The sequence below is a fragment of the Daucus carota genome, chromosome 5, assembly GCF_001625215.2.
Source record: "Daucus carota subsp. sativus chromosome 5, DH1 v3.0, whole genome shotgun sequence".
NCBI classification, from domain to species: Eukaryota; Viridiplantae; Streptophyta; class Magnoliopsida; order Apiales; family Apiaceae; genus Daucus; species Daucus carota.
This window is the reverse complement of record NC_030385.2, coordinates 25533330-25605418: the sequence shown is the minus strand read 5'-3', so window position 1 is coordinate 25605418 and position 72089 is coordinate 25533330. Positions and strand designations below refer to the sequence as shown.

At 33.5% G+C, this 72089-nt stretch overlaps 4 protein-coding genes, 1 long non-coding RNA gene and 1 pseudogene across 6 annotated transcripts in view; 3 read left to right on the top strand and 3 right to left on the bottom strand.

The window, feature by feature from the left end:
- Window positions 1-19049: 19049 nt before the first annotated feature.
- On the top strand, window positions 19050-22614 carry LOC108221477 (leucine aminopeptidase 2, chloroplastic-like; annotated as a pseudogene).
- A 1818-nt stretch (window positions 22615-24432) lies between these two features.
- Window positions 24433-29178, top strand: LOC108224031 (inositol-pentakisphosphate 2-kinase). 2 transcript variants are annotated; one of them, XM_017398551.2, is made up of 8 exons: window positions 24433-24801; window positions 25842-26036; window positions 26574-26721; window positions 26896-26936; window positions 27079-27189; window positions 27438-28043; window positions 28375-28489; window positions 28853-29178. In XM_017398551.2, the coding sequence occupies exons 1-8, from the start codon at window positions 24700-24702 to the stop codon at window positions 28864-28866; spliced, it is 1332 nt and encodes a 443-aa protein (XP_017254040.1). In that variant the 5' UTR covers window positions 24433-24699; the 3' UTR covers window positions 28867-29178. The 2 variants fall into 2 exon arrangements, with proteins under 2 accessions (XP_017254040.1, XP_063949226.1); XM_064093156.1 differs by having other exon boundaries at window positions 24490-24801; window positions 28850-28995.
- Window positions 29179-31362: 2184 nt separating this feature from the next.
- On the bottom strand, window positions 31363-35586 carry LOC108223949 (bifunctional nuclease 1). Its single transcript, XM_017398426.2, has 11 exons — window positions 35355-35586; window positions 34184-34483; window positions 33548-33718; window positions 33264-33313; window positions 33105-33161; window positions 32926-32991; window positions 32759-32833; window positions 32408-32523; window positions 32128-32219; window positions 31705-31760; window positions 31363-31543 (listed from the first exon to the last, which is right to left on the bottom strand). Exons 2-10 carry the CDS (start codon window positions 34476-34478, stop codon window positions 31708-31710), a joined length of 975 nt encoding a protein of 324 aa, XP_017253915.1. The 5' UTR covers window positions 34479-34483; window positions 35355-35586; the 3' UTR covers window positions 31363-31543; window positions 31705-31707.
- Window positions 35587-37416: 1830 nt separating this feature from the next.
- LOC108224092 (cyclin-T1-5) lies at window positions 37417-50293 on the bottom strand. The gene is made up of 7 exons (XM_017398642.2): window positions 50109-50293; window positions 47931-48256; window positions 47204-47285; window positions 46703-46837; window positions 46451-46626; window positions 46188-46330; window positions 37417-38825 (listed from the first exon to the last, which is right to left on the bottom strand). The coding sequence occupies exons 2-7, from the start codon at window positions 48158-48160 to the stop codon at window positions 38056-38058; spliced, it is 1536 nt and encodes a 511-aa protein (XP_017254131.1). The 5' UTR covers window positions 48161-48256; window positions 50109-50293; the 3' UTR covers window positions 37417-38055.
- A 12179-nt stretch (window positions 50294-62472) lies between these two features.
- Window positions 62473-65717, top strand: LOC108221026 (uncharacterized). Its single transcript, XR_001806852.2, has 5 exons — window positions 62473-62698; window positions 62836-62912; window positions 63850-64032; window positions 64166-64285; window positions 65189-65717. It is a non-coding gene; the product is annotated as an uncharacterized LOC108221026 (long non-coding RNA).
- A 4697-nt stretch (window positions 65718-70414) lies between these two features.
- LOC108192464 (alcohol acyltransferase 9) overlaps window positions 70415-72089 on the bottom strand; it is a 3018-nt gene continuing 1343 nt past the window's right edge. The window contains exon 2 of the mRNA XM_017372754.2: window positions 70415-71466. Within this exon, the coding sequence (XP_017228243.1) occupies window positions 70540-71466 (927 nt within the window). The 3' untranslated portion in view covers window positions 70415-70539. The remainder of the gene's footprint in view (window positions 71467-72089) is intronic.

Below are 72089 nucleotides of genomic sequence, written 5' to 3'. Positions count from 1 at the left end.
CAAAAATATTATTTTTCAATTTTTTTTTGAATAAAAATATATGTTTAAAATTTTAATTTACAAACAAAATCAATCAAAAATAATAATTTTTACTATCCGGTCAGCTCACCTAAAGATGTGTGTCAAAAATCAAAACGTCAAATAATAAAAAACGGAGGGAGTACTTAGGCTAATAAAACAACTCTTGACACCCTACGCTAAGGAAAGGTGGGCACAATACGAGTATATATATATTGAAAGGCATATGTTAAGCCTATTTGTATTTAAGAGTATTAACTCAACTCTGATAAGAAAGAAAGTAAATTAGCAAGCTCTAATGAAGGAATCCGTACGAAGAACGTCAAGTGATTTATTAAAATCATATGTCTGAAGAATTTCTGGATGCTGCTGCACACCACTGAAAGAAGTTCATTAATATGTTCAAGCCTCAGTGTACAAATAATATTTTGTAGCACGTCCAGAAGTCCAGAAGATATAAAGTTTTAATACTTTATTTATTCAGAAGATTCCAAACTATTTCTACTTATGAAGATGAACTACGAAGACAAAGACTCGATGAACAAGCCACTTCTCAAATGTTTATTTGATAAAGAATATTTGATTCAGCTAGATACAGATGAACCAGACAGTACATTTGTGTGTCAGCTACTCCAATTAAATATTCTGCATCAACAATAGGTGGTCGTTCAATCAAGACAAAGAATCAGATCTTTTAAAGGATGTCAGAAGACCTGCTGCTGAAGACTGTGCTCTATATAATTATTCTTTTAATTTATTCACATCTCAAAATAATTATATAAGTTATGTAATTTATTTATTAAATTGATTCACACTTGAATTAATTTAATTTATGAATTTATATGATTAATATAATTAAGTGAATAATTATTGAATTAATTATATTAAAGTAAAATCAATTTATATTGATTTTTGGCACGGTATGACAATCATATAGATTGTCATACCGCACCTGGAAGGTTCCATTCATCAGTGGCATGACAATGATTCATTTTGTCATACCGTTCCAGTTGGCATGACATTACTCAGTTTGTCATACCGAATTGAACAAGGCATGACAATCTCCTTGATTGTCATACCGAGTTCAAGTGGTATGACATTACTAGAGATTGTCATACCGTCTCAACACTTAGCCACCAAGTCATATGTCATACTGGATTGTCATACCGAAAATTGTATAGTATGACAATGCTTCAGTTTGTCATACTGATTCATTTGTAGCATGACATTAGCTCCTATTGTCATACTGATTTCAATTGAAGCATGACATTAGCTCATATTGTCATACTGATCTTTGTAGCATGGTCATACCATGTTTGTCATACAAGTTCAAGGTGTTGCCTATAAATATGGCTTCAACCTCTTCATTTGTTCTTGTTCAAAGCTTTGTAAACTTTCAAGTTGTTAGTTTCGTTATATCCACAGTTTTCTGTGCTTTGATCACTCGGTTGTTTTATTCCGCTAAGTTAGAATACTTCCTGCCAAATTTATTCTACGAACTAGTGGACATTAAAACGAACCATATTAATTATATAACGACTTAAAAATTGTTATATTAATTAATTTAAATCTGATTAACAAGTTTAATTCAAATCAGATTATTCAGCCGCGATTTTTAGTGACGATTGTATTCAACCCCCCCTTCTACAATCGTTTCAGGACCTAACAATTGGCATCAGAGCGGTTGATACCATTTTTCCGTATCAGATCCTATACACACTCTATAATATCCAAACATTTTTTATTCGAATTAATTTTATTCCAAAAATTAATTCTGATTTAAAATATTTTTCCGTCAAAAATCCAAATCTCATCCAAACACTATTCACTTCAAATCCTTAAACATGAGTACACAAAAGATCAGTAGCATCAAAATTCCACCGTTCAGCAAGGAACACTTTAGCCTATGGAAGAGGCACATGTTATTATTCCTCCGCACAACCAACAGAAAATATATCGGGATATTAAACAAGGGTGTTTCTATTCCGATGAAAGTCATATTAGCACACGAAGAAGAAGGTGTGTTAATACCTCATCAGACCATTCCAAAAGAACTTCATGAGTATACAGATGAAGAGGGTGAACAGATGAACTTAGATGACGCTCTTCAACTAATATTGGTGGAATCTCTAGATCCAGTAATGTACAATGCTGTTGTTAATTGTACAAACGCCAAGCAAATCTGGGATATGTTAGAGATCATCAATGAAGGCTCAGATGAAGTCAGAGAAAACAAGAAAGAGATACTGATGGCTCAGTATGAACAGTTTCGTTCCAATCCCGGAGAAGGGATTTCAGAAGTGTTTATCAGACTTAATAATCTGATTAATAATCTAAATTTAAATGGGAAATACTACGACAAGAAAGAGGTCAACATGAAATTTCTCTTAACACTTCCTGAACATCTGGAACACAGAATCACTGCCATCAGGGAAAGCAGAGATCTGAATGAGATTTCTCTAGAGAGACTCTACGGAGTGTTGAAAACTTATGAACTTGAACAAGTTCAAAGTAAACAGAGATATGGCTGGGGTAAAACACTGAACCATTCGAGAGCTCTAGTTGTTGAGTCACCTGTACCGGAAGAGAAGAAGGATGTTGTTGTTCCTTCTAAAACCACTCAGGAATTTGTTGTACCTGAGATGGGTCAGACTGCCTCTTCCAGTGGTGACGAAGAGTTCTATACAATGGAAGAGCTAGAACAATTAGAAGATCAATCTCTATCTCTGTTTGCCAAGAAGTTTGGAAACATGAGATTCAGGAAGAATCCCTCCTACAAGTACAAACCTACTGTGAACAGGTTTCAGAAAGGAGGTTATTCATCTTCTACGAGCAAAGGAGGATACAAGACTGGGATGGTGGATAGAAGCAAGTTCAAATGCTTCAACTGTGGTGAACCAGGACATTTTGCAACTGAATGCAAACAGCCCAAGGTTCAAGGAAAGAGAAAAGATTCCTACGACGAGCTGAAGCAGAAGTATGATGCACTTGTGAGAAAGCATCAGGGTACTTCTGGAAATCAAAATTACAAAAGCAAGTCTTATCTGGCAGAAGGGAAAAGCTGGGATGATACAGATAGTGATGAAGAGGTGCAGCTAGGGAATGTTGCTCTTATGGCTAATGCTGGATCATCTTCACCTCCTCCTGCTGGAAGCTTTCAGGTAGATCCTACATGCCCTAAACTTTTTATGCAATTAGGACTCGAAAGAGATGATGCTATTAAAAAGTTGAAAGCTGCCAATCTTAAAATTGATACACTAGTCTTAGATATTCATGCTTATAAAATGAATGAGATGAACGTATTAAAACCTAAAATAGAACAACTGACTATGGATTTAGGATTACAATGTGCTAAAGTCAGAGTTCTAGAGAAAGGTGAGATTGCTTTAAGACTTCAGCTAGATGAAGAGAAAGTGAAATGTAAAGCCTTTAAGGATGCATCCACTATAATCAAAGAACTTAATAATAAACAAGAGATCAAGAGAACTGTTGGAATAGGTTTTGACTATAACAAATCTGTAGGTAAGGCTAGTAACATTACTCCCTTTAAGAAGAGTGCTGAGGAGAGAGGGATTCCTTTTGTTTTGAAAGATTCCCCTAAACCTTTGTTTAAAACCTCAAAAGCTGAACCTCTTTTAGAGACTCCTGTTGTCATTAGATATGAACTCAAACAGGAAGACCTTAAAATGAAAAAGAGTAATGAGAAGAGAGATGATATCCTGACATCACTGAAACCAATCAAAGTGAAAGGCAATGTTAGGTTGCCTAAAGCTGGTTTAGGTGTCGACTCTGAGAGAACTAAATTCAACAAGCCTAATAATTTTGTGAACAGTAAGAACAGAGATAATAGATGTCATTCTACTGAGAACTTTAAATCTGTTAACAATGTTAGAGTAGAATCTATTGATGTTCCTACTACTGTGACTGATATGCCTGTTGCTCCTGTTTTTGATGCATGTCATAAATGTTGTGGTGTTGATAACTGTATGCTTTGTGCTTTCAATACAATGTCTGCTTATTTTAGAAATTTGCATGCTAAAAATGAAAACACATCCTCTAGACAACACACAAACTGTTGGGTTTCGGGGCAACAAACACAGCGGATAATCGACGTAAAATCAAAATTTTTCCGAAACCCTAACCCGAGGATCCATCTATAAAGTACGGCTGATCATGGAGATACGAAATAATACCTTGTTGAAGCTTTACGTTAGCGAAAGATGGAGGTCCGGAACGAGCAATCACCACGCAGCCCTCGGTCTAAGGATCGCGTCTCTAAGCAGTCCACACGAACGTCTGATCGCCAAAGATCACCGGAGCCGGTACTAGCCGAATGCAGCCTCTCTCTCTCTCTCTCTCTAGCCTCTCTTGATCTGGAGCTGCTAGGGTTTTTAATAAAACGATTTTATAACACTTAACCCTAAAACAATACATCATTATGTATTTATAGGGAAGAGAGATAGATGGGCCAAACCCTAATCGGATTTGGGCTTCTCCAAACCTAATCCGATTTTGGTTTTAATATTAAATTCGAAATTCTAATGACTTAATTAAGACCGGCTCAATTAAATAATTTATTTCGAATTAATCATTTAATTTAAATTCAGAATTTAAATTAAAACTCCTTTAAACGTTCAAAGTGTGTGACCCTTTAGGTTATTATTACGTTGGCAATAATTTTAATATCCAATAATAAAATTATAAACAATGAGCGGCATCTAGTAATACATCATTGCTACCCAAGTAATAATAATAATTGGTGATTCAATTAAACCTTTTGTGAATAATGTACAATGTAATATAATCCCTTTAACCTTATATTATAGATCAGACTCAAGGCATGTATTGTGTCATCCTCTTCATCGTCTAATCCGAATTTCCTTGATCAATGAGTAGACTATTAAACAAATCAATATTTGAGCACGGCCATGCATTTTATAGTCTCACTCAATCAAGAGGCCAATAATATCACTCCTAAAATAGGAGGGTTAAATCCTTTCTAGATCATTCATATTTCTCATACGATTCATAATATACCCAATGTACATTTCATCATCACCCGGTCAAAGGTAACTTTTAGTGCAACCAAAGTATATTAATTCTCATATAGAAATATAATGATATCAAGTCAGAGGATCATTACATCATTATCACAGTGAGAATTTCCAATGACACTTATTAACATGTAAAATCTCACGGTGGGTCATTCCAGTGCCATGTGTCGATACATGCACTTATGTTCTTGACTTTAGCATCACTATACCTATGATCAATGAGATGTGATCATCAGTCAACAAACATACTAGTCTTAATGCATCATTATTGTCCCTTAACAATAATACTCGACTAGGGACATTTAGGAATATGATATTATTCTCATAATCTCATTTCTAAGTCACGTACTTAGAGATATAGAATTACATATAATATTCCAAGGACATTTATTATGCTTTCTATTTATTACGCAGTAAATAAAGACACAATAAATATTTATTCAATAATCAATATAACATAATCCATAAATGTCTACGAAAGAACACAATAGTATTGTCTCTAGGACACCAATACTAACACAAACAATAAGCATGCTAGATCAAAGACTGCTAGTCCTCCTCGTGTTAGGAAGGAGACTTATGTTCCAAAGCCTAAAACCAAGGTTTATAAGGCTGTTGTTAAGAAAGTCAGTTCAGTCAAGAGTGAGCCAAGTATAAGTCCAAGAGGCTCTGTTGTATTACCTGATAGAAATCAGTTCTTTAAGTTTGCTGGACCCAATCAAGTGTGGGTCCCAAAGAATGTTTAATCAAGGTGTCTTTTGCAGGGTGCCAGTGGAGTTGTTCGAGTTACTTGGGTGCTTGACAGTGGAGCGTCAATGCACATGACTGGCAATAGATCCCTGCTGGAAGACATAAGAGAAGGAGCTGGCCTTACAGTCAGTTTTGCTGATAATAGCAAAGGTCGTACTGTGGGATATGGCAAGTACAAAATAGGAAGGATCATCATAGAAGATATTGCAATAGTTGAAGGACTTCAACATAATCTCCTAAGTGTCAGTCAATTTTGTGACAAGGGATATTATGTTCATTTTGAAAAGGAGATATGTATCATTAAACATATCAAGGATAAGCGTCCTTCACTATGTGGCATAAGGAAAGGCAATATATTAGTAGATGATTTGTCTTCAGGACCAGGAACGAAGTTCACTGTTTCTACGCCAAAGCGTCTACTGAAGATAGTTGGTTATGGCATAAGAAGCTCTCACACCTCAACTTCAAAACCATGAACTCTCTAGTCAAGAGAGATCTAGTGAGAGGCTTGCCTTCCCTGGAATTCTCAACTGATGATCTTTGTGAAGCTTGTCAGAAAGGAAAAGCGAAGAGAGCATCTCACAAAGGCAAGACCATCAATACCATTACAAATCCACTTCATTTACTACATATGGATTTGTTTGGCCCCGTGAATGTTGCATCTATTGATGGAGGAAGATATGCCTTAGTCATTCTGGATGACTTCTCGAAATTTACTTGGATTTACTTCCTGGCTTCTAAGGATGAAACTCCGTTGATAGTGGTTGATCATATAAAGTCTGTTGAATTAGAAAAAGGTGTGCCAGTGAAAGCTGTGAGGTCAGATAATGGCACTGAATTCAAGAATCAAACTCTAATCAACTTTTATTCTGAAAAGGGAATTAGAAGGCAGTATTCAGCACCAAGGACTCCTCAGCAGAATGGAGTCATCGAAAGAAAAAATCGTACATTGATTGAAGCTGCAAGGACTATGATTGCTGAAGCGAAGCTTCCACTGTACTTTTGGGCTGAAGCTGTGTCTACTGCCTGCTATACCCAGAATAGAACTTTGATCAATAAGGATCATATGAAAACTCCATTTCATATGTATAACAACAAGAAACCTTATGTCAAACATCTTCATGTCTTTGGAGCCAAGTGTTATGTTCTCAAGGATGGTGAAGAGAACTTGAACAAGTTTGAGCCAAAGGCATCTGAAGCAATTTTTGTTGGTTATACAAATAATGCTTATAGAGTTTTTGTAATTGATACTCTGTCAGTGAAAGTTAGTGTCAATGTTACATTTGATGACACTAAACTACCAAGTTTACAATCTGCTGATCCATCTGAATCTCTGAAGTTTGACAACTATCCAGATTCTGATTCAGATGATGATATGCCACCTGAGGTTGCTACAGGTGATGACAACAATGATAATGATCCAGGCAATGATGGAGGAAATGGCAATAATGCAGGAGATTCCACTGATGCTAGTGGTGGATCATCAAGTCAACCTGGCAACAACTCAGGGGGAGCTGGTGGATCAACTAGTCATACACATCAGCTTACTGACAACACAGCTGAATCATCAAGGACACAACTTCCAAGGGAAAGGATTTGGAGCAGAGATCATCCCTTTGATCTGATTATTGGTGATCCTGATGTTGGTGTAAGGACTAGAAGTACTACGACAAATGAATGTCTATTCTCTGGTTTTCTATCTCAATTAGAACCAAAGAAAATAGATGAAGCACTTGCTGATCCTGATTGGGTTCTTGCCATGCAAGAAGAACTCAATCAATTTGAGAGACAAGAAGTCTGGGCCCTGGTTCCAAGACCAAAAGGAAAGTCTACAATTGGAGCTAGATGGGTCTTCCGTAACAAGTTAGATGGTGATGGCATTGTTGTGAGAAACAAAGCCAGACTGGTTGCAAAAGGTTATTCTCAGGAAGAAGGAATTGACTACGATGAAACCTATGCTCCAGTTGCTTGTCTTGAAGCCATCAGAATATTACTTGCATTTGCTGCACACTCCAACTTCAAGGTTTATCAGATGGATGTGAAAAGTGCATTTCTGAATGGAAAGCTAGAAGAAGAAGTATATCTGGAACAGCCCCCTGGCTTTGAAAATCCAGAGTTTGCTGATTTTGTGTACTTCTTATTCAAAGCTGTCTATGGGCTCAAGCAGTCACCAAGAACATGGTATGACACTCTCTCTGAGTTTTTAATTGAAAACAAATTTACTAGAGGTGTCATAGACAAAACTCTCTTTTACAAATTGCATGATAATGATATGATATTTGTTCAAATATATGTTGATGATATTATATTTGGTTCTACTAATGATAACTTGTGCAAGAGGTTTGCTAAGTTAATGCAGAGTAATTATGAGATGAGTATGATGGGTGAATTGTCCTACTTCCTTGGTCTTCAAGTAAGCCAAAAGGAAGATGGAATATTCATTTTCCAGTCCAAATATGTCAGAGATCTTCTGCGTAAGTACAATCTAGAAGACTCTTCTCCGGCAAAGACACCCATGGCCACTGCCACAAAGCTTGACCAGGATAAATCTGGTAAGAAAGTTGATATCACAAGCTATCGAGGTATGATTGGCTCTTTACTTTATCTTACTGCAAGTAGACCAGATATCATGTTTGCAACATGTTTATGTGCTAGGTTTCAGGCTGATCCTAAAGAATCACATCTTATAGCTGTCAAAAGAATTTTTAGATATCTTAAGGGTACACCTGGTTTAGGTATTTGGTACCCTAAGAATACTGGTTTTGACTTAACCGGCTATACAGATTCTGATTATGCAGGTTGCAGATTTGATAGAAAGAGTACGTCTGGAAGTTGTCAATTTCTAAGACGTCGGTTGGTTTCCTGGTACAGCAAGAAGCAACACTCAGTGTCCACTTCTACTGCAGAAGCTGAGTACATAGCGGCTGGCAGTTGCTGTGCTCAGATTCTCTGGATCAGGAATCAATTAAATGTTAATGGTATTTCTGTCGACAAAATTCCAATATTTTGTGACAACACCAGTGCCATAGCCATTTCAAACAATCCAGTGCAACACTCCAGAACCAAGCACATAGATATCAGGTATCATTTCATTCGAGAACATGTCATGAATGGTACTGTGGTGTTACATTTCGTACCCACAGCTGATCAAATTGCTGACATCTTCACTAAACCACTTGATGAATCCACTTTCTCTAAGTTGGTTTGTGAGCTAGGGATGTTAAATATGCCATGATTCTCTTTGTATATATTATATATTTGTTCTATATATTATTATATATTTTTGTGAATTTTCTGTGTAATTATATATATTTTATTAGATTTTATATAATTGTTTGTAAATTATCTGATAATTTTCTGTGTAATTATGCATGTTCATATATGTCTCTGTAATTTTCTAAGTGCTGCACACTCCCCTGTATTATTTTTTCAAGCATTTAGATAATTATTTGTGTCTATTTTGTATTTTTCAAAATTAATTAAGCATAAATATTAGTTTTTAAGTTAATTCATTTTTATGAATTAAAGTCAAATTCATAAATATTTATATTTAATTAAAGTTGAATTTTACAAAATATTTGTGTAATTTATGACATATTATATGTAGTAGAATTTTGATTTTGAGTGAAAAATGTTTTATTTTTAAAAGAAAATCAAAATTCATAATATTTATTTATATATATATATATCTGTTTTAACTCGGCATGACAAACCTTAGGTTTGTCATACCGAGTCTGAGTTGTACTTAGTTTATTTCAGTATGACATTGTTTAGCTTGTCATACAAGCGTTGAATAAACTCGGCATGAGAATTGTAACAATTGTCATACCGAGTTTTATACTCAACAACCACTGCCGTTTTAGAAAAACTCGGTATGACAATCGAAGCGATTGTCATACCGACTTTTAAATCTCGTATGACATAACCTTACATTGTCATACCATTCCTTCATCTTCTCCATTCGGTACACACAGTTATACACGCATATACACTCACACCTTCGATCGATTTTTCAAGTTTTTTCGGCTAAAACTTGCTGGTTACTCGTTTTCAAGCATTATTTGCTTGCTGGTTACGTTGTTTTTCACGGTTTAAGTCGAATTGCTGCCGGATTTTTGAAAAACCGAAACCCTTTTCACCGAGTTCAACCGAGTCGACCGAGTCAGGACGATTTTGACCGAGTTTAAGCGTTTTGTTACCGGTTCTGTGATCATTTGGCTTTGAACTATCAGTACAGATCGAGTTGTGGGTGATTTGATACAAAAGATTTCGAAACCCCTCTCCTTGGATTTCGAATTTGTTAGGGTTTTAAAGCAATTAAGGACTCGTTTGGCTAAGTGGAAGTTATTTGGGACTTAATTGGGATTTTGTGGAACTTAATTGGTCATTTACAATTTAATTAATTTTTAATTCGAGTTTAATCAATTAATTCGAATTATTAATTAATTGGTTAATTGTTAATTAATTATTAATTGAAATTTGCGAGATATTTGAGAATTAACATTTTATTTGAAAAATTCTCGCTTAATTCAATTCTTAATTATAAAAAAAATGGCTGGCCAATTTGTGATCGGGGAGACGAACTACAATGGGTACTTGGACCCTGATATTAGTTTAGTGAGATTCAGACCCTGGGTGCGATTCCTGAACAGTCAAAGCTTAGTCAGCACGACGATCACTGCAGCTGCTGATTTGCAGATTAGACCACTACAGGACTTTTACTCCTCTGCCATCAACACTACATTGCTAGAAAGCTTCAGAGTCTCGGGAAATATTGCTGGTGGACGAAGTATCACTATATCTGTGGATGATGTAAATAGAATTCTTGGATTTCCACGCAACAACTTTGCTGAGATTCCTACAGATGCTGAGATTGTCCAGTTCTTTCAGACCATTCACTATCAAGGAGAGATTCATTTACCGAGGATGCTGAAAGGGAATCTTAAACCTGAGTGGGACTTGTTCTTCGACACACTGGCGAAAGTCTTTTCTCCTACCACTCGAAGCAACTACAACATCATATCCTCCCTTCTACAAATCATTGGATTCTGTATTGTTTATGATCGACCAATCAACTTTGGCAAGTTGCTTCTTCAGTCGATTCTCAAGAAGTTGGGACCACTCAGCAGCCGATCAGTTGCACAGAATGCCAAAGTAGTATGCTTTTTCCCTCGGTTCTTAATGCTCTTTCTGAATGATAAGATGACAGACGCGGAGAAGAACTCATATTTCAATTCTCCAATTGCACCAACTCCGCGTGTCTGTACAAAACTGATGAAATCTCTGACCAACAAGAGAAAACATGAAAATGTTCCCCTTGTAGTAACTCCATACTTGTTGGAACAATTCAATGCTCAACATCAACTGCATCAGTTTCAAGTGGCTCAACAACAGCAACAGCAACAACCTCAACCACAACCTGAACACCAACAACCTCAACAACCTGAACCACATCAATCACCACATCAATCTCCACATCAATCACCATACCAATCACCACACCATTCACCTCTACATCATTCTCTCTCAGTTGAAGACGAACGTCAGGAATACAACTTCTTCGAAACTCAACCGTCTTCATCTGAACCACTACCACAACTACAACACACCCACTTTTTCCCTCACACACAATCAACCTCTCAACCACTACCTGCTGACTCAACTTCAACTCCAGAGTTGCAGTCCTTTAGAAAGGACCTACAGGTAGCTCAGGTACTTTCTGACTTCTCTTCTAATTTTAATATTGATATGTCAGATTATGTTTGTGACCTTGATTTTGTTTTCCAGACTACCAGCAATGAACCTGACAACACACAGGTTCATATCCCAGCTGATGACCTTGTTCAAACTACTCCTTCTTCTGCAAACACAACAATCATCACTACTACTCAACCTATTCGTAAGATTGCCAGGAAGAGGAGTACAAGCAGTTTGTCGAGTCAACCCGCAGCTCTGTCTTCCATAAAGAAGCCAAGGTTGGAAGCCCTGGAGACATCTGCAGCCTCATCCTTGCCTTCCCAAAAAGGCTTGGACATGGAACAGGCACTGAAACAGTCTCTGGATTCATTCTCTCCACAGAATGAAGCCATTGAAATTGACCGTCCTGCCACGGTACCCTGTACAGAGTCAAGCACTGCGCTAGCACTCACGCTAGTGCAAGACCAAATAGATACACAGGTTACTATGTTTACTGATTGCACACTTTTTCAAAATCAAGTTAATATGTATGAAAACTATGCTGATCGCACTTTATTTTATGATCAGGAGGTACTTGGCAGCGTGCAAGTAGATCTGCCCTCACAGGCATCCGGAGGACATTTTGTTCCTCCACTACCTTTGAACCCATCTCAGGGGACATTGGTAGTTTATACAGGTTCAGCTGGAAGAGTGCAATCAATGAGTGAAGAAAGGCAAACACCGAGCGATACACATGCACGTGAGGCTAGTGAAACAGCTATGAGTGTACGTGAGGTGAGTGCACACACTGACCCAGCTCTGTTTGAGGAACAAATGTCTAAGCTTAGAGCTGAATTAGCCCGGATGATAGCTGAAAATGAGAGGCTAAAGGGTGCACAATTGGTGACCCTAGAGAAGAAAGCTGATGAAAGGCCATCCAGTTCTTCCAGGGATGAGCTTAAAGATGAAATTCATGAGTTGACTGTCGAAATGAGATCTAATCATGCTCTATATATGGCCAAATTTGAAGATATCGACAGTAAACTGGATCAACTCCTCAGGAACTCAAAGTCTGATGCTGATACCTCCAGAGAGGCTCCCTCAACTAAGGGGGAGAATAAAAGAGATAGAGGAGATGGAGACAAAGGTGACAGGGATGACAGGGGAAATAGTTCGAATCAAAGCAATAAAGGGAACACTTCTGAATCTGCCCCTGACAATTCTAGAAAGTCAAAAGGCAAAGAGTCGTTACATCAATCTGAGAATGTCTTCAATTCTGATAATTATGATGATTTTCCACAAGACATGGATGATGATGACGTCTTTGACGCTACTTACCGTCAAGCAGAGGAAGAAGGCAAATTTGAGGAGAGCTATTTATTCCAGGATGAAGAACCTGTTGATGCTGAACATGAAGAAAATGTCCGGAAGTTTAAAGCTGAGAATGAAGCTAGAAAGCGTAAGCTTCGTGATTACCAAAAGCTTCTAGAGGACAAGCTGATCACTGAGGATCAAATCAAGATTGAAAAGCAGAAAATCTATGATGCTGCGTGCAAGCAGAAAAATCTTGATGTCAAAAGGAAAGTTGGAAAAAGCTGGGACATTGCAAAGAGGATTTTCAATGGACCTCAAAGGGAGCCTTTCAATGACAGAAAGTTTTATCTCTGATCTACGATCTTCGAGAGGTAAACCCTGACGAGGATATCTTTATGCATGCCTTCGCTTTAGAAATTGATTACTTGACTGTTGGAGTCAATAACTTGCTAGAACAGTGGGAGCTGATTGTATATACACGGAGAAATGGTTCATTTAGGTTATCTGTTGAATTTCTTAAATCATTCTCTGTGTCTGAGCTCTGGGTACTTCGCAATAAGGTAAAGCGATGCTCCAACCTGAACGAACTCCTTCGTGACAAACTGTTGGACTGTGCTGTCTTCAATAGTCCACAGGTTGTCAAGAATCCATATTGTGTAAAGTTCGTTCACAAGGAGCTCTTAAGCACTGTCTATCTGAATGAAGAGGCTTTATCAAAGTATCCTGCTAAGCAACTGGCTCTAGCATCCACTCTAGTTCGAACCAAGGGCTTCGCTTCTAAAGCCAAGTCTGATGCTGATGATGTGATTCTAGCTTACTGCACCCGAAGGAATATTTCTCAATATTTCCAGAGGATGAAGAATGTTACAAAGGCTCAGCCATCGGACTTCCGAGAAGACCCTGTAGAGATGGAAGTGTTACATCAACTGGCTCTGGCACGAGAACGTAAGAAGCGTGGTGAGTCCACTACATCAGAAGTGCCATCCAGAGAAGAACCGTCAACTCCTGTCCTTCACAGTTCAGATATCGAAGAAGGAGAAGTTGATCTTTAGATTTGATAAGGAATTTGTAATATATGTTCAGTAAGAACATCCTTATGTAATCTAATGTACTTGTTTGAATTCTGGTGAATGTTTAATGAAATACTAGAAACTTTTTGCTATTTACAATTCATGTTTAATCCTTTGTCTTATCAGTTAGTTGAGTTATCCTCTCGATAATTTGCATGTTATGTTAACAAACAAATAGGGGGAGATTGAAAGGCATATGTTAAGCCTATTTGTATTTAAGAGTATTAACTCAACTCTGATAAGAAAGAAAGTAAATTAGCAAACTCTAATGAAGGAATCCGTACGAAGAACGTCAAGTGATTTATTAAAATCATATGTCTGAAGAATTTCTGGATGCTGCTACACACCACTGAAAGAAGTTCATTAATATGTTCAAGCCTCAGTGTACAAATAATATTTTGTAGCACGTCCAGAAGTCCAGAAGATATAAAGTTTTAATACTTTATTTATTCAGAAGATTCCAAACTATTTCTACTTATGAAGATGAACTACGAAGACAAAGACTCGATGAACAAGCCACTTCTCAAATGTTTATTTGATAAAGAATATTTGATTCAGCTAGATACAGATGAACCAGACAGTACATTTGTGTGTCAGCTACTCCAATTAAATATTCTGCATCAACAATAGGTGGTCGTTCAATCAAGACAAAGAATCAGATCTTTTAAAGGATGTCAGAAGACCTGCTGCTGAAGACTGTGCTCTATATAATTATTCTTTTAATTTATTCACATCTCAAAATAATTATATAAGTTATGTAATTTATTTATTAAATTGATTCACACTTGAATTAATTTAATTTATGAATTTATATGATTAATATAATTAAGTGAATAATTATTGAATTAATTATATTAAAGTAAAATCAATTTATATTGATTTTTGGCACGGTATGACAATCATATAGATTGTCATACCGCACCTGGAAGGTTCCATTCATCAGTGGCATGACAATGATTCATTTTGTCATACCGTTCCAGTTGGCATGACATTACTCAGTTTGTCATACCGAATTGAACAAGGCATGACAATCTCCTTGATTGTCATACCGAGTTCAAGTGGTATGACATTACTAGAGATTGTCATACCGTCTCAACACTTAGCCACCAAGTCATATGTCATACTGGATTGTCATACCGAAAATTGTATAGTATGACAATGCTTCAGTTTGTCATACTGATTCATTTGTAGCATGACATTAGCTCCTATTGTCATACTGATTTCAATTGAAGCATGACATTAGCTCATATTGTCATACTGATCTTTGTAGCATGGTCATACCATGTTTGTCATACAAGTTCAAGGTGTTGCCTATAAATATGGCTTCAACCTCTTCATTTGTTCTTGTTCAAAGCTTTGTAAACTTTCAAGTTGTTAGTTTCGTTATATCCACAGTTTTCTGTGCTTTGATCACTCGGTTGTTTTATTCCGCTAAGTTAGAATACTTCCTGTCAAATTTATTCTACGAACTAGTGGACATTAAAACGAACCATATTAATTATATAACGACTTAAAAATTGTTATATTAATTAATTTAAATCTGATTAACAAGTTTAATTCAAATCAGATTATTCCGCCGCGATTTTTAGTGACGATTGTATTCAACCCCCCCTTCTACAATCGTTTCAGGACCTAACATATATATACATGCACAAGGTCATTCCGGCCAACTCCAACCATAAATCCAAATTTGGATCACTGAATGATCCAAATTTGAGGCGGGATCCAAATTCTATTCCAACCATGTGATCTAAATATAGATCCAAATTCATCCATCCTTATAATATTTATATACTTTGATTTTAAATATTTTAAAAAATGATTAACTAATTCCATCATTAATTATAATAATATAATTAACGAATATACAAAGATAAAATATTATTAAATAATTCGAATAAGTTAAAACAGTACATAAAAATAAATTTAAAATATTGAAATATTACATTAAAATACCAATTCTCAGAATTAGTATACTTTTCCCACAAATGCTCAATTAGTGCATTTCGAAGTTCGAGATGAACAATATTTGTTTTTGATTTTTCTGTAGCGATTGATAAATTGTTGAAATTTTATTTATTTTGAAATTTTAATTTGTAATTAATCGTTGTTTTATTTATATTCTAATCTTAATTAATCTATCTTTAAAACATCAACAAAATCATCAAATAATAAAAGTAACAATATTTTGATGTTAAAAAGATTTGGATCAGTGAATAGTAGTGATCCAAATTTGGACCAGTACTATTCATTGATCCAAATTTGGATCATTTTTTAGTCCACGGTTGGAGTGGTTTGGGGCAGAACTGCCCCAAATTTAGATTTTTGGATCGGATGCCCTCATACTCAGAAAATTTCATTATTTCTTTACACCTTGTGTCACTCTACATATATGTGACGGTAGGTGTTTTTACTTTGAATCTATCTATCTACTTATATATATAATAGCCCAACAGGTTCGTGTCAAGCCTCCCTCCTGAGCATAACTCCTCCTCATACATATAAAAAAAATGTTATTCATGAGACTCGAACCCTAGCCCTCTTCTTTACAATTACACCACTCAAACCACTTGAGCTACACAAGCAATTAATCTTTTTATTCAAAAGCATTAAACTCATACATTAAAACTGTTGTATTTATATTCATTTCGATATTTATTTATTTGAGTTAAGTTATTATTTCAGGTAAGTCTCATATGTTTTTTACATGATAGATTAATATCCATAAATTAATTACTTATGTAATAAATTTAAATTTGAAAAAGAATTTGAACAATTGGGCTCGAGCCATGTTTCAGACTTCAAAAAATGGATATAATTCATATTTGAATAAAATGGATGAATTCAAATCTAACTTAATACTTTAAACGAGTACCGATACAATATAGAGAAATTTAATTCATGAATGTAAGAAATAAGCACAAAAACTAAGATTTAGACGAGCATTTTTGAAAGGAAAAATTGATGGACTTTCAACATGGACTATGTCATATTTTATTTTTAATTATAAAAGGTGACTTATAAAGAGATTACAATATTTTGAAGAACATGAAATAAGATAACTGAAAGAATATTTTTATTTAGATTAAATTTTATTTTAAACTTATGAATTCAGAATTCGACGTGTAACCAAATCTTTCTGAATTTTTTTTATAGATATAAGAATAGCGACAAAGACATCAAATTTGGTGTTAAAAAATATGTCTAAATGATGTGATTTTGGTGATATATGAATTTGAAATATTATAACTTGTGACACAAAGGTGAATTTAGGGAAATTCTATGTTGTTAATCAAAAGTCAACCAAATAATAATAAAACGTGTTCACGAGACCTACTAAAAAGAATTGAGTTATAAATTTTACTTGCTTAAAATAAAATAACACAGAGAAATAAGTTATATATATATATGTTAAAGTCTTAAAACTATAATTTTAATATGCCATCCATCGATGTATAACATACGAGTTAAAAAAAATGATTCAAACTATAATTAAATTAATTAATCATTTACAAATTAAACTAATAAAATATAATTAATTCTGAAATGGCTAATCCGACGCGATAAGGTGAAAACTAATATCTGATTAAACGGGAATAGAACAAGAATAGTTTTTCATAATCCAGAATATCGAACACCTGATTTGATCTTTAACAACTGAACATGATATACTACATTACTCACCCCTAAGAAATAAGAGTATTAAAATATTTAAAAATGTGAGTTTGCACAAAACTAAAAAAGTAACTATACGACTAATTAAACTAAAAATTTCTTATTTTTATGAACTTCATGGTGCCTAACTGACATTTACTCTATTTTTGCTATTTGAGATTTGGTTTATAACAATTACATGAAAAATCATTAAAAGTCTTAATCAACAAGCTCTAAAAAGTAATGATAAAAAATTAATATTTTATAACAAGACAATATTATAACACGCAGTATCAAAGTAATAATCATCTAATATTTTAAATTAACAAAAAAATATATAAGACATTGAAGTACTATATAATTGATATGAAAATTAAAAGGGTAAGCTACATCAAACGTGTCGAAATTTTTCGGGTACAATTATAAGGTTAGTAGTTCAATTGATGCTTTTATAATAAATGGTAGGGTCTTTTACATACAATATATGTTTCAATTATTATTTATACAAGATGTGTGCAACATATGATATAAAAGAATGTGTTGATGGTCTGTCTATCATATATCACTTAACTATTACACAAACGTACGCTAAAAAAAGAGAAATAAATATAAAACAACGCGGACCACACATCTTCATCTAATCATGATTTAGGATATCGTAATTCACATATCAAGAACAAGTTTTCATATTGGATGAAATAATTTAATAATTTTTAACAATAAATTACAAATCTTTTTAATGAGGTATAATATATTTAAATTCTAAAAATTTCAGGATTAATTTCGAATATAATTTTGAACATGCAGATAATATGGTAGTGGCCTCTATATCCTAACGAATTAGAATATAGAAAAATCAGTTCAAATGTTGTTTTTGATCCATAATTTTTTTTAAATATAATACATATTATTACTATATATCAATGCTATTAGATTGCAAATGTTACATTTCATATTTACATATTCTGTTAAAAAAAAGACGTAATAGTTATGCTCGAAATAATATGATGACACATGAATATTATTTAAAACACAATAAAAACTAGAATCCTGTGCCTCGTACGGGCTTTTATGCTAGTTATATATATAATGTGCAACATAAGTTTTCCTGACAGTTTCTGTGAGCCATTTTATTCAGTCCGTTACGTCTCCGTTAAACCCCGTTATCTATTTATATGTTCCTCAAACTCCTTCACCTCCCCCTTCTGCTTCTCTCGCTCTTCTATCTATTTTCTCTGCGTAACTGCGTTACCGTATACACACGGACACAGTGAAAGCCCCTAAATAAACACACACTGTAACACCTAATTAGCGTAAAACCTAGATCTCTTCCCCACTCCGACTCCCGATTCTTGGCGCCACTTTAGGTAAGTTTTACCTTTTAACACCGATTGGGTTTTAATTATTTCACTTATTTAATACTTTTTATCACTTACATCAATTGTCGTTGTGTGTGATTGTGTTGTTGATTGTTTGTGCAGTGTTTGGAGTGTGAAAGAATTGATTTGTAATGATGGGTATTCTCCCTGTTGGTTATGTATTATTGAAAGAGGAAATTAAAGTGATGGGCAAGAAGTCTCAGTTTGAGGTTATGGCTGAGCTCAATGTGTATAAGCATGAGCCTTTGGATCATGCAGGTGTTTCTGATACGGGTTGTTTGATTTTTGTGGATTTTAGTTTTGTGGGTTGGATTTTTTTGGGACTGGATTAGGTTGAAAGAGGGGACTTTAGGGGTTGGTATGATTGTTATTATTGTATGTTATGTGATATTTAAAATCTGTAATGCAGTTGAATCGACTGTCTTAAAGGAATGAGTTTTGCAGTTCGAATATACGGGGACAATGTGTTTGGTACATTTGTTTATCGAGGTTTAACCGTATATATTTATTGAATAAGATTGTTTATGTTTTGGGAAGGGCCAGTGAGGATTGGAAGGGGAGGGGTACTAATCAGCCCCTTTATTGAGACGGTTAAACGACTCTAGCAAATTGTTAGAGATCCTCGGGCAGGGTGAGGAGTTGCTTTTATATTTGGTATTAGAAACTGGAACAGTATTCCACTGCTTCACTCGCTATTTATCGTACATTATATATTTTCCTCTAATTGGTTGATGTTTTCTACAAATGCTAGGTATGAACAGAGCTTGTGAGTCCTAAAACACGCAAAGACCCACAAGGAGGGTATGATAGCAAAAACCTCTATAATGTTGGGACTTGGAGAATCTGAGGATGGGCTTAAGGAAGCCATGGCTGACTTAAGGGCTATAGATGTTGATATTTTAACTCTACCTTATATGCATCTTGTTATTCACTTAATTCTCTCAGTATGTGTCTGCATGTGGTTCAGACTTTAGAAACTGGCATATGTGTTCTGCAAGTATTCACTCGTAAATATGGATGTAATAGAATAAAAATGGAGTGAGCCATTAAAAAAATTTGCCTTCTTTGTTACATGCTTTTGTTCTTGATTCAGTCTGATTGTTATGCTTTTCATTCTTGACTTGAGGTTATGGTATTATCCTTGGCATTTGGCTGGGACTGAGTCTTCGCATATGGCCTTTGTAGCATATGGTCTTTGTATCATCTGATAAGTACATTTTAGGATAGCTAATTATATATTATTATTTTGCAGCTGATGCGTCTCAACCGCTTTTACATGACCAAAGGTACTGATCACCATTGCCAACTACTGTATCAAGTGACAATGTATACAACATCCCCATTTTTTAACGTCTCCCCAACACAAATCCCCATTTTTTTTATATTATTTTATTATTTAACGTGTCCCCAACCCAAATCCCCATTTTACTTTACTGAATTCTTGTATCCCCGCACCGCATTTGCACTCGTGCTTCCCAAGCTAACACTGATTGCATGCAGAAGGCATAGGCAGATTTTCTTTTAATGCCTGTAATTTAACAGTGATGGAGAGAAGTGTGGAAACAGTGAGCAGTAAAATATTCATCGGAGGAAGACTCGGTTTCTTTTCCACGATTTGTCTTTATTGATCTTACAGCGCATGGCTTACTCTATTGCTCGTGCCACTCCTGGCCTCACCCATCCTGCACAGACCGATCCTCTTAAGGTACTTTAAAAATATTTATGTTATTTATTTGAAAATACGTCTTGAAATTATAATTACTTGCTGATTATTACTTAATCTGTTTAGTTTAGTAATATTTGTAGGATGTACTTTTTGTAGTTAATTGTAGGGTAAATTTGTATTGTTATAATCTAAGTGTGTGTTATGTGTTAGTTATCATCTATCATAGAACACAAATCGTGATGTTTAAGGCACATATGTCTTGAATTATGGAAGAAAGAAGAATAGACGGTGAAGCTTATTAGGATCTCAAGCAACAGTTTAGATCCTTATGTTTTGTTTGATGAAGAACTGGATATTCAGATCAGTCTCCACAGTTTAGGATCTCGTGTGGAATGGGAGTTTGTTTATATCTCTTAATCTGTGTGTGGCATTTTCCTGTGTTAATTTTGTTTACTGAATTTTCGTGAAAGTTACATATTTCTGGTTTAAGTAAATTTATGGTTACTCCACAAGCCATATCTATATTTAGTATATTCCTGAGGTCTGTAGATGATTTAGGCTAAGATGGTTGTAGTGGAATGCAGCTCTCTGATAGGGTGATAATTGTACATGTCTAAACCTAGCAACCTAGGAAATAATAAAAGGTACACCTGAGATATGAATTGGAGGTGATTACATAAGATTTTCGATAGAATCTAATCTATCTTATCTTAATAACTAAGAGACAAGTTAGGGTAAGTAGATAAGAATAGGGTACAATATACCTAACCATTTTTTAGATTATCAGTTTTACTTTATAAGAATCTTATTTGTCCGAAATTAAGAAATTATAAGTTCCCCGCACCAGGAGAAGTTTGAGCTTTTGGAAGCTAAATCACAGTTTTAAATTTGTGTTAGAAACCATAATAGATCTCCGTTGCTGCAAAAGAGAGCGATCTGGCATAATGGGAAGGAGACATACTTGCTGTAGGTGTGTTGGAGAAAGACATGGTCAAAGATGAGAGTTCTAAATTCGTGAATACAATATTAAAAAATTTATATGCACAATTGGGCGGTTTGTTGGCTGAAGCTTTATCCGAAGAAGATTTCACAGGAAAGGTTGGACAATCCACAATCCTTAGGCTTCTGGGAATTGGTTCAAAAAGAGTTGGTTTTGTTGGGTTAGGCAAAGGTCTTCTGACTTCGTATCGTAGTCTGGTGAAGCTGTTGCGTCAGCAGCAAACTTGCATCTGATGAGGGACTATCGGCTGAATCAAAGCATAGCACGGCATCAGCAATAGCAGCAGGTACCTGATTTCACTTTTTGAATTAAGATCTTGAATTCTGGGAATATATATGTAACATATATTTAATTTCTTTTTTGTGTTGATTTCTATTAGGGATCATGACTGGGACTCTTGAAGATACTACGTTTAGATCGGATTCAAAGAAGCCATCTATTAAATCTGTGGATACTCTTGGCCTTGGAAGTGGGCCTGAGCTACAAAAGAAGCTTAGATTTACTTGAGAAGTTTGCAGTGGTGTAATTTTTGGAAAAGATCTTGTAAATGCACCTGCTAACGTTCTCACTCCTGGTCAGTTTTTTGTTGTTTTCCTTCCTCATTACCATTCTTATTCTATCCTCTCATCGATACTCTTGGTCTTTCATATGTTGCTTTACGTGGCTTCAGTTTCATATATCAGCGTCATATATATGTCTTTTCCTACTTTAGGAAGTGAAAAATATTTTTTCCAGCCGCCAGTTATGTTGTATTTATTTACCCAACACTAGATTATGCTGAAGAAGTTTCACTTATGTCTTATACTGCAGGGGCTTTGGCAAAAAAGGCTAAAAAGATTGCATCATTGTACAGTGATGTTATTTCTGCCAAAATTTTAGATGTAGAACGATGCAAAGAACTAGAGATGGGCTCCTATCTTGGTGTTGCCGATGTAGCTTCTGAAAATTCTGCTCATTTAATTCATTTATGTTACAAGTCTCCAAACGGCACTGTGAAAAGCAAATTGGCTTTAGTATAACATTTTTTTTGCGATGCTTTGGTTAAATATTTATTTATCTTATATTTTATAACAATACCATATTATATTTAAATATTATATAATAAAATATCCTTTTCAATGAAGGACATTTTGGTGTTGCAAATCTGGGAGCCTCAACACAATACTTAATACATAATTCCTCCATCCCAGCAAATGGTTGGGACACGGAGACCAAGAAATTGTGTAATAAATGAGTAAAGTTGGATGAAAAGTGGTATGAAAAGTGGGTATAGTGGTGGGATTCATTTATATTTAATACTCCCTCCATCCCATTTTAAGTGTCCACTTTGCAAATTTCACACATATTAAGAAACATTTAATGTAATGTTTTGATCATTATCTTCCCAATGCTAATCAGCTTAGTTTTCATACATATTAATTACGCACCTCATTAATTACTCTATATTGGACATTTTTTCACTTCAAATTACACTATACATTCATAATCTCTCTCAATGTATTTATGAGTGGCTTGTTGGTTGTATTTAATACTATATTGGAAATAGTATAAAATTTACATGGGTCAAGGAGTATGACACATATTTTGGGAAATTTTTTTTGGCAAAGTGGACACTTAAAATGGGATGGAGGGAGTAATAAATTTGAGATAGTTGAAGAAAGTAGTGGGTGTAATAGTGTTTATATTATTATAGAATGGAGATAATGGAAGAATGTAGTTAATGTAATAATGTTTTATATTATAAATTTTTTTTTACTTTTTGGAATGTATACAATTGGGGGACGTCCCAAAAAGGAAATTGTATAAAATTCATTGGGACGGAGAGAGTAATTATTAACTGAAAATGCTCGTATTTATAGTACATAGTATATCAGATACGACTTTTGATTATAAATTTAGAACATGCCCGTGCCTCGCACGGGCTATAAAGCTAGTTACTTTAAATTGACAAACACTTGGTTCCACTTAAATTAAATTTATGAGTGTGCTGTTAAATATATTCGATGATATCAGATTTTATTGTCTGGTTTAAAATCAGGATTTGCATATCAGAGTTTAAAGGGATCATTATTAACGAAGGAATTATATAATAACAAATTCAAAAGTTTGTTGGTTAATCAAAATATGAAAATAAAGGATTTTGTGTTTTTGGTTGTTTGGGGCTGGACTTGAGAGTTGTCTCAAAGAATATGCGTAAATGCGGAATCAAGCCAACACAATTATATTATGATTGGATTTCTATTCCCTTGATCGTTTAAGAATGTATTTGGATTTAATTGATACTATAGTTTAATCATATTCATCTTCCCCCATTTGAAGGATATTGTTTGGATATATTTTCTATTAGTAATTAGAGATTAAATTTTGGTTGAGAAAGAAGAAATATATAATTTGAAATTAAACTAATTATCAATATATAATTATTAAAAAAATTGGGAGATTCTTAAGTCTGATGGAAAATCTGGGACAAGAATTAGGTATTAATTAAAATGACGAGTTTGTTCAAAAAAAAAATAATAAATTAAAATGACGAGATATATGCGAATAGATGAATTTCAAAATCCGCTCATTTAATTGAATAATCATGTGATTAGCCCCTAAAATTTTTAAATTTTTTAAATTCCTTTAACTGTTTATGAATACATCTCAATTTAACACCAAATAATATATATTAAATATTAATATATAATATAGTTAATTAATATTGTAATAGATTATTTTAAATATTTCGCTATTAATTATGTAAGCGAATGATTCCAATTTCACACGTTCTAGAGGTACCGCGAGTGGCAAGCAAAGGCATGTGAGTTGATGCAAATATAAATAATTTTGTGCGGCACATAGACCAACCATTCGTTTGGCGCCCGAATAATAAATACTGGAATACAGAGCACCAACCAAAAACGACACCGCAACCTGCGTCTCTCAGACTTATCCTTTTCTCTTCCTGCATCATCATTGTACAGATATACTTGAACAAAAAAAATATAGATACAGATTGTCCAAGAGCACGGCTTGCAATACAAAGTACTACTACTTCTTGTTGACAAGTGCTTTGATTTTAGTATTGCATTAAAACTGTGTTATATATTGTTCTGGCTTTGCGGGGAAGGGGGGAATGGAGATCATGTTAGAGGCAAAAGATGCAGGGGATTGGGCTTATAGGGGAGAAGGGGCTGCTAATCTTGTTCTTGCTTACACGGGTTCCTTCCCTCCTTTTGTAAACTCTCTCTCTCTCTCTCTCTCTCTCTCCCTCCCTCTCTCCCCCCCATTTTACTTGTTTCCACTGTTTTCATTGCATTTTGTGTACTGATCTAGTATCTATTGACTATTGGGTTCCGTTAGCTTAAAAGTTTTACTATATCTGTAGGAACTAAGTTGGAATTATAATGTCTTTGACGAATTGTGTTACTATTTATTCCGTAATGTAGGAATTGAAGTCAAATTATATCTATCAGTATCATATTAGGATTATAAAGTACAGTAAGAATCTTGGAGGGTTTAAAAGGCTTTTTTTATTTAGAGAATATAGCATGCCTTGGTGATTATGATAATATTAATAGTGAACTCTTTATAAACCTGCCCAACTCTCTGATGGATTAGAATAATCACCGGAATCCATGGATTATTATAATCAGTTACAATATTACAGTATGAGAATTAAACTAATATATATTAAGGAAAATTTAGTGTTAAATATCGGTCACAACTTTTGCACAAAGTGATAGTATTTTAGACTATATACATGTTTATATATACATAAAAATTTTGTGAACATGAAAAATACTTTTTAATATTTAATTGTGCAATTTTTTCTTGTTGAACACTGTGTATTACTATCAAAGTCACCTTTAGTTCGTCTTTGTGATATTTTATATGTCACATATATGGCATTATTTCATCAATTAAAGAGCGTTATAGAATTTATGTGTTATTTTGACTCCAGGATTGTTAATTTACATAAACGTTAGTATATATCACTTGAAAATTATGTATATGATATGTATTAGTACTTGGAATTATAATATAATTGTTTTTATCAAAAAAGTATAAAGCTCTCGTATATGACAATGATAAATTTATCTGGTCATAAGAATATTATTTAGAGGAATCTACTGTACAATATATCGACCTCCTGCGGATTGAGGTTGATACCGCTAGAACAAGAGCTCTTTGGTAGATCATATATCCTTAGCAGTTCTGAATCATTACTTTCACTTGTCACTAGCATATTCAAATCCTTTGTAATTCATTGTATAGGTTGGGAAAGTATTGCGTGTAAGGAAGATAACCAGAAATGGAGCTGAATATGATAATGGATTCTCAGGCCTAAGCAAGCATGAATGCTTACTTTGGGATGAACTTGCATCAGCCCCATCTAGAGAAATGGCTGAGCACCTGTACGTAAAGAATGTTATGAGCCCTCTGCTAGGTTCCAATAATGTTGATGCTGGGGTATGTGTTGCTTTAGCCTCATATCTTCTGCATATTTTTAATATCTATACTTCCTACTACATTCAAAATTAACCTCTCACGGGTGCTGGCGCTCTGGACCAATTACTTTTAGATAAATATATAAATATATAAATTTTGGTTACTCTTCCCTTTATATTTTATAATAGTACATGGTAAATGTTCTATGTCCAACATTGGTTAGAGGTTACTTCACTGGAGTTGGTACATATAATTGAGTGATTTACATTGCCCTTCTTCTGGCCCATTTTAACAGTCCGATTTTATTATTTTTTCAATTCGTTTTATGCTCTGTGCACCCAATTTTTTTTATCCAGAATGCATCAATTAAAATTGCTCTTGTCTGACATCCTTTATACTTCATTTTAATAGTCCGGAAAAGCTCTTTTCATTTCCTATAATGGTCCTAAACCAGTTTTTTTCTCCTCCAGAATACATGGATTAAAAGTGCACGTATGTTATCTTCAGATTTCTAGTCTTGTATTAAGATTCCTTAACCTGTTTCTATATACTGGGTAGGTCCGAGTCCTTGTGGGCAAGGAATTTTTGGAGTCTGTTGAAAGTAATGTTCTTTCTGAGCGTCCTTCATGGCGAGTCAATGATGCAAAGACCAACACTGAATGTGTTTCTGCTCTTCTTCTTTCTGATCTCTCACTTTTTCCTGGCAGTAAGTACCACATCTAAAATACTTTTGATACTAATAATTATGCTTGCCTATTTATTGGAACAAGAAAAGTTAACAGTAGCATAGTAGTGCATTAAACATCTGGATGATTCACGTTCTTCATGCTTTTATATTATGATTAGCTTATAACACAGATTCTTCTTTACCTTTTCTCAGGTGTTTTTAATAAAGAATTCTGCATAACTGTTGAGATAAAGGTTCTACACCCTTATGTTAATGTTCTTGTTATCAATTCTTATTAGTGTTTCCTTAAAGAGTTGTAAGATAAAGTATATATAAGTTACAAGGCATAATATATATTTTCTTTTTCTCATATATATTCTTGGTTACTCAAAGCAGCCCAAGTGTGGATTTCTGCCAGTTTCAGATTTAATAGCTGACGAAAACTCTGTTAAGAAGAGCATAAGTCGGTTTCAAATGCATCAGGCCCTGAAATTCCATCAGGGGAAGGTATTTGTTTTATCTGCTACATTATTCTTAAGGCCGATCCCTATTGGTTAAATGCTAAGCTCGAAATCATTGTCTATCAGTATACAATATATCTCTTGGTTGATAGGCATCTGGTTTCCTGGCATATTTTTCAACACTAATGTATTAAAATCTGTTCTGCTGGTTACTTTATGTTGCTCCTCTGACTTGGAAGATTGTTTGACCCCCCAGTTAATTATACTTTCCTCAACATTTGAAACTTGTTTCAGATATCAGAACTAAGCAAATATGATCCATTGGATCTGTTCTCTAAATCCATAGAGAGAGTGAATAAAGCTTTGACAGACCTTTATCTTACACCTCAAAACAATTTTCGGGTATTTTTGAATGGTTCCCTCGTATATGGGGGCTTAGGTGGTGTCCCAAGTAGCAATAATCATCTGACTGGAGAAACATTTGAAGAATTACTGAAATGTGTGATTCAATCAGACGATGGCAGTCGTACAACAAAGTTCCTAGAGCTTATTGCTGAGACAGTTTTCAGATCACGACTTTTAGATAGGCTCCTTAAAGCCCAGATGCTTGATACGCTTGACATCGAAGGGGCAATTCATGCATATTATAATGCTGTTTCCCAGTCTTGCAAAGTATGCAGTAAATTTCGGCAAGTTGAAGAGAAACTGGCTGAAAGATATGCAGGTATTCATTCTGATCCATTTAGTAAGAGCTTGAAGGTTGTAAAGGACTATCTAATTGCTGCAACTGCGAAGGACTTGAGTATGATGATTAGCTTAAGACCCACTGATAAAGGAGACCTGGAATCTTTGGATGATACTGTTATACTAAAATCAACCAGACAAAGCTTTAAATACAAGGTATGTAAGAGAACTGAACTTCCATCTGATTCTCACCAATCTGTCTTTTACCAAGTTCACACACAAATTTTATAATCCCTTACTATATTTTATCTGACACAAGAACATGTTATCGTTAGCTGATAATATAAAATAATGCAAGTAAATGCAGAGTGCTTTTGATTTACTAAAATGTCTCATGAATTATCTAGACTTTTAAACTATTAAATCATACCTTGACCCCAACCCTGCTGCTTGTGCACTCCTTAATGTGTCATGTTTGCAGGAGATGGAATATTGCTAAAATGGCACAGTTTATTATATTTGTATAATGGCTGAATTTCTTTCACAGGCATCTTTTCTTGACCTGGATAGAAAACCTTTGAAGAAGATGGAATACTATTATGAGTTGGACCAAAAAATAGTTCGCTCTTATTCTCAGATTTCGAAAACGACGCATCATCCAGGTAGAGTTGCATAAATTGAATAGACTTGGTTTTATCATGGACGGTAAAGGTTGCCCTTGAAGACTTATCATGACAGCTCCACTGTGTTTTTTAAAAACAAATTTATATTATGCATGTGCAGAGTTCTTATGTTTTCATCGAGAAAATATTTAGTAAACTTGAGGCTCTTAGTCAAGTGTCTTCTCGAAATTGCATGCTCAGGTCTATTTATTTTTGACCAATCTGACAAAAAATTATCATTTTCACCTATATACACATTAGATTTCTGATTATCAGCCTCCTATTAATCAGGCGGGCCAATAAAATTATCTGATATTGTTGTAACTTCTTTTGAACTGATCATCGTGTCGTCTTTTGCTGTAGTTTTGGGAGCTTGATAGGAAAGAGTCAGATGGTCCCTTCGAAACAATGAACCAGTCAAGTACAGTAATGTGTTCAACATCTGTAATTTTGGGAGCTTGATAGGAAAGAGTCAGATGGTCTCTTCGACACAATGAACCAGCCAAGTACAGTAATGTGTTCAACATTTAAAGTGCAATGAGGTGTATAACATTTGCTTAAAGGCACAGATCACTGTGTAGTCTTGCAGACTTGTGAACATTATACCTAGGTCTTCGTTCACTGTACAACTTGTATTCCAAATTATCTGGGTTATACAATAATAATAGTCACCATAATAGTTTTATATATTTGGTTCTCTTCATGTTTAGATTCTTTAAAAGGAAAAAAAGAGAGCATAATAATTGTTTATTTTGCGTTCTAATAATATATTTTTGGGAAAATAGATTTTTTTGTCACCGAACTTATTATGTTTTTAGAAACTTGCCACTCAACTAAATTTTTTTTCCTTTTAGTCACTGATGTTAGGTTTGGATTTGTTTTTAGTCACTAACTTAGGTTCGGATATAAATATTAGCATTGTGATGACTTTTTGTAGCATCATTAACACATAGTGATAGTATATAATTTTTTGACAATATGATGTATGTTTATATCTTTGTATATAGCAATAATAACATAAAATGAGGTGATATAATATTAAAATCAGGAAAAATCGTAATTAGATTTCTAGAAATTCATTAAATCATCAGTATGGAATCAATAACTTCAAATAATTTATGCTCTCCATGATAAAATAAAATATAATTGAGTGATACGATGCATCATCTTTCACTATTAAAGTTTCAATCACCTAGTTCAGCTTAAGATCTCTCTTAAATTTATCCTCATAATTTTTAATAACTTTATCTTTTTATAATTTTCAAGATAAAGATATATAAATAGAGAGGAAAACTTATTCTTCGATGATTTATGAGATTTTCTTTTTGCGTATAAAAATTCAAACACTAAATTTTAATTCGGAAGAAAAACTAAAATAATTTATGAGAGTACACTTTTTGAAACCGTAAAATGCGTGTTTAACTCTTATCACCGAAGATAAACGATCCTGGCTACATAAAAGTACTATATATAAAGATAGACATATATCAAATCATCAAAATATTACAGGTTATCACAGCATTTTAATAATACTACAAAAAATTAATATAATGGTAATAATCAAATCCGAACCTAACTTTAGTGGCAAAAAATATTCCGAACCTAACATCAGTGACTAAAAGGAAAAAAAATTTAGTTGAGTGGCAAGTTTCTAAAAACATAATAAGTTCGGTGACAAAAAAATCTATTTTCCCTATATTTTTCAATGTCAGGTTCAGCCTCTAGAAGAAAGAAATAATTTGCCAGTTGTATGCATGATTAAGGGGCAACAAATGTAGATTTGGCTATGCTTACGTTAAAATGAAGGGCACAGATACATACTCCCCGTCCCCCTCATTTGTTTACATTGGGGACGTCCCCCTCATTTGTTTACATTGGGAGACGGGGGCTCGACACACATTCTAATGCTCTCGTAAAACATAGTTCGATAAATTATTTTAAACTTTTTTTTCTTCTGAATAAAAATTTGATGTTTAAATTTTTATACAAAAAAGAAAATTTTAAAAAATAAGTTATAGAATTATGTTTTATATGCGCAAATGCGTGTCGAGCAGTGTGAAAAAACTGTAAAGAAATGAGAGGGACAGAGGGAGTAGTAAGAATTAGTATTTGTATTTTGGGTTTTGGTCTATGAAAGTCGATTGTCATGGAGCTCTTATCTAACACACAGCACCATTATCATCAGATCTGTATTCCAAGGGTTGGGATTAAAACATGTTTTTTTAAGTATCCGCTATAATTTTCTACGGATAGGGAAAGTTCTTATCCGCGGAAATTTTCCGCGGATAGGGACTGAAACCTGTTTTTTTAAGTATCCGCTATAATTTTCTGCGAATAGGGAAAGTTCTTATCCGCGGAAATTTCCGCGGATAAGAACTTTCCCTATCCGCGGAATTATGCGGATACTTAAAAAAACGAAATTTTAATCTGGATCCTTGAAATAGAGATCCGGTCGGATCTGGAAGTGTTTGTTGTAAAAAACCTGTCCCTGGCAGGGACCAGGACCCTTGTATTTTTCCCTAAGAGAAGCGTTCTTTATGTTATTTTCCTTCTCGAAGGGTTCTCTTATTACTCTTTCACACTTTTTTAAGTATACCTGAGGTTCTGTCTACATAACAATGTCATCTGCCTTAATTCTCCTCGTCAACTTGCAGAATGAAATATTCATATGAGAAATTTAGCATAGCAGAGCATTTCAGAGTTTATATATTTAAAGAGAAGAAATATAACTGGAACTGCAGGAGCCACATGGATAGTAGGGGTCTATTATCTCCTTGGAGGGAAGGAGTCATTGGGTTGAAGATGCTCATTTTATAAAAAGATATCAAGATGCCACAAACAAGAGTAGATTAATGGGAGTAACAAAGTAGAAGTTGAAGCAATCAACTGGATGTAACATCAAACAGCAGCACTAAAACATGTCCGTCATATGAAGATTATTTACAAAATATTCACAATCATCTTACATATACATTAATATATATACTTTTATAGTTAATTTGCTGAGGAAGCAGGTACTCTGAAATATGGGTTCTATGTACAAATTCTTTGGTCCTGCATACATCGTAGAAGCAGATAGGTATATAAGTTAGTCACTTTCAAATCAAAGGCACATCTGAGGTGTATAGAAATAAGCATAAACCCCTTTAATGTAGCTTTCAACAACAATATACAGAACCTAAAAGCTAAAAAGACAAAACTATACAAAACTATACCTGCTAAGCCCAATTTTTCTTTGATCTGAATTGGCTAAGTTTATCCCGCCACTGAGCTGTAAGACAGCATCAAAAACCTTGTTAAAATTTTACATACCAAAAAATATATATTGTGGACTTCGCCAGTGTTCTCACTCAGCAATTTTTTTATTTTTTATTTTAAAAAACACAGATACTCAAGTGCCAAAGCATCAAGTTAAACGTACAAAATGCAAAAACTATATGAACCAAAGGTGTCTAAAATAGCATGATTTCTATCTATAAAAAACAAATGAAGACTCATTTATAGGACAGGACTCAGGAGATATTACTTTTACATTTGATGTTTGACGAATTTGAAAACCCTAAATATTCCCCTGACTGAACAGAGACAAGTGGACCAAATAGAAGATGTAGAAGTTCCAAAAAGATGCGAAAACTTACCAGCATCAGTGTAGCGTTCCTCAATAGCAGCTTTCAGCATGTTGCGCACAAGATCGAATTCCTTTGTTTCAACACAAGGCTGGCCATTGGGCCTGAAACCATAGTATACATCTTAGGAAAAGAAATTATCAGCTAAAGTTTAATTCCTTCATTCCCAATTGCTGCCAAAGGTAATTTTTACTGTGAATCCTTTAATTCTTTCAACAATCGTTTTTAAGGAAGCATACTTATGGCCCTTTAGCAATTTGTCAATGCTCAAGTCGATACTATGTGACCATACCTGTCCAGTTCTGTGAATAGTAAGCCATCTGAAGAACCAGGAATTGAAATTTTTGCTGGCTCGATTATTTTCATTCCATCACTATATGCCAAAAACTTGTTTACTTGTATTGGCACCTGAAAACATAAAATAATTTTTTTAAAAAAAAGATTAAGTTGATAGCTCTGTTTTACTAATCATTTTCTCCTGGCTCGTGTATAAGATATATATCCTTTAGCTAAAAACATAGACATTATCTCATATTTGTTGGTGTGACTAGAAGACCTGCTAGTCTACCACAAATGCACATATGCAAAAAAAAAAAAATAATAAATAAAAAAAATTGGCATATGCATGTATAAACGAAGGTACCTTGCATCTTACAGCAATGTTGATTGCATCCGAAGGTCTAAGATCAAAGCTAATACTTTCTTTTTCATCATCCAACTGAGGTCAGAACATCAAATGTTAGATAATCATATTTTCAAAAACAATGTCATGAAATCAAAATGAAATGGAAGTGTGTTATAGGAGTTTGCCTTTGTTAAGTACAGACGTGAAAAATATGCCTCATGTATTCTCTTTGTGACTCGAACAAGTTTCACCTGTAAAATACATAAAAAATGATTCATCAAATGAATTGCAATAATGTTCTTTTTCTTATGTAAGATAATATTATCTCTAGTGCCAGAGCTTGAGCTTTGGCGAAAGAACTTACTGCATATCCCATCTTGTCAATCATTTCTTTAACAACTTGATACATTGTAGGCCTAGCCTGATAAAACACAGAATCAAAATTTGAGTTTATACATCAACTTTAAAGCCAAAACATGAAAACTGACACCAGAGAAGCTTTAGTGATACAAGTAACACGTACAATGTGGACGCTGCGCATGGCTGCCATCAGCAGTGCACTTGGCATCTCCACTGCAATACAGAGCAAGTGATTTAAAGAAAATTAACCTTAGGATGCCTTTGGGAACATATATTTCATGTCAAATTTTGGTTTCAAATGACATAATTTGAGGTGTCATTTCAAATTCTCGGCTTTATACTAATATTCTAAACATGTCATTTGATCAAATCCAGAATTATTTATTAAAACATAGAAAATAAAATATTCCCTATTTTGAAAAGAATATGAAGGCAACGAAAACATACAAACAATAATAGGAAGTAGTAGACCAGTCCCATCTTCCATTTTTAGCACAATTGCAGGATGAGGAGCATAATCAGGAAGATGCCCTCCATGAGGGTTGTTATGGGCACATCTTAAATGCCTACCATCTCTCATCTTGATCATGAAACCATCTGCACTGCTCTTCACCTCAACTGTGTTGGAAAAAGGTGAAACATGCTTATCAACTATTTGCCATTTGTATATCGCTTCACATATTGACTACAAAGCACTAAACTTTAGGCAAAATGCATTAAACTGGTTTACAACAATGGAACTTAAACGCAAAAGCCACATGATACTTACAGTAAGTTGCAAAACTATGATAAACTTTCTAGTGCAATATGTAAGGCTCCTCTGTAACAACTGGATTTGGAATTTTCTTTGACTAAATCCATGTTAATACAACACATAAATTGCATTAAGTGGTCATTCATAAGATCAAGTTGTCACCATTTGTTTCAGTATTCCACCTCAAAAGTAAAACAGAATAAATTATCCACAATTGGAAGAGGCCAGAAAAACTAAAAATTACAAGTTCAATGTTATTTCTGTGTAACAGCACATGTGGGATTCTGTTCTAAAGAATATGGCATACTCATGTACAATTAAGAACTCACCAGCTTCAACAACACTGGAGTTCACATAATCTGCATCATTTTCATTAAAATTTTCAGCCGTACTACCATTACCATTGGACGATGAGCTGAAACTACACTTCACTACCTTGCCCTTCTGGAATCGCGGTTGATTGCCCACATTAATCCTGCTGCCATTGAACCCTTTGAACCCCCAGAATCCACTTCTAAGAACTCTATTTTTCATTAAAGGTCCATTTATAGGTAGCTTATAAGCTCCAGTCTGTTTTGCATGGACTGTTGCAGGGCAAATAACAGGTCCTTGTACAGAACTCATTGTTCCTGTGAGTATATCACAAAACATACAGGATTAAAGCTTTTCCGTGCAATAATATATTGGAGCAACAAGAAATCAGTACAATAGCAGAGAAACCTCTACACAAATACTTCAACAATATTTTTTTGCCCTTAATTAGTTCAATATATCCGACAGAGACCGTATCCAAGTTAACATAATTACATATAACAGTACCGCAAAACTGACACAGGAACTACTTAAATTATCAACAAACCATCCTATGATACATCCTAAATCTAATTACATGAACCGTCCATATAATTATGGCGTTAATATATCATGATCGGAAAGCTCCATATAATCACATAAAACATCATCCGGTTTTATTTATTTGAAGATCATGAAAATTAAATATATTAAATCAATTTACAGACCTGAAGATCAAAGCTCTTGTGCTAGTAGTTTCAGACCTATAGCTGACCGGTGTGGCTACTCCACGGAATAAATTTAACTAGGTCAAATGTGCGAAAAGAGATTTTTACTTGAGTACGCATTGAAGCAAATACATCAACAACCTTTTCGCCTAAGCACTCCGAAACATTCACATTCGATAGAGTACTTTTCAATCAATACACAATTGCAAGTTACATCATCAACTGTTTAGAATCAATATACATACAACAGAATTAAAACAATCATCATCAAAGCAATCACTTAAAATATCCGTAACCTAACTAGATGATCTAACAAAAAAGTCAATAACAAAGCAAACAGTGTGATCTGTTAACCTATCATTATCATAAACAACTCTAAATAGTTGCACAACTTAATTCAAATAAAAATGATCAAAAAGTGAGTAAATTGAAACTGATCACAATAAAAACAATCAATTAAATAGAAAAACAGAAAATAAACCTGAGATCAAACAGAGACTAGTCCTTGATGATGATTATGATGATGATAAATGAAGAGATGTGTAGAGGAAAGATAAAGATGAAGATAAAGTTAAGTGTGCGTATACATGGTGATGGTGTTATTATATGTATTATTTAGACAGAGTGAAAGAGAAGACGGATAAAGAGGAGAGGAGAAATGTTGTGTGGGTGTGAGGAGCAAGGAGGATAAGAGATTTTTTTAAGCTGCCTTTCGTATTTATACACACTGACAGAGACATTTATATTACTATATTAGATTAAACACAAGCAATAATTTCGCAACTAGTTTTCGTTTCGTTTTTCGAAAATCTTGAAATAAAAGTTTTTGATTTTAAAATAAAATATTTATACAAGTTATTTTTAACACTTTCGTCAGAATATGATAAATGTAACTATAGTACACTTTAAGAAATTACACGGGAATAGTTTGGTTGGCGTCTTTCTACTATGATATATACATCTCGTTCACTACAATTTCATACTTCATATTTTATGTGTCCCAATGAATTCTGAACGTTATTTTTTAACACGTTTATTAGAACTCTTTTAAATTTAAAGTATAATACTTTAACAAATATAATTGATCTACAAACTAAAAAATAAATAATTGTGCCGGTCGGATTTTGGAAGTATAAACTAGAAGGTAGGCTTTTAAAGTTATATTGAAATTATAAGTGAACTTGTACTACTTATATTTTACAAGTGGAGTACCGAGAAACCGAGAAAGTAAATTCATATTTTTCTGTCTGTGCAGCACTTTTGACGATATATGGTGTAATTAGGTTCGAAAACCCACTATTAGAACTTAGCACAAACAGAACAAAACTCCACTATTAGAACTTAGATATCGGACGCTTAGCTGTTAAATGATGATCTCAAATTCTCAATCATTGGAAGTTAGGATTCCTTGCAGGACTTGATGATTTCATGTAAAAAGTATGGCATGCATTTGAGTTCAGTACGTAGTGAATTCGTGAACTTAAACGTGTAAAGTGTTTTCACGAATCGCAGCCAAGTTGTTGCTACAAATGCATTCACTTATTTCAAAATCTAATTTCATGCTTCACTGAAAAAAGTTAATACCCAGATTCCCTCTGATTAAGAAAAAAAAGACAGAATTGTGATTAAAAAGTGATCGAACAGTGAAATAATTAAAAGTATAATGGTTGGCTATATTGATCGGCTAAATTTAGTATTTGTTTGATCGGCTAAAAGCTGCTGTTCAGAAAAGTTGCTTTTAGATTTACCAAACAGTTTCTCACCTGCTTTTCAGCAAAAAAACTGTTGTTGCTGCGCAACTCCCAAACAGCACCTTATTATGTAAAGTTTTTGCTAAGGAGACATCTATGTGTTCCAATGGGATTATGTATAATTGTGTTTGTGTAAAATTATACCTAAGGGCTCACTTGGTTCGACAAATATAGCAAACCAAACATGGTTAGCTATATGTTTTTGCTAAGGAGCGGTTGGTTGGAGTTGTACACTTTTTAGATAATCTTTATAAGTGCTATCTAGATGCCACTTAGACGATTTTAGCTAAGGGGTTTTTGGGGTTAGAAATGCTCTAATTTGAAATGATTATTCTAAAATTTCGTTCAGGAACATGTATATTATTTGGAATCTTCAAATTTAAATAATATAGTTTGAGCGGCCATTTCAAGTTTTGGAATGATTTGGAAAAATAAATAAGAAGTCTGGGTTTATTAAAATTTTTACTTTGTTAATCTGCTAATATTAGTGTTCAATAATAAGCAATTGAACTAGTGATTTCAATCCAAAAAACTATTTGTCAAAAAATTACCTAGAAGAGTTATTTGAATTAAAGGTTTGACACAAATCCAATTAAAATATAAACAAAATTAAACAAACAGCTATTTATCAAACAAACAATTTCATGAGCTACAATCATTAATTACACCAATTACCAGAGTGAGTACCCCAAAACTGATGTACTTTCTTTCTCGAATTATGTTGGATGTTTATTGTGTTTTACTTTGTAAAAGTAATATCAGCATTTTTCACGAGTTCTAAGACTCCAAAAGTTACAAACTAAAATTTCTTAGAAAAACTTCCCCCAACTTGAAAAGAAAATACAGTGTTGGTAAGAAACGCTAGAAATGTTATTTTCAAGTCTACAGACTACAAAAGCAATGTCAAACAGGCTTCAACTTTATATTCAAGACCCGGCAATCAGAAAATTGAGGATCCAGACCTGTTGCCTTGCAAGAAAGGCCTCCAGAAGATCATAACCCAAGTAGAAATTCACCCCCAAGTCATTGCGCCTAAGTCTAAATATTACGCCTTCCAGATACATTTTTATCAAGTCATTTTCTTCAAGCACAAAACTTCATTTTCCTCCAATTTTTCAGTGTTCAGCGAAAAATTACCTGCAACTTCTCCCCTACAACTTCTCCCTTGTTTCGCCAAATATTAACATCATCCCTATACTCCTTAGCAGGGTTCATAAATCCCATCGTCACATTGGCATCAAGTAAAACTTGAACCTTAACTTGAAACAATGGGACTACCTCCATATTCAGATATACTATGTTCAATTACAACCTAATATTTGCATTGTTCTTTTGAAAGAAAATTGAGGGCAATTTTCCCCTCGAGACTATAGAATGTATATAGCCAGGGTGTATATGCAAGTTCTATTCTTATTACAAAACTACATATATTTATAACTTCCTCTGCTTATCTGTATTGGCAGACTCCAGTTGTATGCCGTTCTCAAGCTCCCTCTCAATCCAGGCTTCACTATCCATCATCTCCTTACCCTCGTCCTCCAATAACTTCCTGCTTGCAATCATATCTCGTTTCCTCTTCCTAAGCTCTTTTATTCTGTCAAGGTTAATCTTAGAACTACTGCTTTCAATGGAAACTATCTTGCAACTCAAATTAACATCTGATTTTTCTCTCACAGGCTGATCGTCACAATCTTCCACTACACTATCCGCGCTGCCACAATCACTTGCCTGACAATGTACCTTTGTTTCTTTCAAGGGATCCGGAACATTACTGCAGGCAATTTTTTCGTTGCATTTGGACAACACAGGATCATGGAGCCCTACACCACTTGCCATTGATACTGAAATGCCAGAATTGTGTGAGCCACTTAGTGCACCTGCTCGTGGGCTACCGGACAATTCTTTTACAGTAACAGGGGATGAATAAAGGCTTGTCTCTTTTTCAGAATCCTTGACTTCACAGGATACTTGCTTTTTGTCGCACTTGGATGATACAGAGATTGAATCATTAAGCCGTGCATTCTCTGAAGTTTTCAAGACAGAGGAACCTGAAGCAACAGGGCCATTTAAAGTGCATGAATCCTGGCTACTGGACAACGCCTTTTTCTCAGTAATCTTAGGAGCATTCCCCTTGCCACGCACAGATGGCTGGGCAATTTGCTGATTTCGTTCCAATACTCTCATCATCTGTTGCACAACCTCTGAACGAATGAAACAAACCAAAGTGAGACAAAAAAAAAAGTGATATCACTACCAGAGTACCACAACTACAACAAACAAAAGAACACATAGAGCAAAAACATTTTATAATACTTAGAATATTTCAGGACTAACAAAGATTCTTATTATAACTTAACGAGAAGTGATAAAAATGCTTGATCAGTAATTCCTGATATGCCACAATCATTTAGAGGATCAACAAATTTTCTGCTGCGTAAAAAGTCAAACTAGAATAAGCTGAGTATCATATTATCGGAGCAAGTAGTAGGCAACACAACAATAGGTTGCAGTAAATTGACTTGAGGTTTCGGTATTATATCCCAATACCGTGTTTGTGGTCCTAACCATGGCTGTAACATGAGTTTAAAATAAGCCTCCTCTATTTGTTTTCAGGACTAATTATATTTCTATATTATATAAATAATTAGTGTTGGGAACACTAATTATTTCTCTTTACTAATTAAACAATAGTGCAACTACATAGAAACATTCAACAATTATTCTAATATTATGCAATATTCATGTATATAAACACAAATATAGGAAACCAGTTGATAAAAATAATTATATATATAATTACAGTTCCACACATAATATCAAATAGAATAAATAATAATCCCAGAAAAACAAATATATAATATATATAAAAGAAAAACTTTAATACTAAAATACAAATAATAAAATATCAAAAGTGACCCATGCTTTGCACAGGATATAATATATACTTAATTTAAAGAGGTGATAATTATTGATGGATGACAGTTAGGATCACAGACAACTTATCTTCAAACAATAGGTAGAATCATGACGTGTGTGCAAATAAACCAATGTATCATTGTATCCTCTGAATCGAGATTACAACTATTTATATTCGTAGGTCTTAAAAATTGGGGAACAAGTAAAATCCTAATAAATAAACTGATTCTGATAAATGAACACCATCATCACAAGGAAAAACAAGGCAATAAATATATTTTGGCGCAGCATCCCGAAGGTAAAGCACAATAAAATATTCATGGCTACCACTCCATGGTATATCAACTACCGGATAACCATTGTATAAAAAAGCCATACAAACTTTTCTTCAAGTAACTACAAAGAGACCATGAAAAAAAAACTAGGCATACAAAGGCACACCTTAGACTTGGCCCAAACAAAAAGGTGCACAACTGAAATGCAAGGCCTAATTAACTTTTCATTACCTGAAGAGTCATGTATAATTACTTCCATAAAAAGGAAAACATATAACTATTTGTAAAAGGGTGAAAAACTTAGAAAAGGGGGAGTTTGGAAGCTTTTATATTACACATGTTACATTTTTCAGGCGATTGCGAAAAAGAAACAGAAAGTAATCCATCTACAAGCCATATTGCCACCCAAATAGTGAAGATCAAGAAATTTGTTAAACAAAAACATCAATAATTACAACCTAAGTAAAAAAGCTTAATACATAAAATCTCACCTAAACTCTATTTTCTTTCTTTAACCATCTCACAAGGAATGACACTTAAATGAAAATCTAGAACTCCTGTAACAGAAATTTTTCACAGCTTCAGGTTCATACTCAGAGATACAACTTTACCATGTGCCCGGTAAATTCACCAGCAAGGTAAATCCAGGGTTATTAAATGCAATACGCGCATCTAAGTGCAAATACCTCCTGGAGTCCTGGGGCATAACCTCAACGCCCGATGCGACAGAATTCATCAAAGGCAAATAAATGTACACATATACATGGTATATAATGCAAAATATTATAATATTTTAAGATATTAAGGCATTTATAAGCAAAACTATATTGTTATACATGATAAAGCAACCAATTTTATCATCATATAAATTCAAGTCCAGAACAATCCAAAGCATAACAAAAAAAATGCAAAGTTGTCCATTGTTCTTCCTCTTCTTCATCAAGATACATAATCATCTTCATCACTATTATGATTCAGATTCTCAAGAGTGCATCACAAATCAACATACTTGGGCTTTAGCAGTTAGCAATCAGTATGTACTATAAGTATTTTTATTTTTGAGAGTAGTATATACTATAAGTTGATATGTATTACATACAAGTATATGTATAATACTTGATTAGTATTAGAAGTATAAGAAATGAATGTATTACAATAAATTAGATTAGTACAGGAAAAAAAAATCAGTATACAAGTAATTTTAACCATACTGATATACAGAAGAAAGATGTATCGATATACAAGAATCTTATATATGTATATGTGTGTATATGTGCAAGAAGCAGTATAAGGGAGAAGAAAGAAAGAATATTAGAAGACCCTCTTCTTAAAAAAAACAACCACTTCCTTCGGCGCTTTCTGCACTGTCCTTAAGCCCTCAACACATACAGATGCGAGCGCTTCAGTGAAGTTGCGCGTCTCCGAAGAAAAGCGCTTCGAGTGCTCATTATCTCTATGCTTCTTGCATATGCACGCTTTCAAGAACACTGAGTAATCTTGTTCTCCGAAAGGAACTTTTAAGATGTAAGCATGACACCACAATCGTGATGTCATCGGTAGGGACGTAGGGTCTGCTGTTAACACTTAGGAACCAAGTTTTACATCCTATAAGAAAAGATGCAGCAGCCCCTTATTCTAATATAACTGATCCATACAAATAAACACACTCTGCCCTCTTCTCCCTGTTCTACGCACTGCAGCATACATACATACTGTTCTATTATTCTATCATATACATATATGTAAGTATATATTTGTAAGATGGTATCAGGGCTGGTCCTTAAAGGACAGTAATTATCTGTCCAGAGCTTGAGTTCTTTAAGAAGAACAAACTATTATAAATCAGCTCCGTTCCGCCAGAAACCCAGAAACTTCCAAACCAAAAATCTCCAATCAAGCCAAAAAATTACAAGCTGTAGACAACCCACCAGTTGTTCCCTGGCCGACAAAAACTCAGCCACAAGCCCACACACTACCCTGATTCATCACACTCCCACTGGTCAGCCTCAGCAATGGTTCTCGAGGGAATTCTTCTTGCCTTCTTCAGCATAGACCTCATGTAGTAACATCTCTCCCATCTAGTTCTGTCACTATAAACATGTATGTGTGTTTGTGTGTTTACGTATTAATGGTTGGGAAGTTTTTTACAGGGACTGTTAGCTGGCACATCATATACACGTATGAGTTGTATTTTGTTTATACACTAGTCTGGACTTAGATTATACTCAGATTGGGCTTGATAGCAGTAGTAATGTCTTCTGGTTAAGGTTTGTTTTTCGGGTGTTTATCTTTATAAATATACTATGTCTGATACAGTAGATACTTCCGAAACAAGCCTATAAATTGATGAAATATATCATTGGAAAGGCCAAGCAACCTAAGGAGAGGGATGCATGTTTTGATGATTGGGAATCTGAAAATGTCATGGTTTGTTCATGGTTGTTAGTCTATGGAGGTACATATTCACAAAAACCACATCTTTATTGATAAAGCAGAAATAAAATTCTCTCATTCAGACTTATTCCTTCTCTGGAAATGGAAATGTGGCCAAGCTTTACAGGCATGAAATTCTCTCATTCGGACTTATCCCTTCTATGAAAATGGAGCCAAGCGGGGTGCAGTAAATCGTTAGATATGTGCTTTGATTCAACAAGATCAAACACTGGCCTCGTATTATTCAGGGCTCACATCACTACGTCATTACACTATATTTGAGTGGCAACATCTTCAGGAGAAATATCAAAAAATACTGAGCAAAGAAAGGGTGATGAAATTTCTTGATGGACCATGTGCTCATATGATTGTATCAAAAACCAATTTATTGGACGGGTTCCTTTCCCAAATGTTGAGGATGCATATGCTTGTGTTCGATTAGAGGCAAGTCAAAAGCTAGATAGATTCCAGCGGCTCTTATGGGAGGACTTGTTTACACCACAATCATGAAAATTGCAATATATTCTGCACCTTAACATCAAGATTCGGGGACAAAAAGGGCATAGTCGAGGTGGCAACCGAGGTCTCTCATACACCACATACACAAGCATACAATTTGATGTCTATCTACAATTTGATGTCTATCATGGGGCATCAAGCAGTGTCTGAATATGGTTCTTCTCCATTAATAAGGAAAATAACAATTCTTCATAATTGAACACTTTCCGTCAGTTCATGTGAACACTGCTCCCCAAAAACCCACATCTAATTCTGCTCATGCTGGTTGGTATTTCTTGTCATTTACCTCTAATAAATGTCCCTAGACATGAGACATGGAGCATCATCCCACATGACTACAACTTGTAGCTCCCTAGAGTCATACCATTGTGAAATAGGAAATATTTGTGTTGCCATTGGAGCCATGGCACCTATTCACGGCCATGGCACTACTCGCTGTCTCTCATCAGTATTCCGTCCTTGACTACAAACTTACTATATGTTCCTGAAAATCTCAATATTTTTTTCCTTCTCATTGCATATTTGCATGTTTTCAGGATCTAGACAAGTAAGGTCCTTGGTGTGCTGAAGTGGTAACTGGACGCTATTTTTCCATCTGCGAGTTTGCAAATTACCAGGTTTCATCCAAATCAAATCATGTTTCAGAGTCCTTGCATCAAAGGCATATATGAGTGAGCTATCCATTTTTTGGTGTTTTATCACATCTCTCCTCGAAGTTGGCAAAAAAATTGTAAAAGGCAAGAATTTTCTTGTAAACCATGTGAACAAAACATATAAGGTCATGTTACCTATTTAGAAATAAAAGAAAGTTTACTTTTCATACCGATGTTTGGACTCCATTTAGACATCCTATGATAGATATAGGTGGTTTGTTGTATTTGTTGATTGTCATTCTCGCCTTAAGTAAATCTTCTTAAAACTTAAAAGTGAAGTATTTGTGTGTTTCACGTCCTTTTACCCCATGATACAGACATAATTTAAACAATTTAACGTCTCTGTTAACATTCTTCAAAGTGATCTTTATACAAATGTAACAAACCATTTAGATCTTATTTAGTCACATGTATTATTCATCAAAATACATGTGCTAGAACCTCTGAGCAAAATCAGATTGCCAAAAACAAAATTGGTCACTTAAAGCAGGTAGTACAATCTCTCGTGTTAATTTTGCATGTCCCCGCATATCTTTGGGGCAAAAAACTCCATGTTCAACAATTCAGAACTCCATTGTCCTTTGTTCCACAATACATTGTCTTTTGTTCCACATCCTCCCCCACGTTTTAGAAGTGAGCCAATTGATCTAATGATATTTGACAAGCTAGATTTGATCACATATTCTACATGGAAAAATCATGATATCGCCACTCTAATTCTGACCTCGAGACATATCCTACACCTCCTATAACTAATCCTGATAACAGTACCACTCTTGATCCCACTCTTAATCTTCCTATAGCCATTAGAAAGGGTACACACTCTTGTACTAACCACACTATCACAAACTTAGTTCCTATAATGCAATTATCTCCTTCACTAGCTTTTCTGTCATCCTTGTCTTAGTATTTGCATTCCACATACCAGGCACGATGCTTTATGTGATCCTAAATATAAAATATTGTGACACTTGCAACAAAACATATATAATTGTAGATGTTAAACGAAGACGCTTCGGACTTCGAGATAAAAGTCTTAAGAAAACTACAATATTAATATCCTTGGCATTGAAGTCTAAAGTATACACTTGACCTTCCAAGTGAACCATGTATGTTGGGATGTAGACCCGTAAATCCTACAATAGAAGCAAATCGTAAGCTTTGTAGAGATGCTAGTGACATTGTCGATAGATTTCAATATCTTGAGATTAGTTGGACGGCTATCTACCTCGACCACACACAAGGCCAAATATAGCGTCTGCAATGGAGTTGTGATCAAGTACATGCATGATCCTTGTCAACCTCATTTAAGATTGATTGTCATTTTACCAAAGATCAATAATGATATCATTAGTATCTAATTTGTGAAATCAAAAGATCAAGTAGCTGATGTGTTAATTAAGGGATTAGGAGAAAAAAAATGCTACATCCGCTTATTGGCAAGTTGGTCATGGTTGTTAAGATGTAAGCATGACATGTCATGACATCACAATCATGACGTCATCAACAAGGTTTACTTGTTTACCGTTAACAGCTTAGGAACAGTGCAACAACCTCTTACTGTAATACAACGGGACTATACAAATAAACACACTTTGCCATCGTCTCCCTGTTATATACACTTGATACACTAGAGCGTACATAGATATATAGGGGACGTTTCGCTCATGGTTTATGAGCCCTCTTAACGGGAATGTTAACAAGAATCAGAACCTCAAGCCCATTGTTGATATTTGGATTAGCAATTTTGTTGTATGGAATAGGAATTCCTCCCACGCCCCTTAGAATACCCATTCTCATACCCTTCATTCTTGATTCTCATTCCCACCTTCCATCCAAATGCCCCCATAATATATTCTAATATTATATCCTATATAGATATACGTGTGTACACATTTGTAAGAGGAACCTTGTAAAAACTAGAAAGTAGAAGTGGTTAAAGTGATATTCGAAAAAATAATATAAAGTTTCATTTGAGAATCTACCAGATATACAACCACCAGACAGATATCCTATCCAATGTATTGATTAAAAGCCTGAGCTCTAAGGATCTGCAGAGAACCTTAAGTTAATATATGATTAATATTACTGTCTGCTAAATACTTCACAAGTATAAACAGGAGGTAAATTTGCATAAACAAGCAGCACAATGTTATTTATAAACACACCATTCATTAAATGCCAACCACCTCACTCCACCTTACATTATGCACCATACATGCTTCTTGGGTTCAACAATTCTAGCCGTATTACAAAATGCTTGCAAGCATCACAAATGAATGAATTAGATAGATAAGCTCTATGTTTACATACTAGAATGTTGCCTGCTTGTCTTGCCAATGTGATTAGCTGTAGTCTATTCTAAAGATAATTCCCAAACCAGCCCCACATCAAAGTTAAACACATAGATGCGCAGGAAAAGCAAGCAAAGCAAACTTGCACATATTATTAGGCACCACTCAGGGGAGGGCAGGAAGAAGTACAGTTTCAACCACTAATATAGCCATTTTCTGTTCTAAAATATGAAAAAAGCACATATTATTAGGCACCACTCAGGAGGAGGGCAGGAAGAAGTAGAGTTTCAACACTGATATAGACATTTTCTGTTCTACAATATGACAAAGAGTGGGGGTACACAATGGATATATCATTCACAACTTGAGAATACTGGGCTATATTATAGACAATAAAGTTACAGAAAACGATAATGCAAAACTACGACCAGTGTGAAGTATGGGACTATGGGGGATAAAGTATACAAACTAACCTTCCATGTATTTGGGTGAAATATCAAACAGCCTCCTCCAGCCCTTCGGCAAATTTACTTTCCGAATTCCAGCAGCCAAGTAGATGGAACCAGCAGCAATATACTGAGGTTTGTACTGCAAGCACAGTGTACTTGTACGCAACCTAAAGGACCCATGCACAAATTATTCAGGTCCGGAAAGAATACAACATATAAAATGTATAACAGTGGGACACAGTCTCAAAAGCTTTGTAAGTGCAAATATCCAGGCAGAGAACATTTACCAATCATTCACAAAGTTCCAGGCTACTTTTGTAAGTTCCTTATCAGATATCTCCAATTTCTTGAGAGCCCAAACAAGTGGCTTATACGGGTGTTCAATATTCATATTAAAAGCCAGTGTTGCCAGTACAAATCTCTCCCCTTTTATGATTAGTTCTTTCTGTTTATCGTATACTTCCTGTAAAATAAAAACAATAATATAACTTAATTGCAAGAGATATTAAGTTAAAAAAATATAGCTATGTCTAGCATACCTTCTGTTGTATTCTTTTAGAAGCAGACGGATCCCACTTGTACATTAATTTGTAAGCCGCAACAATGACATCATTTAGCCAACGTGATGTTTCCTCAACTTTGCAACCAAGGAACAAGCATGCAGTTGCAATAGTCTACAACCCAGTATTTGCAGAGTAGCAGATTACACTTCTTTTAACAATAAACAAGTTTCAATATAAAATCACACTGAAACCTTCAAATTAAATCTACTAGAGCACAATAGAGACATGCTCAAAATTACTATTTTCAAGGTACAAATTATTTCTTGAAGCTGTAAAGTTATTTAAAATAGATCTTTAAGACCATGTGGTTATGTATTGGTCATTTGGTCCCAAAATTATCATGTTACATATGTCCTTGTCCATGAAAATGCATGTTGTGACTATCAAATGCACCAAGAGAGGTCCACAAGTCATTGCATCTACTGAAATAAGGGCAAGCATAGCAGCTATCCAATACAACATCAAGGAAACTGGTACCTGCCAACAATTCTTTGCATGAGATTGCCTCATATAAAATCGCTGGCACATTAACAGTGCCGTTGCGATTGTCAGCTGCGGCCTGAGAGGAGAGATTAAAAGATGGAAAATCAATATCTAATCAAAATACTGAAATGCTAGCTTTTATCAAAAATAAAATTCTTGTATCTACAAATGTAGGTGTCTAAATACTGAGAGATTAGGAAAATGACAGGAGCAAGGGGTGTCTTAAAGGTATGTTCAATATGAGGTTGACCAGTAATATACAGAACTCAATCCTGAGGACCTCAAAGTCATATATGACAAAGTTCTGATATAGTACAAAAACTAGATACTCTTACGTACCGAAGAAACAATCTCATATATATATATATATATATATATATATATATATATATAATTTGGCAGCAGATATCTGGAGATTCATTAAATAGAAGCTGGAAGGACTAGGACAAAGAGCAAAAGACTTGCATAAAGGAGCAAGAACAACAAATATGGAAAATGCATCAACTTATTAATGAAGAATAAACGTGTCTTTTATTCCCAAGAAAAAGTAGAAACCAGAAGAATGTAAAGGATAACTTCGAAAGAAGCACTCACTGAGAGTGCAATAAATATACTCAAGAAAGAGGGAGCAATTAAAGGAAGACAGATGCATAACCTTTATGTATCTTCCACTTCAGATTTCATGTATTTCTCTAAATTATTACATCAACATTAAACTTACACTTTTAGCTCCATGCCAAGTTCTTGTATGAATGCACAATACAACTTGCGCAAATAAGATTCCTCATCCTCTCTAATGCCATCTTTCCTTGATGGAGAAAGCTCTTCTACTTCTTGCTTGCTAAAGTACCATCTGCGTGCATAACAATCTAAGTCTTCAGGGTTATTGATGTTGCCTAAATGTCCTGCAGTGCTGTTTAGAGAAGAATCCTCTGGCAGATTTCCTGCCATAGATTCCCTCTGCAAATACACTGCAACTCGTAAGATTTGCTGCTTTCTTATAGCTCTTGATATATAGCCAACACACCACCACCACAAACTGATAACCTGCAAACATAGCCAACATCAACCAATGACTTGGTAATATGTTCTAAACAGTGTTGATACAAATATTAAGTTATACCAAACAGCAAATACTCCCCCCGCCTCCCTTTTCCAGTGCCAGAACAAGAGAGTGTATATATATAGACTTCTGAAATTGTTAGAAGTTGTGGATTGCTAGAAGATGTTGGTGTATATATCATATTACTTATCTTTATATGAGTTTACTCAGTCTGTATACAACTACTCTGCACTAACTTGGGCATTTGGGCTCCGGGCTTGCAACCCAATATTTGTATTCCAACATTGAAACCCAAATTGATTTATATTCTATTGAGTTACAAAAGATGCCCTTATACAAATTTTAAAAGTTTATAATCAAGTTTAGCTACAGTTCCTTTTTAAAAAAATCAACTACACATGTAATATAAGATTGCTAGAATACTTGAGAGCATCTCCAGTAGAGGTTGTCAAAATAGTTGCCAACCTCTACCACATCATCTAATATATTATTATTTTATCTCATCTCTCATCCATTTCAATTATTTATCTCATCTCTCATCCATTTCACTAACATGTAATATAAGATTGCTAGAATACTTATAGTGATTTTACTGTATGAGGAAGTTGCCAACTTTGGTTGGCATTTTGTTGGCAATCATACAACTCCAATAGGTGGGCAACCAAGATTGCCATGCCATGTAGGAGTTGGCAACCCCTATAGGAGTTGCTCTAAGTGATAATAACCCAATTATTATGCATATATTGATTTAATATAATTAAATTATTTAATTTTCAACCATACAACATACAATTAGAATGATATGTAATTCATTGATTTTACATAATTAAATTAATTAACTTTCATTCATACAACATACAATTAGAATGATATGCAACTCAAATTATTTAATTACTATAAATAACTGGATCCCCCTGAATTTTCTTTTCGCGTACGACACTGCTAGAGTGGACATAATTTGCAAAACTATAGATTTCAATATATCACTTAATTTCAATATATCACTTAATTTCCTCCTTTGCCAAGGAATAACTGAGCTGGAACTTTACTATCTTACTCTCTTGTGTTGTAAAATACATTTATTGTCTTCGAATTGTACAGGGTAAGAACTGCAATAAATATAAGTATGATACTCCTATGGACGTTTGGTTACAAGAAGTGACAAAAAGGGTTAACAACACCATCATTGATTTTTCAGTTACATCAGCAACGGACACAATAACATTAAGTTTCCCACAGTAAGTATAAATCACACATATTTTTCAAAATTCAGCATATCATTCATTTTTCTCCGTGTCCTTTGACTTGCTTCCTTCACACCGTAATATTATAAATTATCTTCCAACATAGAATACATAAGAACCGCAATAATACAAATAAGATCAGACAAATCAGACAGCGGCTCAATTACAAGGAACGACAAAAAGGGTTCGAACACTCCTTTATATATTCTGTGTTCCTTTATATATTCTTCAATTACATCAGTACCGCACACAACTACATCAAATATCGAAAACATCATACCATCACTTCACATCAAGATGTATAACAATGATACACACACACATATCACAAATTGTAATGCAAATTCTATACTATTACTCAAATTCAAAACCCCATGTATTATCAACTATATACAACCAACATAAACAAATCATCAGCATTAATTAAACAAAGAGATGTTGACAACAGGAAAATTTCAAAATTAGCAATAACAAGAGTGAAACTCAATGCCATCATAACAATAGAAAAATTCAGCTTAAGAACACGCAAATATATACACACAAAGAGAATGAATCGTATCTATACAATTTGAATAGAGAGATAGTAAATTACCTGGAGCGATTATGAAGAGATTGAGATACTAGGCTTGAAAACAAAAGGGGAACAGAACACAAACCCTAGTTTGGGTATATGTATGTATGTGTAGGGTCTCTGTTCAGCTGCTCAGCTGTTAACACTGACTTGCGATAAACTGAAACATTAAACATAGTAGTATTTGTTTTATTTATTTCTATGTTAAACTAGTATTTAGGCCCGCTACGCATGGGAAATCGATGATTTTTTTGTTTATTAATACTAGTTGAGAAGCCGCGCGTTGCGGCGGCCTATAAAAATTATACTAATGATTCAAAATTAATATTTGTAGAATAAAATTAATTTGCGGCGATTTATAAAAATTATATTAATGATTCAAAATTAATATTTGTAGAATAAAATAAATTTTACATTATAAACATCTCGATGCAATACCAATATTAATATTTAAAATTGCAAAATTGGACTATAATTCAAGAGTGAAAAAATGATAATAAATATCTACATGTAATTAACGATTTAAAGTACAACGAATCTTAATTTTAATTGTGTTTTTTTAAAAGTAATCATGTTTTTGACTAACATTATCATTAACTTTTCTAAACACTACTTCTTAGACATATACACCACTCCCTGCGTATAAAAAGCATACGGCTTTTTAACAGAACTGATTGATGACATCTTACCATATACATCGATCGCCCAATAAAACAGACAGTAAGCTTGCAAACAACAACAAATACGTCCGATGAACAAAAAAATTATTATAAAAAAATAACCAATAAACATATATTAATATTATAAGCATCTCGATGCAATATCAATATTAATATTTAAAATTACAAAATTGGACTATAATTCATGAGTGAAAAAATGATAATAAATTTCTACATGTAATTAATGATTTAAAGCATGACGGCTCTTTAACAGAACTGATTGATCACATCTAGCCATATACATCGATCGCCCAATAAAACAGACAGTAAGCTTACATCTAGCCATATACATCGATCGCCCAATAAAACAGACAGTAAGCTTACAAATAACAACAAATACGTTCGACGACCAAAACATATATCACTGTGATTAGGGGTATGCATTCGGTTAACCTGCACCGAATATTTAAGTTCACAATCCAAGTTAATAAAAAAGTTTTCAGCCAGAAGCTAGTAGCTAGTCCTCTGTTCCTGCACCTGATATCTTCATTTGATAATGTCACCTGCACCTGATTTTTTTTATAAAGTAAATAAAACTTTGATTAACCGTTCGGTTTTCGGTTAACCGCGGTTAAAAAATCGAATAATCGAAAAATGAAAATTTCGTTATCAAAAACCGAACTGAAATATAAATTTCGATTAACCGAACCAAAATTATTTTGGTTATTCGGTTCGGTTTTCGGTTAACCGAGCCGAATACCCACCCCTAACTATGATATTGAGAGAGAGAGTGTAGGTTATGTTTAGATGATCCAAGACCTTACAACCTATAGGGGTATTTATAGGTGCAGAGAGACTTGTGTGCTACTGTTTTACATAATTAAATAATCTGAAATAGAATCAGATTAAAAAACTTGCGAGCTCCTATATTCCATAAATAATCTGAAACAGAATCAGATTAATACTTGCAATTTATTATATTCCATAAATAATCTGAAACAGAATCAGATTAATTTATGCCAAGATATATACCATATCAATTAATCTGAAACAAATTTTTTTTTGATATCTTTCATCCAAAAATTCCAAAAAATTAGAAAAATAGAACGGAGCTATCTGAGAGGCGCCACCTACACGCCCCTCGCATCTCCTTTATATAAGTATATTGATTATTGAAGTATATAATAATATAATAATTATAATATTAATATTATTTGGTATATTAAGGTGTTTGTATTTATAAAGGAAATTAATGTTTTTTCGAAGGAAAATCATCGGCTTGTGTTTATTTTTAAAAAATTTATTGTATAATATTCTATTTGGTATTACAATTTTCAAAAAATGAATATAAATTCTATTTGGTATTGACCTCATCGACGTATCAATAATTTGCTTTTATTGATACGTTGATGAAGTTTGAAAATGAAGATAATGAACCTATGTCAAATTGTGATGACATTCATTGATTTTGAGTTGAAGTTTGAAAATGAAGATAATGAACATATGTCAAATTGTGATGACATTCATTGATTTTGAGCTCCATCAAGTACTGATTTTTTACTTTAGTCTTTTGGTTTGGAAAAGATGAAATGTAGATTTTCAAAGTAAATGAATAATGTGTAATCATAGTGTATGACTAAAGTTTTAGTCCATGACACAACTTAATTGTTGTACTTTTAATTTTATATTCTGATACAAAGAAAAGTTGTTCATGGTATGAGATTGTCCAAACATGTTAATGTTAAGTTATTGAATTTCAATGATATAAAAGTATCATCGAAATTTAGTTTAAACGTTATAAGTTATGCATTTATGTTTGTACTCTTTATGAACCTCTACAATTATATACAGAAGAAGTTGTAAAAAGAAGAAGAAAAAGAAAAATGTAATGTAAGAAGTTGTAAGATTTGATTTTTCCCTCAACATTTCTTAATTGGACGGTCTAATGTACATGTCAACTCTATATACATGTCAACTCTATGGTGCTATGCAATATTCTTCCCCCAACATTTTTTAATGTGACGGTTGTATGTATACATATATTTCAAAGTTATGATTTATGAAATTACTTTGTAATAATAAATTTGTTTTAAAATGTCATTTCAAAATATAGGCGGGAATGTTAATTTATTTTATGAAATTCATAAAATGAAATACCACCAGAATGTTATAAATCCTTATTTCTTAGTCCCAAATAAATTAATCATTTTATTATGGATTAATACTCAGGCCCAAATTGATGATGCTTAGGCCCAACTAAGTCTAACGGGTTGTCACTTTTAGTCATGGGCTTCTAATTGAGATAGGTATTGTCTCTTCTAAACAGCCTATTGCAGACTCCAGATTCCCGGACATAAGCGCACGCGTGGATTTGTAGTTCAACTGCAGATTCTTACCTCTGTAGAACGATGAGGTTTGTATCTCTGAAATTCTCCGAAATATCCTCATAAGCTTGCTGTTCATGTGTTGATTTCATGTAATTTTTTATCTTTGATTCTTAGTCTAAAACATCTTTAATTTTTTCCAGATCTATGGAATCTACCGGTATTGTAGCTGATAAGTTCTGCATTCTACTTACTTTTGAAGACACTAAGTCCAACAAACTGGTTTGAATATGTCTATGTTTTTATGCTTTTGGTTCTATATTTGGTTTACATATTTCTGAAAATTTTCAATTTAATTTATACAGAAATTTCCTGCGAATTTTATGCTGAAATACAGTTCTTTATTGGATGATTCGATGGAAATTAAACTACGGAATGGTTATATTCAACCTGTTCAAGTTGATAAATCTAAGTGTCAAATGAAAGGTGTTAAATGGTTTTTCAATACTCTGGAGCTCAAAGGGGGCGAGTTGCTTGTTTTTGAGTACTTTGGCCGCTCTAGAATCAATCTTTATATAATTGGTAGCAATGGTACAGAGATACGTTACCCAGACAGAGTACATATTTTACAGCGATGTTCCCCGGGAATAGGTTGTTGGAGAAAATTATTTATTCAGTAATTTGGTTTTTGTTATGTTTAGAAGTATTTTGGTTTTTATTTTCATTCATAATTATGTAGTTACCCTTGCTGATGGTGGCTGGAGGTTTGTCACAACTCGTAGTGATTTGGATGCTGTTATTGATTACATTGTAAGTTCTGTGGATGTGTTACAGTTTTATTACATTGTAAGTTTTTTGGATGCATTAAATTAAATTTTTCAGTATTGCTACCTGTAGGATCCTCCCGCTGCCTTCATTGATCGATGTGGTTTTGCATTGCCGAAGCGTATTATATACCTTCTGAGTAATGGAAAGAAATTTGTTGGGTCATATGATTCTGAGACCTGTCGGTTTTCTGGTTTGAAATCTATGTTTGATATAGTAGGTTTAGATGTTATCCATGGTGTGCGTACCTTTTTGTTTACTTATGATGGAACCGAAAGGATTGTTATATCTGCATTTGATTCGCAATATAATGAGATTGTGTTCCAAGGAACACCACTTTGTATGGGTAAATAATCACATTACGTTAAATATTTAGTACATGTGGTTTATAAAAAGTAACTATATGTGTTAGAACTGAATTTCTTGATTATTATGTGTAGATGGCAATGGTAATTATCCTCTGGTTGGGAATTATTTCCAAATAACTGTGGAAACCAAGCATATGTTAGATGACTGCTTTGTGGTGGTAGGTTGTTTTGCATTTCTGTTGTTTTTTACATTCTCTTGACGGTTGTATTGTTTTGATTCGATGTTATTGATTTTGTCATAGGATATCAGCAATGAATATACGGAAGTGTGTGAGCAATGGGAGAACTTCCAGTGTATTAATGTTTATTCAGGGAATGGTTGTTGGAGACTTCTAGTAAGGAAGAGAGATGACTACAACCGGACAACTATTGAAGATGGATGGCAGAAACTGCGTGATGGTCTTGGTTTGATTGTTGGCAATATCTGTGTTTTCGAATGTCCACTACACTCTTTTGATCAGTTTATAATTCGAGTTCTAGAGCCTGATGAATATTAGTGGATTATATTCTACACTGTAGTATTTGAATTGAGGTGTTACTAAGTGTTGATGAATTTATTTTCCTTAATGTGAAAAACAGAAATGTTAAGCACTGGTACTGGTGCAATGTACTGTAATGAACAGAGTAGTTGTTCTATTTTATTGTTAGTTTGTTGGTATGTTACAGTTGCTCTAATTTTTTGTCAAACCTCTTCATTTTGATTTCTGCTAAAATCTTGCTGGACTAAGCTTTGAGAGATATCTTTTCTTTTTGACTACAACTACCGTCAGTTGTGTTGATGTATTGTTTTTTAGTAATAAAAGATCTAAATAATATATGTTTATTTTGAAATCTTTTGTTGGAATCTTTTCAATATTTTATTAAACGTTTTTACTATTTTATGAAAGGTTTTATTTAATAATGCTTTACTCTGTTCGATGTAAACCTTTTCATCAAAATTTAAAAAATATATTATGAATAATATTATTGATATTAAGAGAAATTTAAGTTTAAATATAATATAAATAACCCACCAACCTAAACAAAGTTGAACATAATTAGTTCAGCATTTAATAAGTACAATATTTCTACCCCTTTACAAATTGTATGAGAAGAAATTGAATCAACGATAAATCGACAAATTATATTATACGGAATTATATTGTGTTAAAAAAAAGACAATATTATACGGAAGACCAAAGTATTTATTTCGTTAAGACATTATATTCTATACAAAATTTATAAATCAAATTTTCGGAAAAAAGCTCAGATGTTCAATATTTGTAAACGATAATTTGACCACATTAAAAATTATAAAACTTTGTAAAATACAATATCTGTTTGTTTTGAGCTTACCTTGAAAAAAGATTTCTTCAAAATTTCGATGTTTCTCTAAAATGAATTTTTTTTTTATCTCATGAAAATTCAGTAAATAAACTGTTATAATGAAGTAAAGAATTATTTTGTCCGTTTCTAACGTTAAAAAAAGTAATACAGAATTTTTAAAAAACGCATAAGGAAAATTGATGAGCATGTTTTGTTAAATTGATATAATTTGTAGTTATCGGCATTAATTTCAGATAACTCCCTACCTAACTTAAAGTATTCCAAAATTAATTAAATTAAATTGTCCTAAACTGCAAGATGTTGGTAACGGTTACATTAAAGCAGTTCATTACAGTCTTTTTTATTTTTTCAAAGCTCAGAGCCGTAGTAATCTTCTTGAAGAACAGCTGAATCCTCCATTTCAAGTCTCCATTGTTTGCACTCTTCAGTTGCTGGTTTGTTTTTATTTCGTTTTTTAAGTTTATTTTCCATTACACTGACTGCATGCAACTATTTCTCAGTTTAATGTTTGAATTGATTTAGGGTGATGGAAACCTCGGGGATTATTGTTGAGAAGTTCATCAAATTCCTAACAAATGCTGAGTTAATGTCCGATGAATTGGTTAGTTTACTCTATTTTGTAGTCGTGAATATTAAATTATCCTCGGAGATTATCTGTTCAGCTGCTCAGCTGTTAACACTGACTTGCGATAAACTTGAAACATTAAACATAGTAGTATTTGTTTTATTTATTTCTATGTTAAATTTGTCACTTAATTTTATTAAATTTGCTTGCCTTTCATATTTTCTCCGCTACTTTTTTTTTCTTTTTTTTTTCCCTATTTTGAAGTGGAATTTCTTCGATCAAGCACATGTCTCCTGCTCGCTCGGGTTTGTATAATTGTATTGAATCACTTAACCTCGTGGTCTAACCATGTATTTTTTTCATAAATATCCTAGATTTGATAGTCTTTTACAGAAAATATATATAAATTTTTAAAAATATTTGTAAAAATACTATCGTTCAAATAAAATTTATATACATATTATTTTTCAGAAATTTTTTTGCAAAAATACAGAGATTGAATATGCAACCATATCTATAACTACTAGTAAACAAACATGTACTCACAAATGTACAGCTTTGTAAACATATGTTAAAAATTATATTTAATAGTAAAATAAGTTGCAAGTGGTTGTAAATTGTGAAAAGAGAGTACCTCAGCGGGGTGATTAATAATAACACAGAATCAATTAAAACCAACCACATTATCAACTAAAACATTCACATTTCTTTTGACATTAATTAAAAACAAAATATGTGAGTGAAATAAACACGTCTTGTTGTCCTTGATAACAGCGCACAATAAGTGCAGATGATGAGGAGATCGCCAGTGTAGCGTGACTAGTCAAGTTCTATGGAGTCCCATTTTATTGGAGTCTACGGAGTCCATTTATATTTTACAAATAAAATATCTTGTAAAACGTGTTATCTTGCAAAACATGTTTCACAAATATCACTAGCTATTTCAATAAAATTTTACAAATCTCATAAATTTATAAGTATAATATGTATATTATGCAACATGAACATGTATGTTCTGCAAAGTAAACATGTTTTATGAAATAATATATTTTACAATATTCTACTTGTAAAATGTATAGGATCCGCAAGATTTTCAATAAAATAATGATGTTTGTAGAACATCATTCGGAAAAACCATATTTTTTATAATATTTTAAAGCTATATTTTACTTGCAGAACATATGTGGACTCCAAGACTCCGATGAAATGAGGACGCCGTAGAACCTAACACATATTTGAGAGAGAAGGGGGGGAGTTTGTTGAGAGATGAGGAAAATGCAGAATTATGTGAAATGATTGAGCAACAAAATGTTATGTAAAAGTGAGTTTATAAGTTTGCAGCGTTGATGTTAATTTGTTTGCCGAGTTGACTCGGTGTGCATGCACCGTTTCTATTTGTTTTGTATTTTTAAGTCATAAATACTGTTCCATGATTAGTTTAAGAGTTTGAATCGGTATATTTAGTGTTTCGTATTGTGTAATCGAGTTTGTCGTTGTCATCTTGATATGATGTAATTACTGAGTTGACTCACGATTGTTGATTTATGTTGTGTTATGTTGTTGTTTTTCTTGTTTAGATATATATGGTGTAAAGTAGGCGAATGTGTATGTCCTTAGTTTTATGTTGTTTTGATCATTGTAAAGTAGCATGGGTTGTGAAGGCGATGCGTCTTGGGTTTGCGTGTTGAGAGCTAGAAGATCATCATGTTGTTGGTGACGGTAATCTTTTGTATGCGTATGTAATTTGTGTTTAAGATGTTTCTATATCAGAAAATCAAATCATATAATTCATAGAGATTTACGGCACAAAAAAAGATTATATATATGTTTCTGCTTTCTTTGTGTCTGTACCAGTATATAATGTTCTTCGCGTGTGTACATGTTTTTAATTTAATTAATTGACTTGTAAATTGTGTTTGTTGTGTGTAGAATCTACGCTAGATGTGGTTGCATAGCTTTATGGTGGCAAGGGAGTGCTTGCACCGGTAATGATTTGCAACAAATAATTAAATAGCTATTTCTTGATATGTTAACTTTTTCGTCAACTGATGTTTATTAATTCTTCTATTGAAACATATGACTGTATATGTTAATTAGTCGGTGTTTGATTTGGATAACCTTTCATGTATTACGGAAGCAAGACTTTCGTCAAAATAATTTATAATTAATTTGGAGGTAAAAGTATAAAAATGAGTTTTTATGTTAATCAGTTTTTAAAGTTTGAAAAAGTGCTTTTCAAGTGCTACATTTATAAAAATTAATCGGTGTTTTTATTTATTTTTGCTTTTATATTCGTGCAATATGCAAATTACTTTTCATACCTCCATATCATATCGATTTTGTAATTATTAATTATACATGTGTTTTCGTGTTTTCTTGGTTGCTATGGTGCTCCATTATTAAATGTGCAGATTGTATTTTAAAAAACTACAATCAAATGTATTTTCTTTTTGTTGAATTCACCTTGGATATCATCTGCTTCTATTTATGAAGTGTCGTTGGTGAATAACAAGAAGTGTGAGCTATAATTTTGTATAATGTATAATTAATAATTACAAAATCGATATGATATGGAGGTATGAAAAGTAATTTGCATATTGCACGAATATAAAAGCAAAAATAAATAAAAACACCGATTAATTTTTATAAACGTAGCACTTGAAAAGCACTTTTTCAAACTTTAAAAACTGATTAAAATAAAAACTCATTTTTATACTTTTACCTCCAAATTAATTATAAATTATTTTGACGAAAGTCTTGCTTCCGTAATACATGAAAGGTTATCCAAATCAAACACCGACTAATTAACATATACAGTCATATGTTTCAATAGAAGAATTAATAAACATCAGTTGACGAAAAAGTTAACATATCAAGAAATAGCTATTTAATTATTTGTTGCAAATCATTACCGGTGCAAACACTCCCTTGCCACCATAAAGCTATGCAACCACATCTAGCGTAGATTTTACACACAACAAACACAATTTACAAGTCAATTAATTAAATTAAAAACATGTACACACGCGAAGAACATTATATACTGGTACAGACACAAAGAAAGCAGAAACATATATATAATCTTTTTTTGTGCCGTGAATCTCTATGAATTATATGATTTGATTTTCTGATATAGAAACATCTTAAACACAAATTACATACGCATACAAAAGATTACCGTCACCAACAACATGATGATCTTCTAGCTCTCAACACGCAAACCCAAGACGCATCGCCTTCACAACCCATGCTACTTTACAATGATCAAAACAACATAAAACTAAGGACATACACATTCGCCTACTTTACACCATATATATCTAAACAAGAAAAACAACAACATAACACAACATAAATCAACAATCGTGAGTCAACTCAGTAATTACATCATATCAAGATGACAACGACAAACTCGATTACACAATACGAAACACTAAATATACCGATTCAAACTCTTAAACTAATCATGGAACAGTATTAATGACTTAAAAATACAAAACAAATAGAAACGGTGCATGCACACCGAGTCAACTCGGCAAACAAATTAACATCAACGCTGCAAACTTATAAACTCACTTTTACATAACATTTTGTTGCTCAATCATTTCACATAATTCTGCATTTTCCTCATCTCTCAACAAACTCCCCCCCTTCTCTCTCAAATATGTGTTAGGTTCTACGGCGTCCTCATTTCATCGGAGTCTTGGAGTCCACATATGTTCTGCAAGTAAAATATAGCTTTAAAATATTATAAAAAATATGGTTTTTCCGAATGATGTTCTACAAACATCATTATTTTATTGAAAATCTTGCGGATCCTATACATTTTACAAGTAGAATATTGTAAAATATATTATTTCATAAAACATGTTTACTTGTGAGCTATAATTTTGTATAATGTTCCTTGTCATCCACACGAGCCAAAACTCTTGGTAACTCTTCTTGGTCTAAAATATTACTTATAGAATACTTTGTGGTGCAATTTCAATTGTTTCAGTTTACTTTATACAGTTCCACTGACTACCGGTCATGTTATGGGCTTCACAGAGCGGCTCCTTTGACAACCCAATCTACATATTCACGGTAAGGGTGTGCACGGGTCAGTTCGGCTCGGTTTCTATCTAAAATCGTTATCGAACCGTGTATTTCGATTCGGTTCGATTTTTAGGTAGATACCGTAACCGAACCGTTTAGAACGGTTTTTTCCGGTTCGGTTAACCGTTGGTTGGTTTCGGTTTTTTCCGGTTTTTATATTATTAGAAACTAGTATATAAATTTAATGTTATTATTATTATAGAAATATATTTAAATACTTATAATACCAATTTTTCTTACTAAAATATATAATTAATATATTGTAACATAGAGTAAAGTTCTATGGAGACCACTTTATTTGGAGACCGTGGAGACCACTTATGTTCTGCAAGTAAAAAATTGCCTAAAAACGTTACAAAACTCATAATTTTGCAAATCAAAATAATGCAGAATACATTATTTTGCGAAGAAATATCACCAATTCATTAAAATTATTGATGAAAATCTATGTTTAATAAGTAGAATGTGTATGTTCTGCAAATTGAACAAATATTCTGCAAACTAAACATATTCCGTAGGATAAAATATTATATAATATTCTACATGCAAAACATACATGATATTCAAGATTTTAAATGATATAATGATCTTTGTACAACATGATTTGCAAAATTATGAGTTTTTCAATATTTTTATGCATATTTTACATGCAGAACATAAACGGTCTCCACGGTCTCCGAAAAAAGTGGTCGCCATAGAACTTTACTCCTGTAACATATATATAATATGTTGTATATAATGTGTTATATATAATAAATGTTATATTTTTATTTTATATTATATAAATGGTTCGGTTTTTCGGTTGGGTTTTAGGGGTAAAACCGTAACCGTTACCCAACCGTTATATCGGTTCGGTTCTATTACGGTTTTTTTCGGTTTTTGTTGGTTATGGTTTTTTTCGGTTTGATTTTTCGGTTTTTCGGCTCGGTTTCGGTTTTTCGGTTTTTTTTTGCTCACCCCTAATTCACGGTACACAGAGAAGCCTATTTATTTTATGATATGAATGACTCCTTCTAGTCCATCATACATGTCATTTGATTTTTTATACTTTTGGATTAGATTTAGTAGATGTTTTATTTGTTGAAAATAATGTTAAGTTAAACTAAGATAATGTTAGCACTTTCTAATATTTGTTTACACACCCGCATATAGATCAGCTTAATAGTTAAACACTCTTAAAATTATTACATGTCATATAGTATAATTGATTTTAAAAGGTCATGTTTGCATCGAGCTTTTCCATTCCATTGCTGATATTTTTTTATAGGGTTAATTATCAATTAGATCACTTATTACGCTAGAAAATATCAAGTGGGTCACTGAAAATTTTTTGGTCTCATTTGAGTCACTAAAGTCATAAAAAATATCAAATAGATACCTCTAATATCTTTTCGAGGAGTAAACTTTATTTTTCATTGAGTTCCACACATTTTTCTTAGCTGTTAGTATAATCAAATGAAAGGTTATGAATTCTAGTATTTATGATAATATATTCAGATTTTAAGAAATTTATTTGCTATTTATTTTTGATTTTACAATTATTTTGTTTAATTTATATCAAATAAATAGAAAATAAATTTTTTAAAATCTGAATATATTATCATAAATACTAGAATTCATAACCTTTCATTTGATTATACTAACAGCTAAGAAAAATGTGTGGAACTCGATGAAAAATAAAGTTTACTTCTCAAAAAAATATTAGAGGTATCTATTTGATATTTTTTATGATTTTAGTGATTCAAATGAGACCAAAAATTTTCCAGTGACCCACTTGATATTTTCTAGCCTAATAAGTGATCTAATTGATAATTAACCCTTTTTTTATATTATTTAAACTAGTGAAATATAGATTGTTTGAGACATAAAGATTCATCCATCACTACACCAAATATGGGCTATTGAAACCCCAACATGTATTTGTGTTGCATAAAATGTTACAATAGACCAAAAATTTACTAGTCTAAAGCAATATTTTGGAATGTGTTACATAATATAGAAAAGTGTTACAAACAAAAGTGCTAAAATCAGATTTTAGATCAAATGTAATACTTTAAAAAAGTGTTAAAATATATTGCAACGGATTTGGCTGAAATTTGGCGGAATTTCAATTTTTGTACTTGGCGGGCTTCTAAATATTGGGGCAAAAACTTTCGGTATCAACACTTTTTTACATGAAAAAAAATTTTAATACAAAAAATAAACATCTCCACTGCTCTCAGCACACTCCACTGCCCTGTTCGTCACACCCCTCTCTTCGCTCCCCTCTTCCTCACTCCCCTCTCTCGGTCATCTCTCTCCCTCATCTCTCTCACACCTAATACTCTTCTTTCTCGCTCATCTCTCCTGCACCTATCTGAAAATCCTAAAATCGATTAGGACAATAATTTGGGGAAAACCCTACAATTGATTAGAGTTTTAATTGATTGTGTTTGAGCTTCTGTTAGAGGTAAAGTACTAATTATATTTCAATTATGTTCTATCATATATTTATATGTATAATTTTTGATTATGTTGATTTTCTTTAATGATACAGAATAAGAATCTATTTTAATGGTTTGACAAACTAGTGTTTCTTCATCTCAGATTTTGAAGGAGGATATATATATGTATCAGATTGTTAGAGCAGAAAAATGGAGTTGCTCGTAGAATATCTTCCTCAGGTTGGGTGTTCATACACAGATAATAAGTTAATCTTTGTCCATACACTAACAATAAGTTCATCTATGCTTTTATTCAGTAGAATTGTCCTCATGATATTTTAGTTTCTATTCATATATCCTCGTGCATATGTTATTTCATTATGTTTGTTTTTGTTTTTGGCATGCTACAAGATAAACTATGTATTCATATTTGGCAAGTTTGGGCAAAATCTAGCTAGGTAGTAAGAACCACCAGAATTACAGGCACTTTGTGAGGATCAATGCCATAGTTATTTTTGTTGTTTTCATATATTCTAGAGCCACCCTTTAGAGTAATTTTAACAGCTACAATATATTAAATTAAATTGAAAAAGTAATCCACTGGAAATAGATAATTGTCACATTTCTAGACTGTTCTCTGAGTTGAATATTTTACCCTAAGTCATTTTTAATTTGTTTGGATATTTAACTAATTATTTTTATCAGTAATAGAGTTTTATATTTTATTTTTTAGTAAGAGGTTAGTTCCACAATCATAGTTTCTATTAAACTAGTTGTTGTGTAGTCCCAAGGAAGTTTGTGTGTGCCACAGTGTTCGGCTGTGTTTCGAACACTTGAACAGGATCTGCATTTTTGTATGTACTGAGAAAAGGTTAAGATATTATATATAGGAGCTAAGATATGGTCCCTGTTAGAAATCCAATAGGCCATTTCAATATCCTCATGATATTAGGTGTTTATTTGTCTTGTTTTATCTATGTTTAACATGTATATGAACTGACACTTATATTTTATAACCAATATCTTAAGCTTGTTTATCACATTGAAGCGGCAAGATATGAATGTGGAATAAGGTTTTAGGTTGATTGATGATATGTGGTTGTTCTGATTTTTCTCAAGTCTTTTCACGTTCTGATAAATATTAAAGATCTTTGTGATCAAGTCTGATCTCTTTCAGAGTACAGAGCTCAACTATACCATTATCTGAAGAGCCGAATGAACTATATAGCTCCAAGTCTAACTTCTCTTGTTGGAGAACTTGTTGGTGCTCAATCTAGAAAGCAAAGAACTAGGCCATGCTTGTCATACAGCTAAAGGCAAACACATGATTGAGTTCTATGATAAGGACCGCAAGAAAGGAGTAAGTGCTTTGATAAATCCTATATTATTGTACTAGAGCTTACTGTTTGTGAACCAGACTAATGATCAAATAGTTTTTTGTGCATTTTTATTGTTTATTCAATAATTAATGATGCAACTGTTTGTTTAAATAGGATGTTGGTGGATCGCTAGGCAGAGATGCTGCTAGTGGAAGGGGAGTACTTGTTGCAACTGAAGACTCACTTAGTAAAAATCATGTGTGCGAGCTTCGAGATCAGATTAATGTTACATAGGTAAGATACTATTTGATCGAAACATATACACATCGACTTTCTGTTCTGCTAGATGTAATATTAAATTCTTTGTTTAAAAATGTTATAATTTATTTGGAACATAACATTCCTTTCTCAAAGTTTATTTGCACAAACTTGTTGGTGAATCAGGAAGACCAGGAATACATCAATATTGTATTATATATATATTCTTTTAAAGATGGATAGGTTGTTTTCTTGGTATGATATAGACACTCTCGAGTACTAATGATAGTTCTCTGGCCATTTGTACATTGAAAATGTGGATGACTTCTTAATAGTTCAGATACCTCAGCACTACAAACTTTAAATTTGGATTACTATGCCTAATTACCTTCTGGTTCCTATTGAATCTCATGCTTTAGTTTCTGACCCCTTTGTTTAGCTTGTACTTTGTGTCTTCTGCAATCTTTATGCGTTGCTGGCCTATACATACCTTCCAATTGTAATCTAGGCTTCCTTGCTCAGTTACTAGTCTACCTGTGCCCAAAGCTTGTCAAATGCATTACGAAATTGATTTTGTGGAAGTATTGGCATATATAGAAAATTTTTGCACAATCCTGACTTATTAAATGCCGAGACCCACTTGGACTAATTTTTTAAAGCAATGCTTCTAATTAGTTGCATGGGTTAACAGCGGGCTTGTTGCCCCGGTAATCCTTCCAACGTACCACCATGTGAACTTATCACATATTTGAGATTTTCGTTATATATTTCCCCTTTTCTATTGAGTAGATCAGAATCTTAATTCTTTCAACTCAACTTATTCATGTTGGAGACATTGTTAAAGTAAATCAAGTCTGGCAATTTAGTAAACCCCTTTACAACGTGTTTTCTCTAATATGCAATTCAATTGGTAATATATACCTTCACGATTACTTGCAGGGTGTTGCTTGTGACATATATGATGACAATTGGTATGTCACAACCTTAAATCAGTTTACTGGCCAAGTCCCGGACAGGTTTGGTACACTGAGTAAGCTCTTGATCTTGGACTTCAGCAGAAATTCTCTGTCAGGGACTCTGTCTTATACTTTAAGCACGCTAAACACCTTGATATTGAAGAGATGTGGGCTGATGATGCAAGTGAGGATGACAAAGAGGACAATGGTGAGGATGATGACAATAGTGAGGAAGATGACATTGCCCAGAAAGGTGACGATGACGGGGATGACAATAATTGATATCTTCGTGATTAATTATAAGTACTTATATTTTCATACTTTTGGTAAGTTGGTTGTTTTGGCAGGAAAGACTAAATTTCATGTAAGATTGTGTATGTAAATTATGTGTTTCGACTTTAAACTCAAGTTCTAAAAGTAAGGTGATGTAGTAGCTGACTTATTTTGATACTATATGTTCTATTGGATTTGCAATGAAGCAAATTTGGAATGTTGTTTCTGGTTTGGTATAATTTTGTAATGGCCTCATTAAAATGCAGGTCTGTATATGCAATCTGAATTAATTTAAAGTGTTGCACCTATATGTTGCAAATATTATGTCAAAGTATTATAATAGGGTCAATGTGTTACAGTAATATGTTACAAAAAACTAAAATACATTGCAAAAAGAAACAAATGTTGCTAAAAAACCAAAATAAAATGTTACAACTAAACGTTGCAAGTATGAAGAACAACTAAATATAGAAATAATGTTACAATAGGTTCTGAAAATGTTGCAACTTTGTAACATATTTAGGTTAATAGTGTTACAAATAAGTGTTGCGATATATTATTGTAACACAATAATTATGTTACTATAACGTCAAAAAGTGTTACAATAAAATTGCTATTGTAATACATTCTATGTGTTGCAAAAAGTACCAAAAATGTTACTATAGGGGCCTATTGCAACGACAGTAAACGCAACGCTGATTTTTGACAAAAATGTTACAATAGAGTATATTGTAACACTTTTGGGGCTTAATATTACGTTTTCTTGGCGTTGCTATAGGCCATATTTGGTGTAGTGCATAGTTCACTCGATGATGATAAGCATGACAAACACTGTTTATTTTGTCATTCTTTCGAAACATATTCTGTGAGTTCCTATTTTTTCTCATTTTCTTTCTGATCAAATATAATTGGTTTTTCTATAGAAAGCGCTCAACTTAATAAAATTTGTTAAGAAGGTGTGTGAAAAGGTTTTGATAAGATATTGTAGGTCACTGGCCCTATTAGTTTAACATTTGTTGGTGCTAGGAATTTCCTCACGCACCAGACTTGTTTTAATTGGTAAGATACTGATTTCAATAAGTTAATATGATACAGTAATAACACTAAAATCATGATTTATATTTATGAAAAATAATATTTGAATAACTAAGTAGGAGAAAATGTGTTTGACAGGTTATCTGCACAGTGCTTTAAAGGAGGAGTTTGTATTAACAAAATATTGTCTAAACTGTTGGGGGAGCCTAATTGGTTTACTTGTCATATATGCGGGAAGGATAAAGCAATAGTTGTTTGTCTATCAACTTGGAAAACTTACCATCTACTTTGTGCTTCAAAATCTTTTCCTCATAAACTCAACATGGTATACACACACACACACACACACACAGGCTAATGATCAAATACAACCAATTCTTACATGCAAACTAAAAGTAGTATAATCCATTTTAGATAGTGATTTGCGTTAAAAGAATTAGTGAAAAAAATTAGTGATTTGTATGTAGTGTTGTTGATGATTGGAGATAGTTTAGAGACTTGATGATTCGGTTGTAGCGAGGAAAAGTAGGAAAAGACTCGTGCTGAGAGAAAAGAAGTTAAGGAGATTGAGTCAGAGTAATGGAGGCACTATTACAAATATTGCATTAGATACCGATTAAGCACCGATGTCTCTTTAAATTTTGACCAATATCTTTGCGTGTGATGTTATATATATGGCCTTTACATCAGTCCTAACCCGACATCAATTATTGGTTCATGCATCATTTTTATCAAAAAATTTGACGTCTTTTGTTGAAATATTACAAATATGTTACTTGGTTTTCAACATGAATAGTTCACTATTATGAGATATGGAACCCCTTCAACACAACATCACAGCTTAATATGAACCATATGCATCATTTTTCAAGAATAAAGTGATGTTAGAAAGACAATAGACATAGAAGCTGACTAATTTTAATAAGTTCTTAACACTGTTTTAAAGATAAGAACTGATGTAAAATAACATTCTAATAACATTAGATTGTAGAAATTGTATAATATTAAATATAAATAAGACATCGTTACATTTAAATTAACAGTTGATAATAAAAAGAGTAGTACGGGGTGCACAAAACTGTGTACAAAAAATTGTACATAATGACATGACAATTGATGTGTTGGGTTTTAATTGGGGTTGTTGATGTAAATACATGGGTCCATTCTAATTAAAACCCACCACATGTCATTATGTACAATATTTTGTATGCAATTATGTACACCAAGTATTTTCCTAATAAAAATGATGTTAAATATACATTAAATATCAACTTCAAAAAAGGACTGATGTTAATAGCCCTTTCAATATCGTTTTTGCTTAGACATCGCTTTTGCTTTTCAAATGATTTTTAGAATATTAGTTTGTTTCAAAAAATGAATGTAAAATATCTTTTTAACATCAAATTGATAATTGATTTAATATCAATTATTTATAAGACATCATTATTCTTGGTGTCAAACATCAAAACATTTTAACATGTAAAATTCTTGTTTATATATATGTACCCAAAACTCAAATCAAAGAAATGTACCTAAATATCACTTATTATTGTCCAAATCCAAAAATCTACCATATTCCTACATTAACCAAATTCGACATATCTGTACACATCACCTAGGATCTCAGAACAAACTACATAAGTATATAAGTGGTATCTGAAACACCCAAAAATTTAAGTTGCATCAGGTATATGTAAGAAGTGGTTATACTATAAGATGCACAATAGAGCTAAACTCGATTTGTATTGGTTCATATGCAACAAAATTAATTAGTACTTCAGTTGAACATGTGACTGAAATACCACATATATCATATTTTCTCTTAGAGCAAGTCCAATGCAAGATGCAAAATAACTATAGCTATTGTTATAATTTAGCACCAAAAAGTGTTTTTTTATTGCTAAAACAGAACTTCAACTCCAATGCTAGATGCATTTTGCATCCAAATAATTACAAATTTAAGTAACTTTAGTCCCTCTCTCCTAAATTTTATTTAAAGTTCACCAATATACATACCAATTATAGTTAGTTGATGATGTGGCATGAATGCATAAATGCATCATTGGTTTCAAATTTAGAACCAAGGATGCATATATGCATATTTGCATCCAAATATAAAACCCAATTGGAGTTGGGATTTTTAGCATTTGATTTCAAATTATAGAAATGACACCACTTATAACATTGCATTGGACTTGCTCTTAGAAGGTTCATCTAAGCTTGTCATGCTTGTTGGTGATGGCTGCCTATTTGAGGCACCTACTCCCTGAGAAGTATTTAATTTGAAAAAATTAAATTCTATAATAAATTAACAGATATAGAAAGATAGTTACAAATAGATAATAAAAATTTATATTATACATATTATTAATTTTCAATATAAAAAATATTGTAAAAACTAAACATGTGATAGAAAATATAGAGAAAATGCCCTAAATAACTAAAATTTGAGAACTACATGCCCAAAATACTGAGAGTCAATAACAATGCCCTTTCTGCCTACTGCCTCTCGCATTTTCTAAATGCGTATATGAAGTTTATTAAATTATATAATTGTTTCTCTTCTTCTCTTATAAATAACTCATCTATCTCTAAAAAAGATGGTGAACGTGTGTAGAGTGATGCACATGGGATTAAAGCCATGATGTTGGTAGGTTGCTCGTCGATTGTTGAGAGTCTTGTATTTGACCACTATAGCGAGGAAGTTAATATCATTATGAGAACAGAAGAGTATTTGATGTATATGAGCCGGAACGCATCCCTGAGATGCGTGTATAGACAAATTTTGTACAGTAATAATCAGAAGAAAAATATGCACGCATTCTGAATATGCGTGTGTTTCCAGGCAGTCGCATCAGATGGATGCGTAACTCTTCTTTACTCTCTTATGTTTTGAGTGATGATGAATGAGGATAAGAGTATAGTTCACAGTTGTGATTGATGAATAAGAACGGCGACAACACAAAGTTATTAAAACTAAAAAACTGAAAGACATTTGTGGAACACTGAAAACTTGTTGGGGGGTGAACTGGTTTTGTCTGGGTGTGTAGGTTGAAGGGCAGGAAGTCAGAGAAAAAGAAATGGACGAAGCCAAAAAGAATGTGTTTTAAGAATTATAACCACACAACACACATTTCTTGCATTCGTGTTTGTACACGCACTCCTTGAATGCGTATTTGTTTGGTTATTTTGGACAAACTCTCGATTCTTGGTTATTTTGGACGCTGACAACTGGAAAATCGTCAAATAAGGCTTTCACCCGAAAATATAGTAAGTCTGGTATGATTTAATTAAACTTAAATTTATCATGAAAAAAATTATGGATATCCAATCGTATTGACCTGTTAATAATAATAAAAAAAATTCAAACCACAGGCTACTAAATGATAAAGCAATAAGCAAAACTGGTTGGAAAAAATATAAACAGCGAGTCGATGGATTACAAAAACTGCATACATAAAAGCAAACTACCACTAAGAGCTGAATCTCAAATATTTAAATGGAGTAGTTATGTAATGGAAGCACCCTATAGCTAATCAGGCGCAAAAAAGAAACCAAGTAGCCCATTTCTATTTGCGAAGAGAGGGGAGCAGCCAGCAAGTCAATGATGATTAGACGATAATGGTGCTAATCATAAGGGTTCTACAGATTACATTAATCATGTTGTGTTTAGAATTAGTTGGATTCAAAATCATACGCTCGATTCTCATGTTTTATTGGAGGTGTCTTGTCAAGATACATTCACCCGCTCACTTTATTGTCATTAGTGTAATTGCTGTAGACAGTAATAGAGACAATTGCTTTACTTTTTTGCCTCTCTTTTATAATTTTATGCAGTGTTTATCTTTATGTGTTAAAATGTGTTCACCATCGGCAAAACAAGATGCCGACGATCAACTAATAACCGAAATCAATGTCTTTTTATTAATTTTCTTTTCGACAAATATGAGTGAGTACATGTTCTAAGAAATTCAAAAGAAAAATGATGATACTAGGCGCATCCTCATAAAATGTCATGTTTTTATTTCACGTAAATTCTTGACTTTCGAGACGTTTATTCGCGTCAGCTTCTTCGTTAACTTCCCACCCTGAAAATGCATTCATGTAATACTCAAATTTGTTCACCACACTTTCCGGCATCGACACGAGCACCCGAACGGCGTGGAAATCTCCGATGACCGGCAAAAACAAGCAGTAAATGTCAGCAGTAATTGGACCCATATGAAGAGGTTTCCCTTGTCCAAAATCCACATCTTCGAGTCCTAATTTAGACCACTGTGAAATTACCAAACTAGCCGAAAGGTCCGTTTTTACCGTCTTGTCCTCCAGAATATTTACCACGGACCTCGCGTACTCATCGGTCACACAAGCCTTAGCTCGTTGAACCAACTTCACTGCATTGTTCAAGTTAGCACTGACCAGCTCCTTAACCGTGGTCTCCGCGCATGCTAGCACGAATCCATTCCCATAATACCCTTGTGGCATTTCTGGCTCGAGTCTTTTTCTGATGTTCACAGAAAACAAAAGTTTGACGTGGAGCGCGGGCGACAAGTCCAGGGACTTAACCCATGCTCGCCACGTGTGCGACGCGACGATCTCGAAGGTGGTGCATTTTAGCATGGGACTGCATTGTCTTTTGAGGTGCGAAACATGAGAAGCAGTGAAGGTTAGAGATGAGGGCACCAATGGTTGTGACCTAAAATGCTGGCTTATAATATCGTTGTTGAAAAGGGTATTTTTGGTAAATCCGGGATTAGTTAATGTAATCTCGTAGTTAATCTGTTGGGGTTTCAACACGTGGCGTGAGTGTGAAGGAGTGATTGGTAACTTGCCTGTGTGATTCGTGGTGATGTGGGCCCATGCGTGTAAGAACTGGGACGTGCCGATACCGTCACACAAACAGTGACTGATTGCGGTACATAAGATCATTCCTCCGCATCGGAGATTCGTGACCTGAGAAGGAGATAGATTTGAAAGAGAGGGTGTTATGGTCAAAACATTTGATCAACTTGCTATTATTGAAAGCAACAAAAGAAAAGAGCATTGTGGGATTGTAGGGTAGCCCAGAATGGAGTTTGTAGTTTGTGCTAAATTGTCTTGTTATCATCGTACCGATGCCTTCATATATTATTTTACCACAATATCATATTTACCTGAGGGACAAATTGAGAGAAAAAATTTGACCATGAAAAAAGTATACATATTGCAGACATGCATGCAATTTGTATGTGAATATGCAAATTAAAATCATACTATACGTTTATGTACAAACGATAAGGATTAAAGAAATAGAGATGTTGATTTCGAAAAAACGTTGGGTTTTAGCTACTTGATGTCTACGTTTGGTGCGATCGGACGAAGCAAAGGGCGACAGAGATGGCTGTCTGTTCCTCGGATTTAACAGATTAAGCACAATATTAACTTCTCTTTTAACAAAGATAAGCGAACTATTTACTCCTCATATCATGTCTAATACTGTATCCGTTACACGCGTAGTTGTGCATATTTTAAATTATCACAAGTGGAATAAGGAATGGACAGTACTTCAGTGGGAGAGCTTAATCTCTGATTAAATT

Coding starts and splice junctions, on each gene's coding strand:
- LOC108224031 (XM_064093156.1), top strand. CDS start 24,700: ATGGAGATCATGTTAGAGGCAAAAGATGCAGGGGATTGGGCTTATAGG. Junction 24,802..25,841: donor CGGGTTCCTTCCCTCCTTTT/GTAAACTCTCTC, acceptor TTCATTGTATAG/GTTGGGAAAGTATTGCGTGT. Junction 26,722..26,895: donor TCTCTCACTTTTTCCTGGCA/GTAAGTACCACA, acceptor ACCTTTTCTCAG/GTGTTTTTAATAAAGAATTC.
- LOC108223949 (XM_017398426.2), bottom strand. CDS start 34,478: ATGAGTTCTGTACAAGGACCTGTTATTTGCCCTGCAACAGTCCATGCA. Junction 33,314..33,547: donor ACTACTTCCTATTATTGTTT/GTATGTTTTCGT, acceptor TCTGTATTGCAG/TGGAGATGCCAAGTGCACTG. Junction 33,162..33,263: donor CCATGCGCAGCGTCCACATT/GTACGTGTTACT, acceptor GTGTTTTATCAG/GCTAGGCCTACAATGTATCA.
- LOC108224092 (XM_017398642.2), bottom strand. CDS start 48,160: ATGGCAGGAAATCTGCCAGAGGATTCTTCTCTAAACAGCACTGCAGGA. Junction 46,838..47,203: donor ATGCAAAGAATTGTTGGCAG/GTACCAGTTTCC, acceptor ACTGGGTTGTAG/ACTATTGCAACTGCATGCTT. Junction 46,331..46,450: donor TGGAACTTTGTGAATGATTG/GTAAATGTTCTC, acceptor TGGGTCCTTTAG/GTTGCGTACAAGTACACTGT.